This window comes from Anopheles ziemanni, chromosome X (assembly GCF_943734765.1).
Source record: "Anopheles ziemanni chromosome X, idAnoZiCoDA_A2_x.2, whole genome shotgun sequence".
Classification (NCBI taxonomy): domain Eukaryota; kingdom Metazoa; phylum Arthropoda; class Insecta; order Diptera; family Culicidae; genus Anopheles; species Anopheles ziemanni.
Genome location: NC_080707.1, coordinates 16,838,565 through 16,908,162, shown reverse-complemented (window position 1 = coordinate 16,908,162; position 69,598 = coordinate 16,838,565). Strand labels below are relative to the sequence as shown.

Genomic DNA, 69,598 nt, shown 5'->3' with positions numbered 1-69,598 from the left:
AAATGGGGTGCGTGTGTGTGTGTGTGAGAGGAAGTTTGGCAAAGAGCGTCGGCGCGAAATGCGCGAGTGACAGTCTCCCAGCGAGATTTAAAAAAAAACCACACAGTCCCACCTGGTTTCATTTACTCGAACGAGAACTCAACCGCTCTTCATCACCACCGCTATACACCCCCTCCCCATTGACAAGAAGATGCTGCGCATACGCAATAATTCGTGCGTGCGTCGCTGATCGGGAAATTCGCGGTCCCCGCGAAGCCAAAAAGGAGGCCAAAGGTGTGTGTGTGTGTGTGCGCGAGATGCAAAAGAGCGTGGAGAGAGAGATCTAGCGACAGTGAGAACCAACGATCGTTTTTCATGTTGCGTTTTTCTTATTCCAGGAGATTGTTGGAAAAGCGTAAAAAAAACCGCTGGAGATGATGAGTGGAAAATGCATCATTCCAACGACATGTTAATTAGCAAAAATCTTGTAAACGAATGGAGGGAAAGGATGCCCCAAGAACCAAGGCATTCTAGGGCGGCATTCTGACGAACCTTGCATGTGGAAGTAATTAGCTATCGTTTCTAATTATCGAGAGAAAAAACAGTGGGAAAAATCCTGGGAAAATGGTAACCAGCTTCCGGCAACTGGGGGGGTTAAGTGGACCGTGAAAAGGAGGACTCCTCCAACCCCGCCGCCGTTGTTCTGGAGAGCTCGGCACCTCGAGCCCTTCTTTTGGAAAAGCTATACGAATGGTAAACTCCTCCATATACGTAACAATTCGGCGGATGAGAGGCTTTCCTGATCTCTCACCCCGGACATGCACACTCCACCAGGTGGGAAGGGGGAGTGGGGAGTGGCGATTTCCTCACCCCCGTCCATGTATTCCGGTGGAGATATAGCATTTTGGAGCGAGAGGAAACAACGTTCGTCGATTGACGGAGCCGATGATTCATGGTTTAGTGGGGGAAGAGGACGAGAAACTGGAGCTGCAAGGGGGGGATGCAATGGTTTGCATTTTCCTCTCCCTGGTTTTGGGTACCACTACTGCTGTTTACCAACCGTTTGGAACCATGTCATTCTGAGCTAGAGAGAAAGTATGAGGAAGCAGAGTGTTTGAGCGGAGTAGGGAAAATGCATGGACACAGGAGGAGACGCTCGATGCACTACGCGGCGGAAGCGGGGGGGAGAGGTCATGTGTAGCCGAGAGTGCAGCTTCGGTACGGAGCCGGCGGCTTCGTCGGCCATGCACCGACCGATTGTTGATCAGATCGCATCAGGTCAGGTTCTTGGGCTGTTCTGCTCTTCCCAGACACAGCAGTGTTGAGACGCCGCGATCTCGGCGAAGAAGTTCTCCCCGGGGCGAAGAAGCAGGTGGTGGTAGGCTTGCTAGGTCCTATCGCAGCGCGAGTGCTTCACTTTGTGTCCGTGCCTCGGCGAGGACAGTCTTGCCTCTCGAGAAGTCTCTTCCGGTTCGCGGAGTCCTTAGGTGTTTTGCGGTTCAAGAAGTTCTAGTACTACTCTCCAGCGATTGGAGAAGTTTTCTCGGAGTTTCTTCCTTGTTCACCGATCAAACAATACTCGAGCAACTCAAGCAAGCGGGGCTAGATCCGGAAAAAAACCCCTCGTGTGGGTTCCGGCCAGCCCGGCATAACCGATTAAAACCCTAGCGTCCTAAACCAACAAAAAGGAACGTTCAGTAATTCTCAGTGAAAGCCAATCGTTTTTGGAAGTCGGTCGCGGTTTTAGAGTTTGAATTGTGCTTTTGTGTGCGGTGTTGTGGTGCCTTTGTTTTTCCTGTACCTGCGGTTCCGGATCGTCGCATCCGTCGTGTGGAGTGGTGTCAACCGCGCGGAGAGTTGGACAGCGGAGAATGTCAACCGTCGGCGTACAGCAAACTACGGCTAACTCGACCAGCAGTTCCATCGCTGTAAATATAGTACATTTACATACCAAACATTCCCAACCACCACCATCCCCACCCAAAAAAAAAAAACAAAAAACACCTCACTGCAAGCAACTTCCTCCCGCGTCGGGCGAATCAAGGATCAAGACTCCACTCCTTTCAACATATACGCAATCAACCGGTTCGAGTCCGTGTTCGCAGTTCCTCAACCTGATGAAACCTCCGAAAGAACTCTCCGATCCTGAGGTGTTGTCCGAGGCGAGAGCAAGTGATTTAAACCACGAGTCAGGCTTAAGTTAACGTTGAACAATCCGCAGGCCAAAGGAAATATTTCAGGATATAACCAGATATTATTAAAAAAAATAAAGTAAGACGCAATCTTAGAGTATCCTAGGTTGAGTCTTTCTGCAGATTTAAAGATTTTAATCCCAATCCCCCAAAAATACGTCAAACATGCAGGTATCTCCTTCAATATTTTCAAAATTGACTGAACTAGTGTCCACTCCACTTTAATAATATTTTCCTACCCTATTTCAATGTTAATCTCTTTTTCTTACGTTTTTGCCATCGAACGTACTTTTGGACCCAAGATTAGTGATCGTTTTGGAAACATTTGTCTAAAACTTCAACACTCAAAAACTGGACTTTTATTTTACGGTGGGTGGTAGGAACCTTCCGGTACCAGATATGAAAGATTTGTCAGGTCATCTATAGGTGAGATTCATTCATATGTATCTTTCACCTAAGACTCAATCAGATTGATTCATCAATCTTTTGGAGTTCGAATCTTAAAACATTAATTAATCTTTTGAAACCTTCTTGAATCATCATGAATCTTTCATGATTCTTTCTTTGGCATGGATGGGACCAGAAAGAAAGGAGCATCTCTTCCCATGTTCTGAGCTTTACGTTTCGATTTTTTTAACATGATTAATGAATCTTTAAGAATCATGGATCCTCCATTATAAAACTCCTGAATCTCGAAGACAAAGCAAAAAGTCAGATTCATGAATTTGCATCGGATTCACACAACTCTAGTTCTGACTGATTTGCTAAGGGTGTAACGACGCCATGGTCGATTTCAGTCTTCAGGTTTTGGAAGATGGTAGGAATCTTCTCGTATAAATATGAAACATTTGTCAGTCAGAACTTCGGCTAGAATTTGAAGTGGTAAAGTGTAACATTTTACGTGTAGTTATTTAAGGCAGGTTCTTTTGTGGAAGCAGGTAACAGCAGTCGAGGACTTCAGTATATAGAAGTCTAGATGTTGTTGATTAAGGTGTAGTTATTCTAAAAGGATTGTGGTAGTCTTTGACGATATATGTCTAGATAATCTGGAACTCTGGAGATGCGGGACATTTGCGGTTGATTGGAGTGTTGCCATCTTGTTGCGTTCGCCAACAATCATCTCCACCCCCAGCCTGTTCAGGCCGAGTTGGTCTTATGATTCTTTCTCTTCTTTTTCTTCTTCCCTCGCCCCTCGTCCACGATCTGTTTGATCGGATCTGCCTTTTGAAAATTCTGATGCTGCTTATATCTCCCGCTCAACCCCCCCTTCCAACACCCACACACACACACACTCATCGCGATAGCAGCAGTATGGGGAAGCGAAAAAGTTCACCAACGGCCGGGCTGCCGGCAGCAAAAAGGAGCACCGCGAAAACCACCACCCAGACAGCAACGGTACCACCATCTCTTCATACCCCTCTGCTCCCACAGTAGTAGTAGGCGCCTCGTCCAATGGGCGCAAGCACACCGCACCATCGCCACCAGCTTCCGCCAACGCTACCTCGGCCCCCGTTGCCGGAGCCGGACGACCCGGAGCCCTCCTGCGGGATCGCAACAAGCGCTCCAAGTCCCCGCCCCGCTCGTCCGGTTCCGGCAGCTCGCCTTCCGGCCGAACCAATGGCGATGGTGGTGGCGATGGTGCGGCGGGGGCGCCCGTCGGAAATGGGACCTCTACCACCACCACCACCACCGCACCCGTCCCCGCCACCGCCACCCCCACCGCCGTGCCCTCGACGATCCGGGGCAGTGGGCCTAACGGCGAGCTGACGCTCAAGGACATCCCGGTGTCGGGCATCTCGTTCCAGGAGATTTTCAAACCGGACCATGAGGGACCGCCGACCACGCAGGTCATCATCTACAAGCCCAAGTCCGGCAAGGGTCAACCGACGGCGAAAGTGATCGTCACGAAGGTTTTTAGCTCTCTTCTTCTTCACCCCCTCTCCGTCGTGTGTTTTTTTTTTGGTTTGTGTGGTTTTTATTTCCGTTGGTTTTCCGTGACTACCAGCACACACACTCCACTCCAGCCCTCCTCTACCAAGAGCAGAGCAACCGTCGTGTTGTTGTATGTTTTCCATCCCCCCCCATGTTGGTCGTTCACTTGTTCTTCGCCACTTTCGTTTCCACTTTTGATGTTTTCGTGCGTATCCTTGTTATCGATTTTTCCAGTTTTGTTTTCCAATCAACCACATTCACAAGCAACCGGATCATCAAGCAAACCACTGTGCATCGAAACAGTATTTTAAGGTTCCTAAAGGAGGTTGGTCACACCGAAATACGGTATTTGGAATTGCTTATGTAAAGAAACAACTTCGACTTTTCGTTTGATCTGTCTTATCGTGTTCACCTTCATCGAGCGCTTCGATCTTGGGTTACCTTTTCTTTTGGTGCAATTACTCACCACCTACAAAGCCTTGCACTAAACACCCTTTAGTGCGTGAAAAAGCGCGTGACTGTCTCCCACCATTTACGTCAACACCTTCGCGTTGGTCCTTCAATGGTCGCCTTCCTCTAAAGAGTTGAGAAAAGCGGAAGGTTTTAACCTGACTCTCACTGAGTTGTGATCAGCGAGGATACCGTGTAGAGGGTGACCCTTACCCAAGCGTCCTCTTCTTGGCAGTGGGCCACCTGAGCTATCTAGCTTTCGTGCCTGATGGCGTTAGGCTAACGGTTTTGTTTGGGAGCCTTGATCAAACTCGATGGTCCTAGAGAAAGTCTCGTCATCTTGTATTCGTTCTCCTACAGCATCCTATACGATCGTTTAATAAATTGCACATAAAATGAGGGATTAGCCGCTAATGCGTTTCTAAACAACGCAATGGAAAAGCGTCTGTCGACAAACGGGGCGCCATTTAAAACCCGTTTCAGGGATCTTGATTTACGTCTTGGCGAAAAGCATTCCGACGTTGAGTACATCCCGGAATGGTTTAAATTTAGGAGTGAGCGAGAAGAGACCAGCTCTATCAATTCTTCCCACCAGTCTTTGCGCATATATAGTTGAAGATGTGAAATATGGAACTCGTAAAACAACTCTTTCCTCGTGGCAAGCGAGGAGGAAAATAGATTCATCCATTGAAGGGCCGAAGTGGGTTAGATCTTTTACGACTTTTCTATCGTTTCCATATAGCTTTCTTCCGGCTCCGTAGGCGTTTGTCTTCGGACGCAAACATTCCGAACATCTTTACGCCTGTGAATGCAAAAATGCATCGTTCCCTCTGACCATCTCCGAGAAAGGATGCCTTGCATAATTGAGACCAGTTTTTTACGGCCGATGGTGCGGAAAAGCGCTCGCCCAGCAGACTTGGCCGGATGTTGATACTTCCTCCTGTGGGTTGTGCATCAGCTCGCCGTCGCATTGTGTTGGCGTGGCACTGTTTTAAAATCAACGATCCATAATTAGACCGCGACTACTGCAACGGAAAACTAGTGAGGCCTTTTTTCTGTGTCTTTCCAGTGCGCACCGAATGTAGGTGTGTTGACTTTTGACGGATGTGCAGCTCAAAAGCAGCCTCGCGTTGAATGAAAATTAAAACATACACTCCTCCAACATAAAGCGAAACTCCGCCGGAAAATAAACACGCTCGCCGGTTCGAAAGATGGATCAACATTCAGCTCAGCTAAGAAACAAACAGCGAGAAAGTCTCTTGTTCTTAAATTAATCCCACCTGTAACAAGAAAACCGAGTGCATCGCCGACTTGGAAAAACTTCCTGTGCACGTGTTTGGGCGAATCAAAGGAACATTTTTAAATTCAACCAACGCACAGCGACCAACTCCACGTAGTTGAAACAACAACTAGCTTCAAAGAGAACAACCCCATTCGTGCCACGCAGTGGTGGCGACTTTTGCAGTCTATTTTCGTACGAGCCTCCTCTTCTTTTTTGCCAAAGTGGGGGTTTGGAAATTATGAAAAACTGCACTGGAAGCTGCACATGTGTTCCCATTTCAGGCCCGATTTCCAACGACACCACACGATGGTTACGAAAAGCGAAGCCACCACACAGTAGCTTAAATGAAGGAAAAAAATAACACGAACGGAAAAAGGGGTTTGAGGGGAACGAAACATTTTTCCCAACGATGACTTTTGCGAGTTACGTACCAGTTACTTATTTCGCAGCCAAATTTAACCACTTCGGATTTATGTTCTCTTGTTCTAGAATCGCTGTTGGTTGTCCATGTTTTTCGAAGATTACAACTGTGTCGACCGTTAGCAAATTTGTGCCAATTTGCGGTTCGTTGCCCTCCAATTACGAGTGCAATAATATTTGTTAACTTCCCCATCGACATGCTTTTCGAATTCTTTGGGATTCTAATGTTCTTTTTTTATTCAGTATAGCATACAGATAAAGGTTTCAAAATAATGTTCAGTGAATTTAAAAAGGTCACTGATTGGATTCCAAAATTGAATTCCATCGTTGACAATTATCTCTTCTTATCTTATTCATTGAAAACTAACTAACTTTGTTAAACAAATGCAGATTAATATATTTTATAACCTGCTAAAAACCTTACGTTGAAACTTTGAAAGTCCATAAAAGGATTATTCGGTTGCTATAAAAATAGCGCATAGTTTCACGAATTAAAAACGACTAGAGTTTTGGAGGTATTAAAAGAGCTGTTAAAATGCATGAATGATGTTTCATACAAATACATTTAAAGTGAACTTTGTCCACAATAGCATAAGTACTGCCAAAGATATCAGAAATTGAAGTTTTCTATTAATTTAATGAAAGTTGTGTAAACGTTCCTTAAAAAAATACTTAAACTTAAAATAATGATAAATGAAGCTATAAGAAGGGCTAAACAAAGTACAAATTTTAAAGATTAAATAATAAAAACTAAAAAGTATATAAGAGTATATAAAATATAAAAAAAAAGTATAAGATATAAAAAAAAATATAAGAGTATTTTGTTAGTTCGGAAGTAGTACTTCTGAATTTTGTTTTTAAAAAAAATGTATTTGGTCTTGGAGCAAGCAAACGCAGTTAATTAGCGTGACTACCTTCTTCACTAGTTGTAACGCCCCATGTTTTCCTCGGAAAATCTAATCAGCCGACAAAGCAAAATTGGACAACTTTTTTTTTTGTGCAACACCCCCTTTCGGAAAGGATCGAGTTGCAAAATTTCAACAATCGATTCGCTGAGGGTGGAAAACCAAGGAAAGCAAAATCCTGCTCTTGCGTCCTCCAAGTCTTTTCGTTTTTCGGTCGTTACCATAACGCTCGGTCGACGCACTCTTCCAACCGTTTACGACGTTGGTTTGTTGGTTTTAAGATTTTAGTAAAAATTTTGATTCCTCCTGTTCGCTTGTGGTTTGGTTGTTCTGTTCTTTGTCCTATCGTGGCGTCGTCATGGTTGTTGCATCAAGCTGCAGCTGCATGTATCGGTTCGCTGAGGACGAAAATAACGCCCTCTTTTCTTTTACGGCATATGCAAAAAAACACACAATGTGCACCGAGGGTTCCGGTCCGTCCCAGGACCGTGCTTGGGAGTCGCATGTCGTCCGGCTGATCGAGGCCATCCTTTAAGCGGATCTCCACTTGTGTGTACAACTCTAATCATGTGCCAGCGATAATTTACGACCCATGCGTCGTCCGTGGCGTCGTCTATATCGAAAACCCATGTACACTCCAGTCTGCTTCGGCGCCTGCTTCCTGTGTAAGCATCCACGATCGACGTCTCTTGCTCATATGCGGCACCCATCACCATCATCGCAACAGCGTTGACGATCGGTATGGTTCAAAATTAAATATAAACACGTTTTACTACCTTTTCGCTGCAAGAGGCTCGTCGTCGACGTTCTCGAAAATCCGTTGACGGATGGCGCACCCCGGGATCGATTGGAGCCGCATCATCACCATCATGGTTAGGGGGGGGTACTTCATCCGTTTAACGTTTAACTGTTTGCAGATGTTTTGTTTGTGCTACGAGTTGCCGTTACGGTCTAAAATATTCCCCACTGTTGCACAATCGTCGCGCAAACGAAGCACTTCTGCCGAAAAAGACATTCGCTGGGATGGAAATGTGTCGATGTTCACCCAATACCGTCCACCTATCCTGCTTACAGACTCGTTACAGGACAATTCATCTTTTATTCTTAGCCCTCGATGAAATACGAGGCCAGTTTTAGCGCTTCTCTTTGTTTTCGAATTTTAAAAAGTGTCGATTTGAGGATCACGTTTATACGATTGCCTTCACAACTGTGACGACTTCATGCTGAGAGTTGATAATAATTGTTTGTTGTTGTTCTTCGTCCCACCTGTGGATCCTCAAGGTTAAATCGCTCTCTACCACTTCTGAGCATTTCTGCTACGTCAGATCTCAGAGCTTCCTATTGTCCATGGAGGTGATGTTGGAGAAATCAATTTGATCATCAGGTTCTTTCTGTGTTGATGTCGGAGCAGTGGAGCCACTTAGAAGGTCGTATGGGTTTATAACCGGATTCGGAACGATACAACTCCGGCTGCATTTGGGTACGATTCAGGATCAACTCCTGATTCCGGATGCGGCTTTAAAAAAGTCGGACTCAGAATAGTTTCGTGAATCCTTTCTGGAGTTCTCACCATTACCTTGTAGGTCACCTTAAACGTTAGATGGGCATGGATTAAAGGAACGGTTAAGGAGTCTAATTGAAGACAGAAGGGCCACAACTTTTGAGGCGGGAACATTTTTTAGGAAAAACATCCTTAGCGTTACATCCGGTGCGGGTGTGTGGGTGCGTGTGAATTTACTACCTCCGAAAAGAGGTTCCTCTCGGACTTTGGTATATGGTGTCGTGTATGTTGAAGAGACGATACGAGGTGTGATAATATTTCATTCCATTTGTTTTTGTACTGTGGCTTCCTCTCCGCCGGGAGGGGGGCAAAACTCGAATCGATTCACTCATAAGCAGACTCAACAACCACGACAACCCCGTCAGCCCCGCCAGCCTAAGCAGCCGCCGCCACCCAGTCAACAGCAGGGGCAGCCGGCGGACAGTGGTGTTATACAAAGCGGTGGTGCAAACCACACCCTGGTATCAGCAGTATTGAACTTTGAAGTGCCGGTGCAAGTATCGCCGGGAGTGATCCAATGGGCATCGGTAACTAGTGTTGACAGTGTTGGAGACAGTGCCGGCACGACCGCGGCAGGTCACAGCGGCAGTTATGCACCTAACGTTAGTGCGACGCCACAACAAGCGGGTAGCAGCAGCTACACTAACGTTGGCATCCAGCGTGAGCCACCCCCGTGGAACCATGTCTGGCAGAGAGATGTCGCGAATGCGCAAGTGATGCGATATCCGGCGCCCTTTGCGCCACCGGTAAGCAACACGCAACATAACGTTGATTTACTACGAGCGGACCGCCGTTCCCAACTCCTGGTAGAGCAAGCGCAAGCGCAAGCTCCTGAACCCAACAATCGTGAAGGTCAACAATTTGGACAGCCATCGCGTTTAGAATCGGAGTATGTGCCAGAGGTTCACCAAACAATCGATCTATCAGTTCGGCGTCAACCAGTTGAAAGAGGACCACCCCGAGGTCTTCAGGAAGCGCCGCAAACAGCAAGATTGCAACAAGCGGTTCCGCAGCAGGAGGTGCGAACACATGATTTAATTATTCGAAACGCATACTCACATCTTACCGAGATTCATCAGCTAGAGCATTTTCAGCTACAGAACGATTTGCGACAATTTTGGCGACTGTTTCCAATATCTGAAGAAGCGCAAGACCATCACAATCATCGCATGCAGCACGAGCTGCTCTCTATCCAGCAGAACGATTTGCTGGAACTTCGGCAACAAAGAGAGCAAGTGGAGTATCAAGAGCGGCAACACCAGCAATATCTGCATCGGCAACATCAGCAACTGATGCAGCAAGGTCAGTTGGATCTGCACCGACAACAGGAGCAATACCAATTCTACCTACAACAGCAGCAAGCTGGTCTTCTACAACGGCAAGCATTGCATGCACTGTTGCCGAGTGAAACTCACACGCAAAATCAGTTACAACTGCAACTGGAGCAACAGCAGCAGTATCAACAGGAGATACAGCAACTTCAAGCGGAACATCTAAAAAAGCAGGAAGAAAAAATACGGCGCCAACAGCGCCAACGGCAACAACGTCAGGTGCAGAAGCAAAAACAGCAGCTTCAGCTTCATAACCAGCTAGAACAACAACAACAGCAGCTACAGCAATTGCAGGAGTTGAGAATCCAAGAGGAGCTGCAACATCAACAGCAGCTTCAGCAACAACAACAGCAACAGCTGCAAGAACAGCTGTTGGAACAACAACAGGGGATACGGCTCCAACAGAACCTTTTACACCAACAGCAGCTCCAACAACAGCAGCAACTGCTAGAACAGCAACAGTTGGAGCAACAACGGCAGCAGCAGCTGGAGCAACAGCAGCAGCAACAGCTGGAGCAACAACAACAGCAACAACTGGAGCAACAACAACAGCAACAACAACAGCAACAGCTGCAAGAACAACTGTTGAAGTTGAAGCAACAACAGGCTCGACAGCAACAGCAGATTCGTCTCCAACAGGACGTTCTACACCAGCAGCGGCTCCAACAACAGCAGCAACTGCAAGACCAGCAGCAGCTGGAGCAAGAACAGCAGCAGCTGGAGCAAGAACAGCGCCAGCTGGAGCAACAACAGCAACAAGAGCAACAACAAAAGCAGCAGCTGCAAGAACAGCTGTTGGAGCAACAACAGGCTCGGCAGCAACAGGAGTTTTGGCTTCAACAGGACCTTCTACACCAGCAGCAGCTCCAACAACAGCAGCAACTGCAAGAACAGCAGCAGCTGGAGCAACAACAACAGCAGCAGCTGCAAGAACAGCTGTTGGAGCAACAACAACAGCAGCATCTGCAAGAACAGCTGTTGGAGCAACAACAACAGCATCAGCTGCAAGAACAGCTGTTGGAGCAACAACAACAGCAGCTGCAAGAACAGCTGTTGGAGCAACAACAACAGCAGCAGCTGCAAAAACAGCTACACCACCAGCAGCTCAAACAACAGCAGCAGCAACTGGAGCAACAACAGCATCTGCTGGGGCAACAACAGCACCAGCTGGAGCAACAACAACTGCAGCAGCCTCACGAACAACTGCAGTCACTGCACGGACTTCAGTCTTACCAAGAAGAACTCGAAGAACACATTAGGCTGGAATTGTTGCATATAGAGCAGGAGGAACAACGGAGACTGCGAGAACAGCAGGAGCAGCAACAGAAACAACAACAGGAGCAAGAGCAGCTAAAGAAGCAACAACAGGGGCAAGCGGCTCTGCAACAGCAGAGTGCTGAGGTCCAGCAAAGACAACAACAGCAACAAAAATCACATACAAACAAGCGGAAGCAAAGGCAGCCGCGACGGCAAAATCCATCTTTGCAGCAGGAGCAGGAGATACAGCATCTACAACTGGTTCAGGGGCAGCAACTGCTCCTAATACAACAGCAGCCACAGCAGGGTAGGGAAAATAGGCAGTATTTTGAAACACAACAGCAGGAAGAACGGGACAAAGAACAGCATAAACAATTATTCCAGGATCAGCAACAGCTTCTACAACACCAACATCAGCGGGAAAGGCAAGATATTGAACAACAACAGCAGGCAGAACGGGACCAGCAGCAGCAGCAAGAGGAACAGAGAAACCAACAACTGCAGCAAGTACTAGAATCGCATATTTCTACCACAATATCTGTAGAACTCTCAACTACGGTTCCACCCGTATCACTTTCGTCCTCCAGCACAGCTACCAACATGGAAACCAATATGCGTCACGAATCTAGGCATCAGCAGCAGCCGCAGCAGCAGCAGCAGCAGCAGCAGCAGCAGCAGCAACAGCAACAGCAACTGCAGCAGCAACTGCAGCAGCAACAACAACAGCAGCAGCAGCAGCAGCAGCAGACGCAGGAACAGCAACAACAACAGCAACAACAACAACAACAGCAACAACAACAGAAACAGCAAGAACAACAACAGCAGCAACAACAACAAAAACAACAACAGCAACAACAGCAACAGCTACAACAACAGGTACAACAGCAACAGCAACAACAACAGCTACAACAGCAACAGCAACAGCAACAGAAACAGCAGCAGCAGCTACAGACATCTCATCAAACGGCGCAGACTCAGAGAGTGGAGGATATGTACTCGGCTGATATAGATTTCATGAGCAACTACGTGAAGAATCTGCCAGACTATGGTGGTGGCGATGCGGCACCAAGACGAACACAGCTGCCGACGGTGCCCTTACCTCCACAACAGTCAGCGGCGTATCCACCAATCACCACCAACTACCGGCAGCACTACGTCAACGATCCGTACTATCAATACTACGACGACGTAACGGGTGTGCAGCGTTTTTACCCAATGTTCAAGTCAAACTCATATCACGCCTATCCGTATGCCGGACTGGAGGAGCAGCAGGCAGCTCCCCTCGACTACTCCCGGTACGCATTCGTTGCGCCGCCGGCAGCGCGTCACATCTCGGATGTGGTAGCACCAACAACGTCGGTACCATCATCTTCGTCGCCTTCCACGATGGCACTAGAGCACCAGCTGCAACGGGCCAGCTTGAGGTCACAACCCTCCACCAACTATGCAACGGGCTCATCAGCCCCGCTGTATCAAGATCCTCGAAACATTGGTGTACCACCATCGGCGACATTCTCGTCAGCAGAACAGCTAAATCAGCTACAGCGCTCTAGCTCCAGAACACAACCGTTCGCATCCGGTGTCGGTGGACACAGCCTGCAAGGACCTAGCGAACCGCAGGAATCACTTGACTTTCGCCTCAACAGTGGCACCCGATCGTCAACGATGGCGAACCAGCGATCTGGCTCTAGAAGTCAGTACTCCTCGTCAACGTCGTCCGCCCCCTCATGCACGGTGACTTCTGGGGCGCTGGCGTTTGCAACGTCCAGTTCGCGACCAACTCCATCGTTCGGGCAAAGTAGAGCCACTAATGGGTCACCTAATGTTAGTGAAGGGCGTAGCCAACATCCATCACTCGATGCGCCGGTTGTTGTGCCCGGTTCAGTTGAATCGTCGTTGCCGCCGACGGCCTCCAATCACATCACCACCAGCTGCTCGTCGGACCACCATCCACTCTCCGTGCACAATTCTTCCGTGTATGCTGGTCTACAGCTGAGACAGTACCAGCGCGAACAGCAGTCCCAAGCCGCCAAGCAGCAATCGTCGATGAGCCGGTTCTGGCAGGAGACCACGTCGAATCGACCAACCGGACCGCCATGGAGGATCGGCTGGGACTACAACCGGATCATTACGCGCAGCCGCAAGGATGTCCACAACAGCATCAACGAGTACAAGAAGAACGTCACCAGCACGCCGCACGGCGCGATCTGCGGTGCTGATGGTACCGCAACGGGGGGCCAATCACCCGCATCGTCGTCGACGTCGTCGTCCTCTTCGTTGTCGATAGGCTCGAGGACGAACATGGACGCGGTGTGCGGAGGCAGCGCAGGTCCCGAGCCGCCCGGTGGTACAAACCACCCCTTCCGGCTGCGTAAGAACTACTCGTACTCGCACCTCGACAAGCACGTCCGCGACCACCTGACGGAGGAGGAGTTCTACCGGCTGGTGCAGGAAGGTGAATCCATGCCGAACTACTGGGACCCACATCATTCCTGTCAGCCGTGGAACTACGGTGCTGCTGGCACCAGCAGCGCCAATATAGCGGGAGTTCCTGGAGGCGTGTTCGTCGGTGGGATGCCTCTGTGCAAGAGCTTCTCCAGCGATGCGATGGGCTTGCACACGCTACCGCCGACACCATCCACCAGCAGCGGCACGCCCATATCGTCACTGCAGCAGATGCTGGCCTATCAACAGCAGCCTCTGGGATGTCCGGCCTATCCCCAACTCATGCCGCCGGTGATTGTTCCGCAGAATCACCACCATCACCATCAGCACAATCAACGGGCTGGTGCAACGACGCCACTCTACAACGCTGGACCGAGTACCACCACCACCACGAGTATCGCTTCGCAGGGTTCCAGCTCGTCTATAATCAACCCGTGCGAGTCCTCCTCCTCCAGCAGCAGCCGAGCGCAAACATCGTCTAATTCATCCGGCAAGTCGCCATCGTCTCACGGTGGTGGAGGTGGTCGCCCCTCTCGTCTAGTAGGAGGAGGAGGTGGCAAGCCGCAACCGGTGGCCCAACCCCAGCCACCACCACTCACGTCAAACATCTCGGACAACATCAGCGTAGCCAATATGCTGATCTCGAAGAACAACAACCTGTTGCTGCAGAAGAGCGCCTCGTTTGGTAAGCCGACGGGCGCCGCCGGGACCATGATGGGGGGAAGAGGTCCCCCTCCCGCCACCGCTCTGTCGTCTGGAATCACCCCTCGTCCCGCACCACTCGCAAAAAGTAACTCGGCTCTGGCAGCCTTGCCCACCACCGGTGGCTTCGGTGGTGGCGCACCCTCACCGCGGTCACCCCGACCCCCACCACAGCAACAACCACCTCCACCTCCGGCTCCCCCCGTTCGTGCGAACTTACCCGAACCTTCAATCAATGGCGGCGGTTCCGCCAACAGCAACAACAACAGCGAGCGGAACAACGTCATCTTGCACACATCTGGCGGCGGTTCGCGGCTCAATCCGGATGCGAAAAACTTCACTCCGACGCACCGTCAGCCCGCCGCCAGCTGCTCCTCCTCCTCCTCCACGAACGTGACGCGCTCGAACTCCGGAACGTTTTATGTTTCGCGCAGTGGCCGCATCGAGCCGCTTCCGTCGACCACCATCGGCGGTGGTGGTGGCACGGACAACACCGACGAGTTTAACCACCACCGCATACCGACGGTCATGGTCAGCAAGGGCGTGTTTCTGTCGAAGTCGGCCACGCAGATCGTGACGTACGGTGAGGTCCAAACGCCAGCTGAACCGTCGCCGCAGGACGACGAAGACGAAGATACCACCACCATCGTGCCCGGTCCCTCCTCTGATGACGACGACGACGACGAGGAGGATGACGATGGCGAGGAGCTGGACGATGACCGCCATCACCGCTATCAGCGCCGGGAGGACAAGGAAGACGATGGTGGAGCCCAAGAAGGGGCCACCAATGGTGGATCGGCGTACCGTGGCGCTGATGCCGGCTATCCTTCTGTAAAGGACCAACATCAGCAGAAGTGGCACTCGACCGGGAAGGGTGGCGGCAAGTACGCGTACGACGACGAAGCTGTTGCCGACGACGCACCGAGCGACTCCGACGAGCGGGAAGACGGGGAACTTGGTAGTCTGTCGGACGCGGACAGTACCGGCGCGGTCCAGGGTGACGACCACCCGCTGCCCCGCTACTCGTCCACGCCGACCATGTACCCGAAGAGCTTCGACCACTACCTGCTGCCTGCGGTAGGCTCCGGCGGGGGCAAGAAGGTCAGCAGTCGGGCAATCGCGCGCCACCAACATCAGCTGCGGCTGGTGCCGGAGCAACCGAAGCCGCCACCGCGTCTCTACACCTCCAAGTCGAGCATCTTCCTCGAGACGGCGAACCTGCAGCCAAGCCGCAGCGTCGGGCTCGATCCGGACCAGTACCAGCTGCTCATTCTGGGCGATCACCACGATGCCGAAGACGAGGAGGAAGACGAAGAGGAGGAAGACGATCGCGACGACGCGGAGGACGAAGATGATGAGGTGGAAGACGAGGAGCACGACGGTGCCACAGCTCTTGCCGTCTATCACCAGTCGGGCAGCAAAACCACCGCAGGTGGCAGCCTGCGCGGTCCGACCAAGCACCAGCAACACCCGGTGCTGTACGAGGACGCACTCAGCACCTCCGACAACCAGCTGGCCGAGGAGCAGTGTACGCCGAACGATGTCGAGGTAGAACCCTTAGACCCAGCCCCGCTAACCCGCTTGGCTTCGTTTCCGCACGAAGGTGATGCCTATTCCGCTGCCATCGCTGCTGCTGCTGCCAGAACGGCCACAAGAAGCAACACAAGCTCACCGTGACGATGTATGGCCGGTCGCTGTCGCCATAGAGTCTGCTTTTGCTGCTGCCGCGCTGGCGTGTCTTGCTGTCTTCAAGCTTAACCCCTGCTTACGTCCTCCAGCAATCACGGGGTCATGTCAAAGACAGCCCCGACGAGCCCTGAACTACTTTTAACATCTAACCCAGTACAAAGAATGCCGCTTCGAAATCTAAGAACCTAACCTCATTTCAATTCGCATCCTTGATCCCAACTTATGCCCATACATACTATAACGCCATTGTCTTTGAGTGTGTACCCGTTTGCATGTCGTTTTTAGACTGCCTGTGTTTATTTACCTTTGTTTTTGTTTGTTTACTTACATGACAGCTTTGCTTTACTTTTTTCAGCCATTTGCATTTAATTTTTATTTGTTTACAACCGTCGAAGATTTTGAAGTGTATATGTCTTAACAGATCGCCAGTATCGATAATGTGTCAAAGTTTATTTTTGTTTCGTTCGCTTTGTATACACTTTACGCCACTTTGGACGTATGTCAACAATTCTTCTTTGTTAGTTTTTTTGTTTCTTTGTTTGTATTTTTATGTTTGTGCGGAAAACTTAATTGATCGCCCCCGTGACAGTCGCGTCGATCGAATCATCCACAACATCGTTATCAGGTGCTGATAAGAATATGCCACATCCTTCCTCGTGCGGTAGGATGTTGTTGTTTGTATTGTCATGGAGCTAAGCTGTCTCTTTCTACTATGAGGTTCGTGCCAACGGTGATCTAGAGTGTTAGATCATGGTTAGGAAGAGGAAATGTCAGGATTGAGAGCAGAAACAAGAATGTAAGCCTGTCTTTACATCTAGATAGTTGATCCCTCCGAGTACAGAGTGTGCGCTTGTACGCGATGGAAAGACTTTACTAAGTGCTGAGCTTGCTGTAGAATCCACCAGCAGATGAGATTCAGACAAAACAAACACCTGCGTCAGCTAACCGCCGTTGACACTGTTGACGTCGTTATCGTCGCGTCTTCTTTTTTTTAATTCTTTTTCGTCGCATTGTAGGTCAAAGCCATGTCAAATCATAACATGAGATCGTGCGCGAAGACGAGCACAACCAGTGACACCAACCAGCATCTCTTCGGGCGCGCGCGTCGCCCGGGGCTAATCGACGGGTGAATTATATTTAGAAAATAACGCCGGCGTTCGTAAGTCACTCTCTCTCTCTCCCTCTCTCTCTCCTTCTTAATGGACTGAGGCTGAAAAAGGCAGATCAGCAGGCCACCAGATGTGTTTGAACAGTGGTGACGAAGGGTATTGCAAGGATAAAGGATGGCAGGTTCGAGGATCTCCCGATCCTCTGCAAGAGATGAGAGTGGCAGAGAGTGTTTAAGAGAGATGAGAAAGGGTTCCCAGAATAAGAGGGACCCCTACAATCAACTGTTTTTGTAACCAAACAGTTGGAAGTATCTAGTTGAGAGAAATTTATATGAAGAGAGTTGGTAGAAACTGGTGAGAGAGGAAGAGATTTCGTGAGACAAAGGGAAAAACACAAGAGGGAAAATCTCATGCGGTCAAGGTCATTGACGCTATGTCAGAACCTTTTGGCAGAGGTGATTTAGGAAGAGGTTCTTCACCGGTCGGCTTTGTTTTGCGTGAATAAGTTTAGTACAAAACAAAACTGGTTGTGGCCAAACAGAGCGGCGCAACCACTATGAGCGATGGCGAGTAGAGAAGAGCATTGCGGGGAGACAAAAATGGCTTTTGGATGCTATAGATCAGATACTTGCAAATTCCTTATGGTTAGATATGCGGCCTACGGGGGTACGCTCGGGAATGTACTCTCGCTAAAGGACCCAACCTGATCTTGATCTTTGAAGGATGAAAATCAACCTGTCAACGCCAAAATGTTTAGGGGTTTTGAAATTTTCAATCTCAATAGCCTGAATGGTGGCGAATGAATATGCCTACACCACCAGTGTGGTGTCGAATCTGTTGGACAAGATTCGAAGAGGTGTTCCAATTCCACACGACGACCAGACCCTTGGATGGTTGTAATGTAAACATTCTAGAGGTAGGGCGACAGCACGCACGCACTCTTTTACGGCTGCGGTAGGTCCTACAAAATGTAGTCTAGAGTCCTACGCTGCGCCGCACCTTCCGGCACAGTCTGCAAAGTAGTAGTAGGTATCTGGTAGATGCTTCCCACGACCTGATTTATCGCACAACAATATCTGTCCCAGTGTGCCGCTTAAGCAACCATCCTCTTTCGATACACCTCGAGGTGGTGGTGCTGGTACCACTGCTGACGAAATTATATCTGCCTCTCGGACAGAAAATTTATAAATAGTGCATCGCGCGTACGCAGCAGTAGAGGAGGCCGCTTGCAAACGCTTGGCTTTGGCTAGCTCTACCACCTCCGGTATCGTGTCTCGGTGTGTGTCGGTGATTACCTCCAACGTCAACGAGCGGCGATCGTTGAGGCAGAAAAAGAACCTAGACCAAACCAACCTGGCTCAGCTGCTGGGTAGGAGGTGATGATTCCTCTGTGGGAGGGCAGCAGGCATCTAGAGCCGACGACGGGGGTGATGATGGGCAGCAATGGTCCCTCTAAGATCCTGCGCGAAGCAGCAAGCTAAAGATTTTTGGTCGATCGGTCTGCCGATGGAGATAAAGAGCTGAGCACAGGTACTAACGAAATCATGTAGAATACCAAACTCACATCTACTACGAGCTCCTTGCATTATGGGATAATGTCACTCTCTTGCTCTCTTTATGTTCCTGTTACCGAACGACTCGGTTCTCGATACTTCAAAAAGGTTATTTCAGTACTGCCCCTCGCAAACACACCTGGTGACCCCTTCCCCGGGGCGAGGTGTGTTGCGTACGGTGTTTTCTCCCTGTAGACATCAGCAGGTGAAGCTGTGGCGATGGTAGCCACCGTCTGACAGCTGAGGTCGACTATGCGGCGGCGCTCATCACTCTGTAAAGGTGGTCAGCCGCCAGACCGAGGCATAAACTCTCAGTACTCATGGGAGTATCCTGTCTGGTAGTGCGCGCGTGGGTCTTTACCGGTCCCGGTTTTGTGTTGTTCTGTTCTGGCGGGGAAAAACATTTCCATACTCCAAACACATATCCGCCTTTCCTTCCGTTCCACTTCGTTCCGTCGGTGGTAGGTGACGCCAGGCGGGATTTTTTTCCGATTTCCCTGTTATACACACCCCGGACACACTATGTGTAGGTTTGCATAGATATTTTGTTTGTACAAGTCGTGACCTGGTAACTCTTCCCGGGAGGTGTTAGAATAATCCCTCGTGGGTGGCTGGGAGTCAAAAGAAAAACCAACGACTAATGGTGTAGCAACATCGGCGTGATGCTGCTACTGAACCTCCTCGAAGATCGAGCACCACGCTCGGTGGAGGTGTCCACACACACCCACCCCCCACGATTCCTCTGTTCGGATCGGTTCGACGCACTTACCTCTCTTTCTCCTTTTTCCTTCAATTCTCTTGCTGTCTCCGTGGGGCGCTCCCTATCTCTCTCTCTCTCTCTATCTCTCCCGCTCTTCGTTGGCCTGGCTCGCCGCAGCTGGTCTTGGGCGGAAAATCCGTCACCACCGGGAAAAAGCGACAGGCCAGCCTGGCGCAGTGCCCGTACGTGGCGTAGTCTTCCTTGTCGCGCCAGCCTAAGCGGGCATGTTGCTGCGATCCATCCGCTGCTACGACCGTGCGTTGTCCGTCGTGTGTGTCCGCAACGTAACCTCCTCTTTTTCCCGGATCTCATTCTTCGCAGTTCGGATCCGTGGTCCGGTGTCGTCGTAAGTGTGTGCGTGCGCGGAGCAGTGTTGTGCCGGAGGACAAGGTCCTCGTGGCCTATAGTCCTATATCCGTGAGCTTATTGAAAGTGCACTTCGATAGTTTCATTCGGTGTCATCACTGACCATCACATTGCGATTCTGTACGTCTGTGTGCGTGCGTGTGTGTGTATCTGGCACTTGCTTCGTGGCTAGCTGTCATATCAGGGTTTTCGCGGGGACTGCCGATCCTGGAGGAAGCGTCTAATTGCGTCGCGAATTAGCAATATTCAAGACCCCACGGTTAACCACTCAGCTATCTCTTATGATCTGACGTGCAAAAAACCCCCCGCCCGCACCTTCCATCGTTCAACAAAACCCTGCGCGGCATGGTCAACTCAAACTTCACCAGAGATGCCTCCGAAATTCGCACATCCCCATCAACCTCGATTGCAACATCGATTCCGGAAAAAAGGGTGACGATCACAAGGATATGTGTGACCTTTGGCGAAAAATGAAAAACCGCGGTGGGGGGGGGGGGGGGGGGAGAGGCTGTTGCGCATGTGTGTCATACCTGGTCTTTCGTTGGCGTTTTCTTTTGCTTATTTTTTTTTGGCTACATCTAAGGTGGAAGAAAAAACGCGCTTGGAGAAGATCATTCCCCCGGCACATCGTTGCCTCGTCCTTCTGTTGACGGTTTTCCCACGTAGACGGTCCCATATGTGTGCGTGTGTGATGGTTGAATATACTGTTGTGGCAAAGGTTGGCACACACCAAAAAAGCGATAAAAACATTCGAGAAGTTTGATATTTTCTTTCGCTTCGGTCAAAATCCGCGCTTGTCGTATCCAAATTTTTCCAAGGCACAGCGAAAAACGGAGAGAGAGAGAGTGACAGCTACGTTAGATTAAAAATAAAAACATCACATATAGAGAAGGGGTAAGGGTGGGGGGTGGAAAGCGCGTATGTGTGACATTTTATGCGTTCGCACACACGGCGGGTGGTACGGGCAAAACAAACACACGCGGTAGAGGCGTTAACGACGCCCGTGTAGGATAATATGTGCAACTATTTTAAAGCATAAAACAAAAAATGAAACCCCGTCAGACAGCGCACAGAGGCAGAGAGAGACTAGGGGAGTGAGAAAGGGGAGGGGGGGGGGGGGGAAAGGGAAAGACACGGAAAAGATATAGTAGAAAATAAGCAAAGAAACAACCAGTCAAAAATACGTGAAAAATGTTAAAGAAGATCGAAAGAATTTCGTCAACAAGTAGAGAGAAGCGAGTGACAACACTCGGTTGACGCGCGCGCCCGCGAGCAAAAGAGTGAATCAGGTGTGCGATCGTCAGCATCAGCCGAATATTGGTTTTGGTTTCTTCTTTGATGGCAAAGCACTTGTTTCTTGCGCTTGTTTTCCACTTTCACGGAACGGGGGTTCGCGGCGAATGTGCGAGATTAATTTCTATGTTCACCGCTCCTCGCATATGAGCGCGTTCTGTTTATTTTTATACAGCGCGTGATTGAATCAGCGTGTGTGGTGTGTACGGGATAGAAAAGAAACTGTTTGGCATACAGCGCACTGGGGAAAACTGTACCGAATTATCATCGCTTCCTTCTTTTTTTTTTTCTTTCTTCACTAAGTTTTCCGTGGGGGTACTTAAACGAGAATGTTTTCAAAATCAATGTTGCAAAACTAAAGCAGCAACGACGTGTTAACGTGTTGGCTTTTAATTCTAACGACTATCTGAAACTATTTTGTTTCAAGTTTTGAAAGGTCATCAAAAGTTACACGAACTTCGTCACGTTTTCCACTAGGTAACCATTTTTCCTACAATTCATTCCTTTTTTCATTTTCTAGTTGTTTAGTTCGTTTTTATGTTCCCATTCAAAAAACAAAACTAGTTGACATTTCTCCTATCGACTTTGCATCCTTTGGTGGGCTTCTTGGTTGAATAATTTTTCCTTCCAGCTGCATGGAAAAACTATTGGTTCGAGCCGCAAAAGTTGGATGAAACATTCGCCGACGCGAAGCCATGAGTTTCGCAGCGGAAAAGCCGGCACTTTCTAGGGGGGGGCTCATTTTCCATGTACAGATTGGCAAGAAAAACACACAGTTGATGATGTTTTTTCGTAACCTTTCTCACGTTTTCCACTCTTTGATATTGTTTCATTTTAAACTATCCATTTTTGTTACGCTTCCCCTCTGTGCTTCTTGGTGTTGTCGATATTTAACGTAATATTCCACCCAGATTATTGTAAAGCGGAGCATTCTGTGTCACTCTGACTGATGTCCGGTACATTTCGGCTATGTTTTGCCATAGCAATTATGTTTTGTTTTGATCTTAACATTTTCCTTCGAACTGGGTCGATATTTGGTTTTTCTATTTTTTTTGTTTATTTATTGGTGTTTCCTATTTTGTTGTGTTTTTTTCTTTAATTTGAACATAAAACCGCAACAACGAATGAAGAGCGCGGCGGCGGTAGCTTTTTATTTGATTTTGATTTCCTTTTATTTGATATTCGATGGAGGCGCCTGATTGTGATGGAGCCACCTGGTGCTTTACGCGCATTTTTCGGGCCAAGCAAGCAAAGCAAGCAAGCATTAATTTATAAACAAACACAATACCACCACCTTTCCTATTGAATCTTATTTTTGTCATTCTGTTTCTTCTTCTTCTTCTTCTTCTTTCTCTTTCTTGTTCTTCCCTACCACGTATCTTTTTGTTTCCGTACACTTAAATATCTCCAAAATTGGCACATTAACGCCATATCTGCTTAATTCTTTTGCCAACACTTTTTTCTTCGTTTCGATATCACTCTCTATCCCTTTCTCTCTCTCTTTCTCTCGTTCTCGTTCTTTCGCTCACACATACTTGCACATCACAACACGGCCAAATTGACCCGACCACACACAGTGCCTTACGACATGCTTCTGTGTGTTGTGAGAGCCGTGTGCGCGTGTTTTTAGGGGGCCCAAGGATGATCGTCAGCTTTTCACGCACGATAACAGATGGGTCGTTCGGGAAAAACAAAACAACACTAAAGAGAATTTTTTGTTTTGTCATTGTTACCCGTTACATTTTACGACCGAAAGTCCACACACATACAAGGCAATAGAGAGAAACAATTAAAAGCCATAATTATAGCCGATAAGTCAGCCTCAATATCGTTGTTGCAAAGGTATAAACTAGATTAAAATTGTTTAGTAAACATATTGTAAAAACGTTGTCTATGATAAAAGTATATTCAGAAAAATTGTTCAAACCAACACTCTAACGAAGTAATTTTCTTTTTTACATTCCAAACTCAGTATGTTCGTCTCGTTTGAAAGGGAAAACACCCCCCCCCCCCCCCCCCCCCTTTTCTGGTCGTTTATCTAACTTGACCAGAATATGGTTACAAACAGAATTCCTTTTTATAGTTGTGAGCAATAACCAAACTGCTACACATATCTAAAAACAAGTATAAGAAATAGAAGTACAGATTGCAAATGCATTTGACAAAACAAGCAATGAGACGAAACAAGAATACGTAATTCGAAGGGAAAAGTTGGATCCAAGTGCACTCGAGTTAGGGAAATGTTTCGAGGTGAAAGTTCCTTTTTGATTCCAAGAGATGCATAAACAGTAATAGGTTAGGAAGTTGGCGCATGCCTAAACAATGGGTGTTTTGTTTTGAAAAACTCTGTGCTGAGCATTACACACTCACCGTTTACCTCCCCTTCGTCGCGCGTGCGGCTTCCGCTCTGATGATTTACGTCAGTCGTTGTTTTGAACTTCCCATCACTCCAGCAGCAGTCCGCTTGGGGAGAGTGAAGTGAAACATTCTACAAATCGACACCTAACTGCACACTTGCACTTGCTGCGTGTCTCGCCTGTGCTTGGTGTGGTCCGCAGCAGTGGTTTAACACTGAGATAAACACGCCGATGGTGTCGTGTGTGTGTATGTGTGTGGTCTGTGTGCAGTTTTGTTGTGCCCTTTCCGGCCAGAAACCGACCAGCGCGCCTGAGTTGTGACTTCTACCCAAACCAACTGTGTTGACGCTGTTGTGTGCGCGGCTTTCTGTGTCGCTCCCGATGCGTTTTCGTTAGGACACACCTTAGGGAGACGTTAACGCTAGTTGAAGAAATCGGTTTGTGCATCATTTATACTAAAGTTGTACTCATCGTACAACATCGTGTACCGATTCAAGCACATCTAGAGTAGCATCAAAAGTGTCAAGGAAGTAGCTGCCCTAACCTCTTCCAAACAACGTCCGATTTTAATAGGCTTTAGAGAACTCCCCTTGGCCTTGTTTGCGTATGCGCATCACCCGTCTAGTTTGTGGGAACCATTATCGTGCATCTACCGGCCCTCCCGACAGTACATTCGTCACCCAGGATGCTCCTCTTCGAAGGTGACGAAGTTCAGAGGATTACGCTCGCTCGCCTGCGGATCAAATCCTGTGTAGGTGCTGCTGCTGTCAGCCGGGTTTTTGTTTTGCTTTATGACTGGGGTACGCTCTGTTATGGCGGCCTTGCCATACGCGTCGTATACTGGCGCGCACATTTAGCGGCCTGTGTAGCATCCGCCAGGAACAAGGGACGCGATGGGAAACAGGATTTAAAGTCTCCAAGTGTGTGAACGCCAGCTAGGGGTGAGAAAAAGGGAGAGAGAGAGAGATAATAAACGTCTGTGTGTTGGGGCGTGTGCGAGGGTCAGTGCAAGCGATAGAACTCTTTGTGGTTCGTTGATAGCAATTGACTGGCCTACTCTCTTATATTGCCCAGCAGCAGCTGCCGGCCCCGCAGCACGTTCGAAACAATTGTCGAAGTATATCATATTATCGCCTTTATGCATGCGTTGGCCATTGCGTGAAGTGAGAGAGAGAGGGGGAGGATGAAGGGAGGAGCGAGAGTGAGGGTTGTTGGTTTGCTATTATCACCATCATTGGTTGGTTATGGTCCTCCATATATATATGTACAGCAGCCACGGCAGTAGGGGATGACGCGAACACTGAACTTGCACTAAATTATGCGATAAAAAGAATCGAATTCGCTGAGCATTGAGCGCAACTAGAGCGAGGGAAAGAGAGCAAGAGAGCCGACACAGTGTCGGGGAAGTATTCTGAACATAGTGTACGGAAGCTGTGGTGGATGGACCGATGGATATGCAAGGTGAATATAAGTCCATAGTGCGAGTCGGATTGTCAAGGAAGCGCGCTGATCATCATCACCATCGCCACACTATTGGCACTCAGAGAGAGAGATTCGGTGTTCGGTAGGATTTGTCTGATGGGGATGTACGCACCACACCGCGTGGTGTGACAACAGTGGAGGTTGTTGTGTGTGGTCGCAAATGGGAGGGGTGGGGGGTGCGTTCTAGTTGTGAGATGTGCGAGGACGAGGCACACATCTTTTTTTAGGAATTCAAATCATCCTCCTCCTACTCGGTGGAGGCTGGCCGCTCCTCCTGGTGCAGGCAGGCAGTTGTTGGTGGTGATGTAGTTGGTGTGATGCCTTCCCTTCTGTAAAGCGGAAAACAAATCGTTCAATTGAGCGAAGTCGCGACGTACCAGGTCTACGACCAACACCACCTGCACCTATCGTCAGATTCTATCGATACTCTATTGTACCGCCGCGCGGGTGTCCCTTTCAGCTGTGATGTTCCCCGAACTAGAAGCGATAGGGCACGCATACAGAGACTGACGCACGCACGCACGCGCTGACGTATAGAAGTATAGTTACGCAGCTTCCGAGCCGGTTGCGGGCAGAGATTTTCGGCAGTGGTGTTGTGACAAGCAGTGTATACAACTTAGTGTATGTGTGTGTGTAGGACGGTGTCTGTGTGAAGTGCATCGAGTGCTGCTGCCCCCCCAACAACGCAACACAACACAGTACCCACGGCTGGTGCAGAGTCCGTCAGAGGAGAAGCGCGTCGAAAAGAGAATCGGTAGCGGCAAATGGCGGCCAGCTCAACAGCGACTTCCTCCTCGTCGGACGCATCGGCGTCGACGTCGGCGGCTCGTGCAACGACGACGAGCTCGTCCTCATCCTCCTCCTCCTCCTACCTACTGTCCGATCGGTCATCGGGCATCGGATCATCAGCCGTCGGTGCGTCCTCGTCGACGGCTCGCCGTCGCTACATGCGCAGCAATACCGCGAGCGTCACCCAGCTTCTGTCCGACAGTTGCAGCAGCATACTGCAACGATTCCGCCGCAATCCGAGCGAGAAGTTGGAACAACAGCAGTCGTCTTCGAAGCGCTCGCAGTTTCGGTAATATTCCGCCGTTGTCTTGTGCCTTGTGTTGTTGTTGTTGTTGTTGTCGGTTTTTCCTTCCTAAATCCCGCCCCAAAGAAGAAGCAGTGAGGGCGCGGGGAAGGAATAGTGTGTGTGAGAGTAAGAGGAGCAATGTATCAGAGAAAGTATGAAATCGAACAATTGGGTTCTCGACAACCGAGTCATTACGTGTTCCAACGAGTGCCGGTATTTTCGATATCAGCAGTTGCCTAATAAGGAGCTATAAGTTAGTTAGAGGTCCCTTTCCATCATATACTATTTGCTCCATAATTTCCTAAACTAGCGTTCCTAGAGACAGCTAGAGGGAGCTGCTCAGGAAGTGGAGAAAATATGATAAGTTCATTAAGGGACTCCAAGCGAATGTGTATACCCCTTTCAATTCAACAGGACGTTTGTTCATTACGTCACTTTAGGCAGAAACTCCTAAATCCCGTAATTCGTTCGAATCGTCAGTGAGGTTCACTGCTGCGGGGTACACAAGTGCGCCTATCAGTCCGCTTTATGAGGCTTGCCGTCGAGTAGGGCGCTCTGCCTTTTGGTGGGATCGATGTGCAACGCACCGATCCCAAAATGTGACCTGACCCAACCAGCAAACAAGCGATCGTGGTCGTGGTTATCTAATCGCCTAAATCGGTCAATTGTGTGGATGCGGTCATCGCCACATCGCCAGAGAACAACGTGCGTGTGTTGATGAAGAATGGCGGAGGGTGTGGCGCGGCGGCTGCGGCGGCTTGTTGAATGATGCAGGAAGAGAATGCTGCCGCCCCTAGCCATTGCCAATGACACCCCGTGATCGTCGCCCTGTGCTGAGGCGATGGTTCTTGGGCCAAAAAAGAAATAAACCGTGCGTTGTCAACAGAGCACATACGCAAGGCAGCTAGGAAGCTGTAGCTAGAGGGAGGTATTTTTAAGAGATATCTCGAGGCTTTCCGCAATCGCCGCTGCCCATGGCGCGAATACTTGCTTATGATCGAAATTCGTTTCTGGTCTACAGCTCTGGCCATGGTACCGGGGAGCCGTCTCTAACGTTGCAATCCTACGAGCATAGGAATGTGATATGGAAGGCCACCGTTGGAAGCTTGCCTGGCTGGGTTGTGTTTTTCGAAGAGCGTCTGTACAGCCACGACGGCCAAGAAATAATTTGAGGTTAGCCTAGGCCAGGAAGTAGGAACTTGTGTTTAGAACTCTATCGAGCAGAATATCTGATGAGGATTGAAATGTGAGTGAGTGTTATCTTCGCTGCTTCTTCTTCAAAAGGCTCTCTGCCCTTCGTCAACACAACAACAATCAATCCTTCAACCTCTTGCTTGAACGTTACGGACTTCTTCTTGTTCTTCCTGGTTTGATCGCTCAGTGGTTTCAACGATCTCGCCTCGTCCGCCTCGACCAGCTCGATCCTTTCGCACGGCAGCGGTACCAACTGCACGTCCGACTATGGTAGCCTCGGGTCATCCACCGACTCGGTGCACCGGGCGCCGTACCTGAGCAGCTTCAACAGTACTATGAGCTCGTACTACAAACCGCTCTTTCGAACCTTCGGCAAGCGCTTTGATTCTCCAACTACGACGCCAGCGTCCACAACGACAGCTCCTGTGACCTCCTCACGCAGCAAAGTAAGTTATGCTCCTCCGGTGTGTGCCATCAACTCTCGAGTGTTGGATGGATGATTGTTGCCGGTGGAGCACGCGGGTATTAGCGTAACGAAATGTGTACCGACGACACACTCCCCAGTTATGAGGTTCGCTGGAAACTACAGCAGACTCCGTTCATGTAGACACACTCTAAAGACTGTCTCTACATAAATGAGGTGTATGAGGTCCAGGTCTCCAGGTGTGTTTGGTTTCCTGGGAACTACAGCACACTCCGTTCATGTAGACACACTTCATAGCCTATGTGTACAGGAATCTCAATGTGTAGTAGTACATCCAGAATTCCCACGAGCCAAAAGAACTCGGAAAGTGGCCGCCAGAATGCAATCGTTTTCGCTATTCCCCAGCTCCAGGGCATTGACATCCTGAATTTTGGGAACGACTACAACGTTTCTAACACGCCCAGAGCTACTGCTTGCACATTTGCAGCGCGACAGTACTACGGAGGATAAGGACAAGACACCGCTGGTCGTGCCAGTCAAGCAGTCCACTGGTGGAACGGCGGGTGCTGCATCAGGAGCAGAGAGTGGCACCAACAGTGGTAGCACTATCTCCCGACTCGAGTCGAAGTATTCCGAAATTCTCGACCGGGTGCATCGACGCAAGGAGCAGCAGGAGGACAAGGAGAAAACGTTGGAACCGGCGGGAGGAGCTACGAGTCTGTATCAGGCGAACAATCACCAGCGGTTGCTGAACCCGCTGTCGAAAAGTTCCACTACCAGCAGCATCGTGCGCGACAAGTCCTACACGAGCGTCACCAAAGAGCGCACGCCGTATAAGCTGCAGCTTCTGATGGGTGGAGGACGATCGGCCAAGCTGGGACCTCCGTCGACGGTGGAGAGTCTGTACGATCGAAACGGACGGGGTGTCGGTAGCAATGGGGAGAGCATGATGTACGCAGGCAAACACCGCGATCCCTACCCGGGCGATGGTAAAGAGAACGTCTACAAGTCAAAGTACGATCCGACGGAGCTGCTGTCGGAGGTAAGCTCGTCAAACGGCGTCAAGGCTCGGCGTACGACCAAAGCGTACAAGCGCAGTGATACCACCGACATATCCCACCTGCTGCACCAGCAACATCCGACATACGGCGCCGAGTTCGATACCGGTTCGCGTAATGCCGACTCCAGTCTGATTGCGCTCAAAAAGGAGCGCAGAAAGAGCTGCCACACGGCAACCGATGGGAAGCGGTTCTTCGATGCGGATGGCATCTGCACCATACCGCTGTCCAGCGACGACGACTGCACCGACGGTGGAGCCGACGGTCAGCCTGACCCGCGACAGCGTGAGCGCCTCACCAAACGGCGTGAGATCGAGAGCCTGCTCCAGAAGTACGCCCCGCTGGACGATCCAACTCGGCAGCCTCCGGTACAGCCACGCCGTGAGCGACGTTCCCATGCCACCGTTAATCCCGGAGCATCGGACCGCTCACCACGCCCCGCCGATGGTGACTCCATGAGCCGCTTCAAGTCCCCCACGGCAGCCGGTGGCAACTCCAGCCTATCGCTATTTTCGGGTAGCTCGTCGCAGCACCAGCGCACCTCGTCCTCGCACGCCCGAATGTTCTACCACCAACAACAGCAGCAGCAGTATAATCAACACCTACACAACAGCCTGTATGGAACAGCGGTCGCCGGTACCGCGCACGGAATGTCTCGCGGATCGGGACTACAGAAGTCCTACACCGTGCAGAACGTGGCGTCGCACCTGCAGAACGGCCACCATCAAAGCTACAACCACCAGCAGCAGTACGGTGGCTACCACCATCACCACCATCCGTCCGGTGGCTCTATCTTCCCGATCAACACCTCCCAAGCGTACAACGGTCGCACCTCGACGACCACCACTGGTCACAGTACCGCCGGTCACCTACACAACCAGATGCGCGGACCTCGCTCGCGCATCCCCAAAGCGCTGTCCACATTCGTAAGGATCACATCAGGGGACGCACCAGTTTCACCCCCCCCCGCATTTCTCTAACATTGCCTTCACTAACTGGCGCAAACATCACACCTGCCCTTGGGATCAGCATCTCTCTTGGGAATGTCAAGAGTTAAGGAGTTGGTGAAACTACGGCTATTCCATCTATGCGAATTCCAAGAAACCTCTGTGGCATATTCTTATCAATTCGCTGGAACTCTTGATCAGTTCGATAACTTGCATCCACGCGTGTACATACTGCTTTTGTGTTTCGATGTTTGTGTGTGTGTGTGTGCCTGTGTTTTATGGTGTCAAGTGCATTTAGATAGTATAGGGGCGTATGTCAGAATCGGTGCTCGCCGCCGATCGTCACTCAATGTGAATATAAAAGTGCCTCTAGACCGGCGCCTATACTCTCGCGTTCTAAAGTGATTCTCCTATCTAACGGTCTTACACCTCTACCTCCTAACAAGCAAGCACACCCCATCAATCAACCTCATCTTGAGCTGAACAGGAGGAAACACTAGAGTATGAACCAAACCAAACGCATGTTTGCTATATCGTGTTTGTACGCTAGGAAAGCTCACCATTACGGCTAGGTAACGAAACGTCTTACCTTAAGCGCCACGATAATGGTTAGCTTTTCGGTTGTTGGCTGCATGCCTCTTTCTATTCATCCTACTTTCCGGCAGCTGTTCCATCCGAAAGTCGGCGAGTAGTTTCTACAGCACAGCGTCCGGTTGCGTACCGGGTCTCGGAGTCGATCCTGGTAGCCCCATTTTCAGCTAGGTACATCAACATAGACTGACTGTCAAAACATTCACGCCGCTTGTTCTACTGAAATGACGCTTTACCTCCTTTCGTTGATTTCCCTGCCAAATGTTAATGAATTTAACGCTCCTTAATGGATTGCTCGTGTTTCAGCTGTACCTTGGATTGATTCACTAACGTTTTACAGTTGCCTAACACACCCGCCTATTATGAAGTTTTTAATTGCTCGTCCAGATTCCTTGTTCCTGGTTTGTAAATGATGTTTCTCTTCCAGTTAACGGCTATGATCATTTTTAAGCAGTTCAGATGGTTTAAGTAAATGCGTTTTTATTAGAAATGCTACCACTTCATCGATTGACAACGCATTTTTGTTTTGGACCAGTCCCAAAAAACAGTTGCGTCACGGGTCGGGTCGTTTTGCACACCTGCCTGATTGTGACGCCTTGCGAAAGAACGAACCACCTACTAACGAGTGAGTTTTATTTTCCCTCCACGACACGCAGAAACAACCCTCCGTGCGGGATGACGCCGATGGCCATCTGATCTATCAAATCGGCGATCAGCTGCACAACCGCTGTAAGTAAAGAAAATGAGCACACATCGAGTGCGACAACCTTCCATCGCTGACCCCATGTATCTCCCGTTTCAGATAAAATACTCGACACCCTCGGCGAGGGCACGTTTGGGCGCGTGGTGAAAGTGCGGGACTTGCACATGTAAGTACCATCCTACTATTTGGCTACTATTTTCCTGATCGACCTGTTTTGGTTTTGGTTTTTGCTCCAGGCACCACAATATGGCACTGAAGGTGATAAAGAACGTTGACAAGTATCGTGACGCGGCCGAGCTCGAGATCGCAGCGCTGGAGAAAATTACTCAGGTGGATCCGACCTTCAAGCAGTGAGTAGTGTGCAGTGCCCAAAGCCTTGTGGCTTGTGATGCATGAGTTGATGCATCATTTCACGTTTCTACTACTCTCTTGCCCACAGTCTGTGCGTGAAGATGCTGACCTGTTTCGACTACCATGGCCATACGTGCATCGGATTCGAGATGCTCGGACTCAGTGTGTTCGACTTTTTGGTAAGTGGTAGCTAGATGTGAGCGTGCGGTGCATAGGGAGCAATACCGAGTGGTTGATTGTAAATTAGAACCTGTACAGGAGTTACCTATGTGTCCCTCATGTGCATCGCTACACTCCTCGGCACTGTTGATGTGGAGGTGTTCCTTACAGTTGTCGCTAACATGTTTCCCTTTATTCGCCGGACATGTGTACCACTACAGAAACAGAACAACTACGAACCGTACCCGCTGGACCACGTACGCCACATTTCCTATCAGCTGTGCTTCGCCGTCCGGTTCCTGCACGAAAATCATCTCACGCACACGGATCTCAAGCCAGAAAACATCCTATTCATCGACTCGGAGTACACAACCGCCAGCGTTCCGAACAAGGTACGTAGTCTCGTAGTCTCTGAGGTCGCTTGCCTATAACGATGCATTTTCGCTCTGCTTTACAGTCAACACAGGTGCGTCGCAACAAATGCACCGATATTCGGCTGATCGATTTCGGCAGTGCCACATTCGACGACGAGCACCACAGTACGATCGTGTCGACGCGCCACTATCGCGCCCCGGAAGTGATCCTGGAGCTGGGCTGGTCGCAGCCGTGCGATGTCTGGTCGATTGGGTAAGCGGTCGGGCGAACGCAACGATTCTTGTTGACGTTGACGTGCTGTTCTCTAACCTAAATCCTTTTTTTATTTCGTGGCTGGCACTCAATCCATCCATAGCTGTATTATGTACGAGCTGTACAACGGCATGACACTGTTCCCCACACATGACAACCGGGAACATCTCGCCATGATGGAGCGCATCCTGGGCACCATTCCGTACCGTATGGCTAGGTAAGTGGTTCAATAAATTAATCCTTGAAAGAGCAAGGAGGAGGAAAAATATGGGTTAGTTGTTTCAACAACTCAACTCTGTGTGTTTAAAGGGCTGCGTTAAAGTGTCAGCACATGTGTTATAATTGTTTTAACGTGTATCCTCTCCCGATGTAGGAAATCAAAAACCAAGTACTTCCGCTACGGCAAGCTGGACTGGGATGAAAAGTCGTCCGCCGCGCGCTACGTGCGCGACAACTGCAAACCACTGCACAGCTGCGTAATGGCCGACAAGGCAGATCACCTGCAGTTGTTTGACTTGATCCGGAAGATGCTCGAGTACGATCCTGTTAATCGTATCACTCTGGGTAGGTAGCACCACAAGAACAGATGCCCTCACGGCTCGGGGTTGCATCCTAATCCACCTTCCGCACCATACTTGATGGCTTTGCGCTTACTGATCCCACCGTTTTAATTTCTTTTTAGATCAAGCACTGCGCCACCCGTTCTTCGCCAAGCTGCCCGCCAACCAGCGGCTTCACGAAAAATGTAAAAAATGCTGCGGCATGGGGAACGTCGCCGAACAGGGCAGCCTCTCACGATAAAAGAACATCGCGCGCGCCCATTGCATGAGAAGAGAAGCGCACGCGCTTGCATGAGGCTGTGTCCACACACCATCCAGCCCAGTTTCTTCAAACCATTACATTTGGTTTACTTTCTTTTGTCCGATTTCTTCATTTCTTCATTCGTTGCTATTTTTCATTACTCAATCGCGCAAAGGAGCGCACATAGAATTCAATTTGCGATCGACGCAGAACCGTAGACAAGCGCGCACGATGCGTTAATTTTGGTGTGCCTTTCGAAGAAAACGTCCCCCGGGAGACGAGGTCTAGTTGTGTTTGCGCAACAGGAAGCAGTTAGTCCTACCGCGGCCGTCAGCCGATGGCCATAGTTTGCAACTTATCACTAAGTTAGGTTAGCTTGTTGCTAAAGCGAATTAGATTGAAACACAATGAATGTGTTTACGAGTCTCGACTGCAACCGGATTGTAGGAATGTGCAAAACGAGGAGTCAATTTAGGAGCACAGTATTTCAGCATGGTGAACCATCTGCCAGCTAAACGGTGTGGCTCGCGATGCGGAAAAGCAATCGCATGCGAAAAACACATCTCGGCAAGCTCAACATCAAGTTTGCCCAAAAGGAGGGACGCTTTGGAAGAAGAGTGTTTATTTTTTCATCTTGCCTTGCAGCTTCGAGAGTTTTTATTTCTATTATTTACATCAACACTTTTCATCTCAATCAAAGGCATACAAGTATTCTTAAGGCGTTGCTAAGTTGCTAACAGAACTGACGGATGTATGGGAAAACGGAAGGTTACCTAGTATAAGAAAGACAGCTAAATCTTTTCCCGCGAGAGAAGAGGGTGAATTTGATAGGTTCGTAGCACAGGGAGGGAATCAGACGATGGATGATTTGGTTGGTTTCCGAATAGGTAGGGATAGGAGGTAGTGATTGGTAGAATTTAGGAGTGAGAGATCATCATTCGTGAGTGCGAAAAAAGAGCTAACAAGCGCGTGGATTAATAACACGTACCAATGCGAGCGGCAACAACTGCTCAGGAACAGAAACAACAATTCGGTGCGAGTGAAACCCCCCGGGGGTTTATTTTTTATTCTTCTTTTATCTAATGCCAGTAGTAACAACAAAAGTGAAATGCTCTCATAGCTTGGAGGATTATGCTCGAACAGGGGTTAGTAGGGCATTTACGTTACACCAAAAGACGGTGACGATGATGTCGGAAGCTAGTTCGGGTAGACCAGGCAGGAGTTGGAATAGAATAGCATTGATTTTGTTTTTTTAATCATCGGCTCAGATCAAGTCGCACAAAAAAGCATAGCATGGACTCATTTCTAACAACGCAACGACGTTTCGTGTCGAACTAATTAAAACCATATTTCTCATTTTGTTCGTTTCTCTATTGGTTGGTGGTTTGTGTTTTAATCGTGTACACTACTACATTCTCGCCCCGCAAGCAAAGCCCATCATTATGTCTCACTCCGCACCACTCCGGTGTTGTTCGCACCACTAAACCGGTCTCTATCTCTCTCTCTACCCCTTTTTATATTTATTATTTCGCTGCAAAACAATACGCCCTCCTGCCCGCTTACCGCTTCGAACAGATATTGTTAAAGCAACTGACCCGCGGAATCCGGGCCGCCCGGCTCCAAAGCCGAGGCCGCTGGCACTGCTGCCCGCGATGGCACGCTGGCAGAAGGGTTTCATTGGCTCCAAGGCCTAACCACGGGAACAGGAAACCCGCGCAGTGCGCACACAAACATACAAATACACACACAATGCCACCTGGATCTCGCACGTGGACAGACGGCAAACATCCCCAAATATGATAGTGAAGCCAGCGATTTTTCGCAGCAAGGAAGCAACACTCCACAGACAGGAAAGGATACACTACTGCACCGACAACAAAACCAGAACCCCCTCCACCATCACTCCGCACCCACCAAAGCAAGCAACCTATAAAAGCAACTGCTCACAACCTACTGACCCCCCCAACAACAGCCTTACCCCGTACCATCGCTCTCTAATTCCTTCGGCTCTGAGGGCTTAAAGTGTGTTGCGTTTTATTTACTATCTTGCTTCGAAAAGTGTACCCCCCACCCTTCTCCGTTTGGCGCTAGATGTTTGGTTTGTTATCTTAACCGGTAGTTAAAGACTCCGCCGGTTTCTCTTAAACATCACAACAAAAAAACCTCTCCTCCCGCGCAGCCACATCCTAGTCGTGTACTGTATTATGTTCCTAGAAAACAAAACAAAAAATGAAGGTCTCGTTTATGGCTGTTTTGACAAGTTAATGGTGTAGGGTACGCCAGGAGGGTTCTTCGAGGGCATTGTGAGAGAGAGAAAGGGAGGTACAAGAGAGAAGAAAACGAAAAACGCAACGGTGACATGATCGGCGGCGATCGAACAAATCAGATAAAGAGACACTTACATAGTATAAGGTTAGAAAAGAGGGAAAACACCCAAACAGGGGGCTGTCGGGTGAAAACACTCAAACAACGCAGGGTCAACTTATGCGCCGGAGTATGACTCTGGATGTGACTGTGTTTTTCGAATCTGCCCACCTACTATCGGCGGGAAAACAACAGGGGGGGTTTACTATTCCTGCTCGGGAAACTCTAGATACGTTTTAATACTCTTTATATAACAAGTGTGTTTACATTAAGGCTAAGTGAACGTGTTTTGACACACGACAGAAAAAGAGAGAAAGGGAACGAGGAAAATGCGCGTAGCAAGGGCAAGGTTTAGCAAATGTAAGAAGTCAATGTGTAGAGCTTATCGGCCCACCATTGTGAGGTGAACATTGCATGCCTTTTAACATTCTAAAATATTCTTCCAGCCGCGACCGCGGTGGCGTGCGGCCAACTTTCTGATGCAGGATCTGCTCACCGCCGCGCAGTGTTCCGGTCGCTAACAAAGTGTGTGTGTGTGCGTGTGCGTTGCTTACTTCAGCATGTCAAGATTTTCCTATGCGGTATGGCGCGGATGATCGCAAACCAAGGAGAGGAAGATCGAAGCTGTACGAGCCGCTTCCCCGAAACTGTCCAAACTGGTTGGATAGAGTTTAGTATCTAAGGGTACCCCCACCCATCCTTCACTGGTCTTTCTTTTACTATTGTTTAAACATTTCCGCTTGTGCACAACACTGCAGAAAAGGGGGAAAATCACTTCAACACGTATGATAGGACACTTAACGGAAAAAACTACTTCCCTCACGCGTCTGATGTGTGTGTCTTAAGTCGATGTTTTTCTTTTCCGCAGATGCAAAGCGGGTGTGATCAATGTAATCTTGTATAGAAAAGAAGTCCTATTAACATAGCTATGCTGGTCGGTTTCATTTAACAGTTTTTTCGTTACTAAAGTTATTATAAGCGCGGAAAGAGGAAGACACAGCTGCAACCGTAGTTGGGGGATGATTTCTATAGTCAATGTTGGTTTCTTTCTTTTCTTCTCTCTGTAAATGTCGACGAGTCTCTTACACACAAAAAAAACCGTAGAAACATAGGGAAGCCAACGCTGCAGCGATATGTGGACGCTGCAAAGGAATAAAAGATGAACTTACGGAATGAAATTGAAAATTGACTATGAGTTAAACAAATAAATTGGATGCATCGACAAGTAGTAAAAAAAACCTAGTCTAAGAGAGGAACATGCACCGCACGAACCGGGTACGGTTGCGTGTCACAGTGCAAGAAAAAACGTTGTTATTATTATGCTGTATTTAAATAAAGAGCGGAATTTCGGAAACAAAATTCACAATGTAAAACAAAACACCAAGTCGTGTGCCAATTCTCTGCGTCCTTTGCATTTTTATTTATTTCCACCGTTCGTTGCGACCTTCTCATCCTGCCTTTCCACTCTTTAAGCAAGTCCCTTCCATTACTACCTTACCTACAACATTACCTCTTTTCTACTCTCTCTCCCGCTCGCCCTTTGTTTAACTATTTTCTTCATGATTTGCACTCGGAATGAATGAAAGAAAATGCAGGAAGAGTTAAATATTGTTTTTGTGTGTCTTTTTTTTATTTCATTTCATTTGCGTTTATTTTCCTTTCAATGGGAATCATCATCTGTTTAAAATCTATCGCACGATTAAAACATCAAACACACACGCAATCCGGGGTCCAATGTTTCACTGCTTCACTCACATACACACACACAACACACACATACATACACACAAACACACATGCGCGCACTCTTCAGTAGGGGAGTGGGAAGGATACGTACGTCGACATAGTTCATTCGTTTTCCATTTTCCTTGAGATATCCTTGTTTTCGTCTTTGCCCTTTCGAATGTGTCCCCCTCTCTTGTCGCTATTCCCCCGTGCTCCGTGCGCGAGTGGTCTGAATTTTTCCTCCTCCATACCGCGGGATGTCCGTACCGTTAATAATGATCAGCAACGTTTCTGGGATTCTCTAGTGTTGTGTTTTTGTTTTACTCTTTTTATTACTTTTCTGCTGGGTCTATAAATTATCTTTACTCTATCATGAATCAAACGTGTTTGTTTTCTCTTTGTTTTACTTCTTTCCACTGGAAGAACTACGTTTTAGACAGAAAGAATGCCGACGTCCAGTCCTGATTATCGTTGCCGAAGTTCTCCTCGATGTAGGTTTCGATCGTGTGGTACAGATGCTCGGAAACGCTCCGGTACTCGTGATCCTCGTCGACGTACATCTGGAAGGGACGCGGAAAACGCGAAAGGAAAACCATGCGATCAGTTAATGGCAAACGAATGGAGGCGGATCTGACGCTAGTACCTGATGGCGGAAGATGATGCCCCGGTTGACGAGCGACCGGGTGAGCAGGGCGGCGTGCTGCTCGTGCACCACGCAGTCGGCGGTGCTGTGGATGATCAGGAAGTTTTTCGACGCCAAACTACCGACCTTGGTGGACAGGTCCGACTCGATCAGCGAACGCTCGGCATCGTCCTGCTGCAGCACGTAACGCTCGGTGAAGAATGAGTCTGCGAAAAAGAAGGCGAAAAGAGGGCATTAAGCACCGTGTCCCTCTACTGAATCTGTCATGCGATCAATCCGAAGTTCTTTAAGTGAAATGAATTCATAATATTCACTTTTGACCCCAAATATGTTAAGCCAAATGTCCCAAAAGCGATTTCGACAAAACTAGATTCAGAAGACACAACAGTCTCGGCACAAAGTGTGACGTGTGCATTGTGAGTTCCTTATGATGTACTGACTTTTAAACTCTCCAAAACCTCTGTATGTACCATGCCTTTGGATCCTTTTAATAACAAATTTTATTTCTTCCAAGGTTCTTAGATTTTTTCTATCAAATCCTCAAGATGTTAAACTGTGGCAATGTATTCTTGGACGTCGTCATATTTCATTACGCTTCCTAATCATATTAGAAACTCAAAAAGGAGGTGAATCGATAATGGACGAAGTTTTGAAAGTGAAGTAAAGGCGTAAAGAGAATGGGCTGGAAGTACTGGCGTTAGTGTTGTGGTTAGTTTAAAGAAGATGGTCGGTAAACAAAACATCACACTACTCACTATAGTAACGGAAGGATACGATCGGTGAAATGGCGGCAACACATTTCAGCACCTGGCTCGAATCGGTAGCCAGCATCTGCATCGCAATGTAGCCACCGTAGCCCTTGCCTGAAAGGGAAAGAGGGAGAAGAAGAAAAAGTAGACCATAACACGAGACGTTGGCGGAAGATGACGACAACGTACCGTACACGCAAATACGGTTTGGATCGACGAGCTTCAGGTTGTCTCGCAAGTACCTTCGGGAGTAGAGAGAGAAGCATCGGTTAGGATGTGTGTGCAAGATGGAGGTTGTTCTTCGTTGGGCTTACATCAGCACGGCCAGTTGATCCTCTACCTCGATGCCGACGCGGCCACGGATCTGCGTCTTGAGCGACTCGCCCTGGAAGCCGGACCCCCTGGCGTCGATCTGCGCGATGATGTACGACTGGTGGCTGCTCAGGTACCAGTTCCAGTCGACGCCGTACTCCTCCGACACGAGCTGCCGCTCTGGCGACGCCTCGCTGGAAGGGGGGTACATCATAAGCGGGAGTCATACGTGCGGAAGACGTGTTCTGGAGTGTTGTGGAACTTACATGTGCAGGATAAGGGGCAGCTGCAGATCGTCGTCCTCCTTGACGCCGGGCGGCAGGAACAGTTTCACCTGCGCGTTGAAGTCGTACTTGATCTGCACGCTGAACGTCATGATCTGCGGCTTGGCGAGCTGCACCAGCTGGTCGCGCAGCTCGTTGCCATCGTTCAGCACGCGCACCTTGCGCTCCGAGCCGGCCTCGACCAGGTACGTGGAGGGCGACTCCGGCCCGAGGCACTCCTGCACGAAGTACGTGTAGTCGTCGTTGAACGCGACGCGGTTGTACAGGCAGTTGTTCGGCCGCCGCTGGGACTCCTGCTCGCCATCCGAGGTGGTACCGTCCGCCGCCGACCCGCTGCCGCACGTCACGCAGTACGGCACGGCGGAACCGGACGGACGCAACAGCAGCACATCGCTGGCGTTGTGGGTGCCGGCACCGTGACCAACACCGTCCGGTCCTGGTTCGCCGCCGCGTCCGCCGGCATTCGTCATCGACGCCACCGTTGCCTGGTCGAGCCCGAGCGGGATCTTGTAGAGGTGCCGCTGGCCCGGCTTGTGATACGGCGCGGCCATGAAGTAGACCAGCCCGCGCCGCTCATCGTAGCCGACGATCTCCGTCACCTCGAACTGGCCCATCGTGAGCGTGATGGTGCGCTTGGTGCCTAGCTCCACCAACACCAAATGGCGGTAGTAGCCGTGCGAGCCGTCGCGCACGTTCAGCCGCTTCAGCATGTACAGGTCCTTCGGGACCGGCAGGGCCGACGGCGGTGCGGCGGTCGTCGTTGTCGGAGCCGCCGTGCTGCTAGTAGACGTCACCGTCCCGGAACTATTTCTCAGCGCTTGCGACACCGGAGCATCGTTGACGGCGTGGTCGGTGAGCGTTGGACGATGGATAAACAGTGCCGTCTCACCGATCAGCACCCACGAGTTAGCGACGGCCTTCTCCTGGAACATCTGCAACGACCGCAAAACCAAAGCGGTACACAGTAAGTACTCCACAACACTCCAAGTAAGTTACCAAATAGTTTAACTTGTGGATATGGTCATTAACATGTCCAATACAGCTTTTGTGAGATATTGCAATCGGACGCACATTCATCAGTCGAATTGGATTCATAATACTTGCTCTCTTGTTGCTCTTCAGCATGCTTGCTTCTCTTGGTATTGTCACGCAGTGCCTGGCACTAAGTCCCGGCAATTGCCCTTATGAATACATTAGACAAGGAATACTTACTACCTCCCTACAATTAGGGCTTAGGTCAGGCTTTCTCGGTTAAGTTTTGCATGTTTTAATTTTGCATGTAATTTTGATACTTTTCTAACTCTGTTGCCTTTGACTCTGTGAACGATCCTTACCTCCACGCACGTGAAAGTCGGTGCCCGGCAGAGAAGAACATGCGCCAGGCTCTGGTTGCGGCTGGCATACGTCACAGACAGCTCGGTTGGCGAGAGCCAGCTCAGCCCGCCGACGTAGCTGTCGGTGGCGCGGATGTGTGCCGGTACGCTGATCGGCTTCGGGAAGATGTACTTCAGCACGCCCAGATTCACCACGTACACCGTGACGTTGGGGTTCGCCGAGTGTACCTTCGGATAGCGCAGGCTGCGCAGCTTCGGATACTGTTGACCCTCGCCGTACCAAAGATACCTGCGAGGCAATCGGTTGATCATTGGATATAGAAGGATTAGCTGACAACCTAGGCGGGTCGCGCTGTAGGTTGGTACTTACTGATACTGCTGCACCTGTGATACGTTGAACGAAAGGTATGCCAGATGTTGGCCATCGGGTGAGAAGAGCAGCGAAGGTCCCTTCAGCTCCGGTACGTTCGAGTACAGCCAGTCGGGTACGCCGTTGAGTACGAAGCCATCCTTGCCTGTGACATAAAATGCCCTTTGTAAGAACGACCGAGAGATACGGGGTAAGAGGCCTACCGTTGGTGGTGATACGACAGATCAGATCGTATTGCATGCGCGGCTTGTAGTAGATGTCACCCTGATGCACGAAGGCTATACCTTGCGACGATCCGGAAGATGTGGACGACGAAGACGACGACGACCCGGACGATGTGGAGGAAGGTCCTGACTGATGACCCGCCTTATCGCCCGACCCCCTGGAAGAACCATTTGAAGTCGTCGGTGCCCAGAGCACGTACTGCAGCTGTGGCGCAAGCTGGTCACCTTCTTTTACTGACAGCGAGAACACGTTCGACGCCGCAAGGTCGTAGATGAAGTAGCTGTAGACGGTACATGTGCACACACGCGAACAGGTGAGCGACGGTGTCAGACGGTGTCAGCAAGTGACCTACCTTCGGTTGTATTTCTGCGTGTTATCACTCGAGGCGTACAGCAGTACAAAGTTCCGATCCGGCGACACATCGTAGCTGTCCACGTTCAGCTGCCTCTGTCGCGTAGCAGATAGGGGGTGCAAGTGTGGAAGCGGAAAAATTAGCCTACGAAATGCAGCCGAATGGCGAGCATAGGAGGTGGACACTTACGAAAGTGGCGTTGTTCATCAAAACCTCAAAGCGGAAACCGCCATCTCTGGTGATCTGCAGCGATGTCAGCCCTCCCTCGGAGTTGATGAACACGTACTCGTATCCTTGGCCGATCGAATAACCCAGCGTTTAGTGTGAAGGAAGAAGAAGAAACAAAACAAACCGACAAAAGGTGAAGATCCAACTTCCAATCGAACGAGACAATCGCCGGCGCCGGCGAGAACTTACGGTTGATCCAGGATCCGTTCTGTCTGTTCCACTCGTACCGGCCCGACTTGATGTCGTACAGCGATATTCGACGCCCGTGGAGCTTCGAACTTTCGATTTCTATAAAAACGCGGTCGGGCAGAGCAAAATGAGACAAATGAAAGCAAAACGAGGAGACGTCGCAGGACGAGCGTGGAAAACCCAAAACAGTATGACGACAAAAAAATACAATGAAGGATAAAAAAAACAGGTAGAAAAAGAGAGAGAGAAACAGATAGAGAGAGACAGTAAGAGAAACGAAGAAACATGTATATGTAAAACAGAGAGACAGCGAGAGAAAGCGAAAGAATCGTCCATTCGGGAAGAAGTGAAAAGAAATTAAGAAAACAACAACATGTACTACTTTCGATTGTTTTTATCCTTCAGGCCCCCTTTTTCTACTAATACTGCCACCGCCTAGGATAAACTCGTGACAAACATTACCCCCAACACCACTAGGACTAGCAACAGAAGTGTGTTTCCAGTAGACACAAAAAGCTGTAAAAAAACGTTTGCGCTCACAAAAACTCGTGCACTCGATGGCCTAGAAAGATCTGCACTAAATAGTACATTAGTTTCTCAGGCGCCCTTAGTACATACATACATGTTCCAGTACCAAAAAGAACGAAAAAAACCAAAGGCAGGCTGCAGTGAAGAACCGAACAACAAATAGTAGGCATTAAAGAGAACACCAAAAGAACCAAAACACACATACACTTAGTACGACCAAACCCATTTGCACGGAGAATAACCAGCATACTAAACTGCAACTTGAGGCATAATCAAAATAAGTGCACATTTACACAGTGTCAGTAACCATCGATTGGCAGCTAGGTATAAGGAACAAATTCGTTAAAGTCGCATGCTAATACAGCTTATAGTAAAGAGACGATGCTAAGTATCCACCTGGCGACCCTCGGAAACAAACGTTGCGGTCCGGACTAAACATTTTAGACAATTTTCAAATTTGTCAAAACCTATCACAATTAATGCATTTTTAATTGTTCTGGTGGTTTTTTCAACCTAACTTTCCCTAACGATAAACATTATACTAGTCAATGAGCTCCTTAAATTTTATATTCTCATAGACCGTGTACTTGTTTTCCAAAATTCAAAAATCATTACACACGTGGGTTCATTTAAACGGAAAATAAGGATTCCTTCACTTATTTCCACCTCAAGTGTTGCATTTCTTGTTGTGTTACGTTGTGCAGTGTTACAAGTAAAACTAATAATTGTCAACGGACTCCGCAAACGACAGGAATCGAAAAAAGGGTGATAGTTTATATTTATATGTTATATCCATTATTGCGGCATTATATCCTCTCTTCATTATTGCAGCATATAATCCCAGTCCTATTCCACAATCGGTTGAATTTGAACAAAACATTCGCCAACTAACAACGTTAAATGCGAAAAAATGTTCAAAGTCTTGTACTGTTTAGCTTCAACTTCCACGTTATTTACATCAATCCGGAAACATATTAAAAAAACGTCAAGCCTCATTATAAACAGCTGTAAGTTCATGTATTGTTACTATTCTTACCTTTCGGGCAAAAAAATCACTACTACTACTACAACTACAAAACTTGCATTACAACAAAAAGTCGTTGGAACGTTTAAACGGATTGAAACATGAAACATGTATTACAGAACAAAAATGCACCTGGTGATAGAAGTAGAATGGAAAACACAATTAGCCCCAATACGGCAGCAATCACTAAAAGCGCAATAAAAATTCCCCTCCAATTTCTTTTTTCCGAGGAAGAGACAGTTAACTCCTATGCAGAGGAATAAAAGCAAATAGAAGAAGGAGGAAAAGAAGGCATTGAAAGGGCAGAAGAGGAGAGAAGAAAAAACGAGGATCGGAGGAAAAACGGAAAAGACAGGACCTCAAACAATGGAAGAGAAATTGTTGTATGATAAGGGAAAGTGGTACGAAGAGCAAAATAGAGAAAGGGGTCAGTGGAAGGATAAATGAAAAGTATATTCGATTGGAAAGTGTTTGGAAAAAAAGGCAGCGACAGAGAGAAAGAGAGAAAGAGAGAGAGAGAGAGAGAGAGAGAGAGAAAGAGAGAAAGAGAAAGCGAGAGAGAGAAGAAAGAGAAAAAGAAAAGAGCGTCAGTTTTCCAGAGTAATTCTTTTGTGTATGTTTTTTTTTGTTTGGTCTATAATAATATTACGTTAGATTTATGCATCATATGGGGATTAGGGCGCGTATTTTCGACAAGTAGGTTGTTTGTTGCTACTATTCCTGTAAGTGGTGTGTCGTTGCTCCGACTGATTGAAATGTACATAAAATGTGGATGGGCACAGGACTGTGTATGGTATCGGAAAATTCATTTTTCTTTTCTCTATTCCACGGACTTGTTTTAATGTATTTTTCTACGTTAGGAGGAAGAAAAAGCACTCTAGCGAGTCACTAGTACAGCGTTACTCTAGGTGAGGCTATCAAGGTATAAATATATTATAGGTTGTATAGGCTCTTAGGCAGCAGTGTTTAGGAATAGGAAGGATAGGGGAGGCCTCTACTTCCGGGACGCCAACCAAGCCGTCAGATACGAGTCCTTGGGGCAGAGGAGGGTGGGCGGGGGGTGGGGGAACGACTGAAGCCATTGCGCGCCAGCGGGGGAGGGTGGAGAATCAAGAAAAACTCTCAGCTGGGATAGGCCTACAGCGGGAGGTATGGCAGAGTGAGAGGAAAGGGGGGTGTCGGATAGCGAGAGCGCGAATTGATCTAGTAGATTGTGTGCACTTCACCTCGAACTGCGAATCTTTCTTGTTCCGAACGGTCGCATGGCCCGTGCTCTGGACGGTGTTCATCTTCGATGTCGTGGGTCTCTTCGTCTTCTGCACCTACGCCCTTCCTGACTCCTGGTGGGGAGCCGCGTGCCAAGAACTAGCTGGTGATAATGGTGCTTGGTGATACGACGCTCCGTTCCCCTCAGCGCTCCTCAGATGGATGTAGTTTGCGTTTCGGATTGCTGTCCCTGATGCTGCGGCTTTGGAAGACCTCGAGGCTGATTGAGCTGAGTTGTTATCGCCTAATCCACTGGGCGCTGATTGAAGCCTTCGGTAATTCGGAGGGGTCCAACCGCTGCCTACTGCGGAGCAATTTGGAGCGCCTGTTGTTGTACACCACTACAGCGGCACCACCCGCAGGACATTCCTGGAGGAACTTATCTCTAGGCTTCGCTTCGCAGCGTTCCCTCGTGCGGAAGAGTGTGGAGCACTGGCAGCTGCTCACTGCTGCATCGCGGTACTTTGCCTGCCAACCTAGGTGCTGACTTCATAGGTACTATAGCCTATTACTCCTCCCGCATTACACGGCTCAGGTAGGATAACGCTTCACTAAGCACTCGCTCTCGAGTACATTCCCGTGCATTCACACATCCACACACACGCACCTACACGCATTGGGACACACACTGCTGGGGTACGAAAAGCGTCCACCGAACACGGAGTTTCCGAGCTGCCAGAACTGCCACCGTGTCCGTCGTTGCGTTGGGCGCAAACTGCGTTGAAAACTGCTTCACTCCAACACACTGGCTCCCCGCCACGACCCCACCGTTAGGTTCTCTTCCCGCTCAACCCCCAAACCTGAAGGTGAAGGTGTGCTCCTTCGACTAGTTACTCTACGGTTCACGCGTCCTCCGCGAACAACTATCGTTGTTGCAGGCTTTGAACAATTTCGCCGTTTGTTGATAGGCTACTATCCACTCCCAGGTGCGATCGTTTCCTGGCAGGATTTGTGCACCGCTACGCTGCTACAATTGGCTCCCACTGGTTGTGCCTTTTGCAAAATTTGTCCTGTCTGCTGCCGTTCGCTACTATTACCACTACTAATACTACTACTAGCACTGGTACTAGCGATACCATAGCTGCTGCTATTCTCCCGCTCGCAAGTACTAATAGACGACCGTGTCTGTGTGCGTATATATGTAAGAATGAATGGGCCAAACACACAGTCCACGAGAACATTTTCCACAGGTCGTGAGTCGGAAAACCCGCATCCATATCTCAGCAAACGGACCAACATTCAGCTTCACTCTCTGCGCTATCGTTCTCTCTTTCTCTCGAGCCATCCTTCCATGTGTCCTTGCTGGAGCACCATCGCGGGTGTCCTTTGAAAGAGCACGGAAAGGGATTTACTTTGACATGTTTATCCTTTTTATGATGATCCGTTTCGGTATTCGCGTTTTCGCGCGCATGCCTACTCGATTTCTCCGCTTTGTGTCACCGCTGTATTACATGACTGAGTCTGAAATGGGGGTTTTCTTTATTTCTCTCCCAATCGCTGTTAACCTCAGGTTTGGGGCAAACAAAAAATATCATAACGCGTGTTCTGTACTTCGAGGGAAAACACATAGGAGGGAGCCGCGGAAAACAAGGAGTCCGCAACACTTACCCCATCGCGTTTGAGATAGTCATGCGTACTAATATCGTGGGTGTTGATGCCCCTTGTTTGTTGTAAATTTCCTTTACCATCTCTCTCATCATAGTTTTCTGCTCCAGTTATGCATCCATATTTCTCTCCTTGTGGTGAAGTCCTGTGGTTTTTTTAAGTATGTACGCAGCAATAGTTTTTTTGTAACGGACAAAAGTGAGCCATGGGTTCTGGCCTAGTTGCGATGAAAGCCTGGCACATATTTTGGGGCAAATTATTTACATAGAAACAGGGCCAAAGCTCCACATACTGCTCTACCACGCGGCGCATGAGGAGCAGGAGGAAAATCTAAAATGCCACAAGAGAAGAATCAAATACAGGTTCAATCCTGTGCTAACCCAGTAAGCATTGGAAATTAAATGCAAGCCAATTCGTCAATACCTTGAGAACACTATGCTGGAATTGCAACAAAAACAATTGGTTTAGAATGAGAAAATCAGTATATTTCCTTCACTAAAACAGTGTTATGGTTACCCACTACAGCATCTTTTCTGTCCATTTACAATCCACGGGTTTGCGCACCCCTATGGCCAAGATGGTTTCTCGCCGTCCTTCAGTACTCTTCCGTACAGCGCACTCTTGTCACGGAACATGGTCATCCGTTCCGTTTCCTTCCGGTCGAGGAACCATCCGACGCCGAAACCGAACAGCGGCACCACGCTCCACAGGTACTGACGGGTGATTCCAAACACCATGGTTGCTGATTGTTGGGTTTATTGCGAAATAACCGGTGCCAAACGTCCTATGCAACCTGCTGCAGCTTGCCTTGCCGCTCCTTCTTCCACTGCCGGGTGTAGTTGTAGTCCGCCGCGATAGACCCGAACGCTAGCGCTGGGAAGATGATGACTACCTTGTAACGATTCCAGAATTGGCGAATCATTAGTTGGCTGCAAAAAGGGTTCCGCGTGTCGGGCAAAAAAATTATGATATAGCAATTTCGAGTATCACAACAAATTGTGATATTTCACCACTCTTTTATGGACCAGCAAATCAACAAAACCTACCGCTTTCGATTGCACCAAATTACATAATTGTCAAAATCGTCCACTGACAGCATGAAACTGACAGCAATTGACATGCGATTCCCAATGTTTTCGTATGGCTTGTTTACAGTGGCCGGTTACAATTCTGCCTTCACTGTTAGCTAGTTATATACGTATTTACAACAATTAATATAAAGCAAATCTTACAGTACGAATTATGGTACTTATCTATGAATAATCAAAGTACCTCGTTATTTTACAAACATGTTTTGAAAGCCTCAGGAATTTAGCTTTCAATTTTAACAATTTTAAATGCACCGTTGTACCCAAAACGTCAACCTGCTTAGTCATCTGTCAAATCATAACATTTTGAAAGCGGCATCGACGGCATTGCACGATCAAGACCTAAACATGGAAAACGAATGGGATACGTTTGCCTTCGAGCTTATTACAAAATATCAGCTACAAAAATGCGTTCTGCATCGTTACACCAGCGAGATGGACATCATACGTAGATTATCGAAGGTAGAAAAAATAGAGTAAGTATCGCGATCCATTTCTAGGTTACACATTCTATTTACTGCACTTCTCTTGTTGCAGTGAAACGATTCTCAAATGGCTACAAGGATTACCGGATGTCCATCCAGCCACCGACGAGAAGTCCAACCAGTATCGCGAAGGAGGCAATGCAATTTTTAAAAGCAAAACAAATGACCATCTCGCTCTGGAAGCCTACAGCAAAGCAATATTCGCTGCCCCTGAAGGATCGGAAGCCCTTGCGCTGGGTCACGCTAATCGTGCTGTACTGCTCATTCGTTTTGGTCGCTATCGAGAGGCGTTTGAAGATTGTGAGCTAGCGCTCGCTGGCCGCTACCCGCAGTCGAAACGATTGAAGGTGTGTTTCCGACAGGCGGAATGCGCCGAGCAGCTAAACGATGGGAAGCTGTTGGACACCATCATTGAAAACATTGCATCCCAGGAAGCCACGACACGGCTGTCTGTAGCTGAAAAAGCAAAATTAGTCCAACTTCGGGCGTTGCAGAAAGTGCTTAATGGTCACTCGTCGCATGCTGAGGGAGTTTTGCAGGAGGAATTGATTTTTCCAAAGTTGCTAGAGTAAGATGTTGGGCACAAATGGAACCAACATTTTAGAAGATGTATGTAGCTAATACTTCTCTCCTCCCTTTTTAGGAAACAAAATCAAAGCGTTGGTAGATATGTAGTTACAACAGAGACGATTGAGGCAAATAGCATCATTACCAGAGAGAAGGCTGTGTCGTTTATTCCGGTCTATGAACCGCATCCTAAATCCACGATACCTTCGTTCGATTGCCAATATTGTGCCCGCGTAAATGTGATACCATTTCCGTAAGCGAAGTTAACCAACTATTTTCAATGTATCCGCTGTAATGCGTTTAACCGACAATTTCTCCTTCAGATGTGCTACGTGTGGGGGCGCATGCTACTGTAGCATACAATGCAGAACAAACCATGCATCGATACATCGTTACGAGTGCTATGGATATAGAAAGCACCTCTGGTACCATATCGGTATCGCTCATTTGGGAATGCGCTGCTTCCTGGATGGTTGCGCTGCGATACGTACTACCGATTTTAACATCACCGATACACTCACCGACATTGGACAAATTATTTCCCCCGCTGAACAGGATAACAGTGCACTTGGCAACTACATTGGATTGTTTCACTTGGTGACCAATTTCGAGAAGATGGATATGGCTGATGTTCTTCAATACGCGCTGGTAAGCAGAAGCAATAACACCCGGCAATTATCTCCGATTGGTTAACATATTTTTTTTTTATATTTTAGGTGTCTTTCATGTTGGCCGTATATTTGCGAGACTGTACGAACTTTTTCAGTGAAATGAAAAGTTTGTCGCACAACGAGAAATTAGTGTTTGTTGGTACACGCGTGCTACACCACGTTGGCCAGCTAGTTTGTAATGGTCACGTGATAAGCGAACTACGCGGGACACTGCCTTCAGAAGTCAACTGTTACGAAAGAAATAGTTTGCACATCAATGCCGGCCACCTGCACCGGTATTTCACCAGCTCGCGCGTGTTCACTGGAATTTTTCCTCGGATCAGTTTGTTCAATCATTCATGCGATCCGAACATACGAAATCATTTCGAAGGATCAACACTCACGGTACACGCTACAAGAACCATCGACGCCAATGAACAAATCTTCAACTGCTACGGTCCGAACTGCAAGATTATGACTACGAAGGAACGGAAAATGTACCTTCGTAAGCAGTACTGCTTCGATTGCAACTGTTCTAGTTGCTCGGCCAACGATGATTCCGGTAGTGAAATGTACAAGCTAATCAAATGCCCACAGGCAGGTTGTGGGAAGCAGTTCCCAAAAGAATTGAGACAGCAAGACCTACGTGATGCATTAAATTGCATGCACTGTGGAGAAAAAATAAATTGTGCGTGGTTTACTACTATAGTACAAATAGTCCAAGAAGGCCAAGACTGTAAGTATCAGCAGTTCATAATTTATTTAATTTTAGTTCACGTTAATTTTAATTGTTTCGTTTTCAGATACCAACCATCTGTTTCGGATATGCCTTCGAGCGTATGCAGAGGGTTGCCAAATTCTGACAAAGTATAATGAAACGAAGGTACACATTTTGGCCATAATATTTGATTATTTCCTGCAGTTTGCTGGCATCGATCCCTTTTGTTTGAGTGCATTGAAAACTCTGGTTTATGAGTTGATCATGCTGCGACGCAATCAGTTCGGGCACATGAGCCTGGAATACATCGTTGGATGTTTATATCTGCTAGATCTGCTAGCCATTGAGAGGCTTGTAAACGATGGTAGGGCGGTTCGTGTGGATGTGCATTGTTGCAAAATTTTGACAGACTTTCGCGAGGCGCTTAGTATTGTAGGAGAAAATACCCGTTCAACGGTTTTGCATTATTTAGACAAGTATGTCACGTTAGATGGCCCAGAATGAACTGGCTAGCGAGCACAACCAAATTAGGCATATTACCTTTCCGGACGGTTCCTTTGTTCATGTTATAAGCATAAGTAACATCTCTGAATAGCGAAATCTTTGGTCAGTTCATACGGAGGAAAAAGCAAGAACTGCAGAAATCTCAAGGCACTAAAAAGTGGCAAGAAAGGAAAATAGTTTCCTGACCGAACTTCTCAATTTTCATTTCCCGGAACTCTACTGAGTATCCTGTCTTTTTCTTATTTGTTCGTTTTGAAGCTCCATCGTTTCTATTTTACGGACTTTTTTCATAACTGAATTCAACCGAGGTCGTGATGAGAATTTAAAAAAAGTGAGCTAATTTCAAATCATTATACAACTGTGAACGAACACGGTATTTCTGGAATAATAGTAATGGTTATTTTATCTTTGAATGTAAAATAACTTCTATCACAGCAACGTTCTTCTCTTTAACTTTTTCTCTTATTAGTCTTAAAATTTGAAACAGTTGAAAAACTACTTTTGATAAACGCCAGTGTCAAGGAACTTCGATGCTTGAGGCATTTCGTAACAAACGTGAAATTTGGTTCAATACTACAAATCATGTACCTAATGTTCATGCTTATGTATTAATTTTCGTTTTTCTCATCATATGAATTTCCGAGATTTAGCTCATCGAGAGTTAAATATAACTGAATATACAAAAAATTTTGTTCGTTTGTTTATGATTTGCCCTGGTTTGCACATTTCAGCCAATTTTTGTTGTAGTAGCGGCCGTCGGTAGGTATAGATTGTATACACATATGTTCTTCGAGGTAATATATTTTGGAAAAACGGTTCGAACACATATCACACTGGGGATTGACCATGTGCTGAGCGCTGTGGTTTTGTATTTCCTGTTTCGTTCTAAACGTTTTGGAGCATATTGTTAGATCCCTTTATGCAGTAGCTCTCAACGGAATGTTGCCGTAAAGTGTGCATGTGATTGCTCCACTCCAAACAGCCGTCCCAAAGCTCTGCTTGGACTCCAGTCGAGCCTTGTGCTTGAGGATCCTTATCATTTTTTTGTGGCTGCTTGTCGATTCTATTGCTAAGGATATCACCATCATCGCGAATAACTACAATGTCAAAATAACGAATTCATAGCCAAACTGAACATAAATTAATTTTTAGTTTTAAGTAATGAACTGAAATGAAAATTTGCACTTTTAAAAAGTGGACATTCGTAAAAACTATTAAAACACTTTTAAAAGGTCCGCCGGTAAGCGGTCGTTATAAGTTTAAAATAAAAAACAATCGCTATGCATCTACTGCCAACGAGCCGCCACAACAATCATTGGAAACGTCATTGTTGCAGCAGCTTGGACAGAAAATCGATAGCAGCACACATAAACAAACGTTAGTCAACGTATCCTAAATACTTTCGTTGCATTAATTGTGCTTTGCTGCTAGCATAGAAAGTAAAGTGTTCAATCGCTCAGGTGAAATAAACTGCATTCCACCTAAATCTTGCACGATGTCTCATCGCAATCTGACCGAATTGTTCCATATGCTAAGGAACAATGCTGTTCACAGCCGAAGCGTTAGCTACGAAAACGTAAGAGCAACATAGCAATATGCGTTCGGAAAATTGCTTTCACTAGTTAGTAGCACGAAAACTCAAACGAACTGTTCTCTTTTTACTACGTAGAATTCTGACAACGAAAATCTGCTAGAAACGCCGGGAAAATCCAACGATCAGCCGCGCTGGATTGGAAAGTACGATGAAGCCAACTACCTGTTATTCAAGTATGTAATGAAGATCTGCACATACCATCCGGCACTCGTTCACTCTGTATAGCATACTGTTTTAATTTAGAATTCAGGAGCGAATCAATGAGGTGAGAAAGTTACAGTCCGCAGAAGTACGGTCGGTGCTGAGCGATGAAAACACAGCCAGTAGCAGCACGGTAGGCTATTCATTTCTCTGCCTGTTTGGGAGGGGTCTAATCTGTTTGCATGATGCTAGTGATCGTCTTATCGTTGTTGCAGACTGATGGATTAATAGCGGAAATAAAGCAGCTCATCTGTACCTGCCACGACAACATAAACTCCCTGCGACGTGCAGAAAGCGGTGAGTTTGTCGGGGGAACGACAACGGGAGATGCTTTGTAGCGTATCCTTTCGCAACTTTCATGTGTGCATTTTTGCAGGAATGGAGGATATGCTGTTGGCGAACATACAGCGACATTGCTTCGTTATGCTGCAAGGCATCACCGAGGAGTATCGGAAACTTTTAGCGAACAAAGCGGCTCGTTCACTCACGGAGACCGAGGGACCGCTGGGGTTGGAGCCGGGTGCGGGAAGCAGCGGTGCAACGGGCTCCTCCTCCTCCGCCGCAGGCCGTCACCATGGGCCCGCGCACAATTCCGTCGAGACGTTCGACAACTTTCTGCAGATGGAAGCGGAAACGCACGGCGACGACGGAGACGATCAGCAGCTCCTAGATGATTTCTTTCAGCTGCCGGCGACGGGCCTCACTATCAACCAAAAGCAAATCATGCTCATTCAGGCGGACAACACAAAGATGCTTAAAAGCCGGGAGGATGAGGTGCTGCGCATGACCAACTCGATAACGGACCTTAACGTTATATTCAAGGACATTTCCAAACTGATCCAAGAGCAGGGCACGATTCTGGATCGGATCGACTACAACATTGAGTCGGCACAGGTGCGCGTCAGCGACGGTCTGCGGCAGTTGCAGAAATCCGAGTCGTACCAGCGAAAAAATAAGAAAATTCACTGTATAATGCTACTCGCGATGGCCATCATGTTCATGATCATTTTAATTATCTTTACAAAGCTATAAAGCAATTTGGTTGGTGAACATTCTGGCAGCGTATGCTGTGCTCGTTAAAAGGGTTATATATTAAATTTATATTTATTTGCACTTTGTCCTCCAACATTAGCCAGTGTTCTTCTCTCTGTTGAGATGCAGTGGCTAAACTAAAAATACATGTGATAGATGTGAAACCCGCCGTTCATCTTTTTCTATCAAGTATTAAGAAATTGGGTGCATGACACTGGAACGAAAACAGTTGACTAGTGCAATTTGTTAAGGAAATTATATAACATAAAAAGAGTTCAAATTTCGATATCGTATCTGATTGACTCGATACGGAGCGGAGGGAAATTGTTGCTGCAAGCAATTTTAAGAATGACGTGTACGTTCCATCCGTAGGAAAAACAAAACATGTTTACCAAGCACCATTTCGGATAGAGCCGTTGCTGCACCGACCAAAACGGTTTTGCTAAGTGTAAATTTGATTCTTATTTGACCGAACGTTTTATTTAAACAACACTATTCGCCAGCTGGGAGATAGGAGCCAATCCATGAACTTCGGCTACTTCCACAACCGCGTCCACCCATGCATCTGAACCATTCCGGAACCTGATCCCAGGCAGCTGAAGGACTTCTTGCACAATTGTCTAATGCTCGTAGCCGTCCGGGAGGGCGTTGGTGTGCGGGTTGTGGAACAGGCTCTTGTTGCCCTCGCCCCACGGGAAGCGCTTGTTGCGGACGCGCAGGTGTTCGTACTTAACGAATTCTGGTCGCGGGTGTCCGTGCTCCTCCTGGTGCTTCAGGTAGGCATTCAGCATGCATAGGCCGACGGCCGGCACGGCCACGAAGAACGACAGCTTCTTCCACACCTTGTATCCGCCGGCTGTAAACGAACGAGAAGGTGAAGAAAATTACGTTCCTGCTGTTGATATCGACCGGACGCACAGATTATATAAGCGCAGCCGTCGGGAACACAGTCATTTTTCCCCTGGGCTGCGTGTGGATAACCTACCTTCGTGTCCAGCAACAGCGGATGGGCCACCAACCTGGGCGTTCTTGGCAATTGATTGCGAGATGGAGCGGCGAAGAATATGCGAAACCAGCGACATGGTTGCTGCGTAGTGGGTTCGGCGGATGTATTTGACAAAACTCGGTCGCTGTTCGATACAGAACTGCAAAATGCTCAGTTGACCAAAGTAAATCGTTTGACAGATACGACATGCAGATTTTTTTTCACCCCCGCGCGTTTCATGCGATTGCCATAAGAGGGCGCTTTATGAAACGATATGTTAAACGAATTTATTTACTCTGTAATTCCTGCAGGACATTTCTTTCTCTTCCTAGTGATACAGGTACTAATCGAAAAAATAAATAAAATGATTCTATACATGTAATAGTTTCTGATGTAATTGAACTATTGAGTTATAATATGAACGAACACCCCACCGTAGGTCATGAGATTGCCAACAGAGAGCGCTTCACTGGTGCTCATAAAACGATATGTTATATGCCTGGAAATTTATTTATTCTTTAATTCTTTTAAGAAATGCCTCGTCTGACCTATACTTATGGGTTTCTGCAAGTGACTATACTAATGGAGGAAGAAATTAAAAGGTTCTATACATATAGAACTCTCTGTTTAAATTGAACTGTTGGGTAACATGTGAACGGCTGTGTTGTTGGATCCGTCAAAGTTTGTTGTGTTTTGACATGCCTGTACCATGTTTATGCTTCCTGCTGGTTTGCAAGTCAACAACCGGGCTTCTGGTCGCCCGCATTTGGTAAATCGGTGCGTAAAAAGTGTTAATTCCGAGCGAAATGTTCTATTCCCCTGCTACAACTGGAAGTTTCGTGAGCCCCTCGGGCTCTGAAACGCGCTCCAATCGACACGGAAGGTTTTGGATTCCGCGCACCGAGCTTTCCGGCGAGGCAAATTTGGCGAGCCTTTGGCTTGAGATCTGTCTACGATAGCGATAGTCGCGAGATTTAAATCCCCGCAATCAAGAGGAAACCATAAACTTATCTCTCAACCCCGACAGTAGTTCATCTTCGATTCTTTTCCCTGATACAATTAAACACGAGAGACTTGCGCATGTAAGAACAAAATGGAAAAATTTATTTCATCGATGAAGTCCCATGAGCCATTCCAACATGTTTCTCATTTGATAGATTGCCTTCTTAGATCATTCAATGCTACAAACTAAACATAGGATTTATTTGGGTGCAGGTTTTTCGTTATTGATGCGGTTTTTCCTGCCTTGTATTGTATTTGTCAAAGTGCTTTAAAAGATAGCGACCAATAAAAGAATAATAATCTCCTTGGTCGAAGTGCGCCAAAAGGTAGCATGCGCAATCTTCTAATGTGGTATGTATCTACTTCGTTTCTCAAACCATACGCATGTGTCCATTATGTTAAATCGCAGACTGACCCTACTTGTGGCTCTCGATGACGCCTCTCCTGCCCATGCTTGCTTATTCTAGTCTCCACCATGGTGTTAGTATGGGATATTGTACAATTTCTTACGGAGCGTCCACATCTGGAATCGATTTGCCCATTTTGCATCGTTCATCCATGCATTCGAATGGATTACTTCATCGCGTCGTTCAGATGTGGACGCTCGGGTAGCTGCTGTGCTAATTAAACTCAGAAAAATGGATTAGGAAATCGGAGTAGCAAGGACGCAAGTAAAATTTTCAACGAGGTTTGAGTACAGTAGAGAAAGAATTATAATGAAACAAGTTAAAAGTAAATCAAGAGAAGAACGCACACAGCAGCTATCGGCCGCCGTCGCCCTTACATCATTTACGCGGATTTAAACACCAATTCCACCGGTTTGCTGCTGGTAGACTTCTATGGTATCGCCTTCCTCCATCTCCAGCGTAGTTGGCGTGTCGTTCTCGTTTATCGGTTGGCCGTCGAATCGGAAGCGTACGACCTGCAGCGAAAGACCCTGGTTGGAGAAAGAGTGAGAGAGAAAGAAAGGTAAAAAAACAACGCAACCTGCACCTTTGCACAACCTGATGGATGATTTTTATTTAAAACGGACAAAAGCTATGCATTTTTGGCCTATGGCGACATTCGCATCTATTTACATTAGATGTTTTTCATCACCTTTTAAGTATTGATTGTTCTAAAATTTCGTAGTTTGGTAAATCTTGTCTAGAATCCAGCGGGAAAATAACATGTTTATATTGCACGAACCATTCGAACAATACAATTTTCGACACCATTGCGAAACCATGCTAAATGATTATAATTATAAGCGTGATATGATATGTATGAAAATTGACAGCTCGATTCGATTGAAGTCCGTGCTGAGGCTTAATATCATTACAACTACCAATGCTGTAATAAACATGATCGCGAAATACAGGGTTTCGATCTATATAATGGAATGTTGTAAGTGGTAGAGGAAAAGTTTGATCAACACAGGAGATGTCTACAGAAGCAACGGGGAAAATTGCAATCGTACAGGGGAATATTACAAATAGCAATGGGAATCGCGCAAACCCAGCGGGGAACTTTGCAATCGATTAGGCGAGCAAGCTATCAACTTCGTAAAGCTCTTCGTTTTTGTAAGACAATGATGTTTCTATCGATAATTGATAGCGCTTTCAGCGTTGTTTTTCAACTAAAATACTAACATTATCGTATTTTCCACCTTGTTTATTTCGAGTTGACCAAACAACAGATCCGTCGTGGTAAACATGAAATTCATCGTCGATGGGTAACATTCGATGCGAGATTCTCCACGTTTAACGTATCGAATCCGTTACTTAATAAACGAGTATAAACAAGTGGATTAAAAATTCGAAGGAACTAATTTCAACAGTTCCAGTTCGGCAGTGCATCTGAGCGGATCGTTAGCAGTACACGGGGTTCCTGAAATAGTTAGCGGAAAAGTAAGGTTATCTTACTGCAAGACCGCGTGGTGACGCCGAGCTGGAGCTCAAGTCAGACAAATCCTAGCAGCCGCACATCTCGTGCTGTTTGAGTCAATCAAGCGGACCACAAGTTTTGGTGTCCTGACAAACGGAAGGAATTATCCCTCCCGTGGACGGGGGATGGGCATAGCCCCTCTGATTACGAGTAAGGGAACAAATTGAGCGTAGGAGCATCGCATACCGAAAGAAGAACTAATTTCAATTGAATTAAAAGATGAGTAAAAATACACAATAATTTACTTTTCTTGTGCGAACGTATCGTACGAGGACTTTTGTGAGGTTGACAACTTGCTCCCCCAACCGGTTACAATGTTGAAAATATCCCCAATGCTTTTGAAATATTCCCTCTACCTATTGAAACATTCCATTTTATAGATCGAAACCCTGTGAAATCAACTGATCCTGTTGGAATATCATATGCTGCAGTCAGAAACAATGCTGCTAGAGTTATATCACATGAAAAACCTTGTATCAATTATGATTAAAAACTGTTATTGTACGAGAGAAAATAAATGGAGGAGAATTCTACTTAACTTGTGACTTGTGTACTTGAAAAAATGGTGCTCTTGATTAGTTGAAATTAGAACAAATGTCCTTAGTACGGACCACAATCTTGGAGATATAGGTCCCAAAAGCATTTGAGGGCTATATCTCCAAGTTTGTGGTCCGCGACAGCCGAGCGGTAGCGCCGGTTAGAAAATCGGCCCTTGAGCGCCGGGGCTCATCACTTCGACGGCGTGGGTTCGAATCTCAACCGAGACCAGACCCTCCCCTATACGAGAAGACTGACTATCCACGTACACATAGGGTAAACGCCAAGAAGAAGAAGATCTCCAAGTTAGCTTACGAAGGCCCAGGGAAATTGATTCAAGAGCCGTAATAGAGTAAATCCTCTGGAATAAAGCAGAAGATTTGTTGACATGATTTTCAACTCGTACGATTGATATTTAAGTGAATCTGCCAATTTGAATTAGGTATAGTAACATGTACAATTAAATCTATATGATCATAAACAGGTACTTACCGCTCGGTCGCAATATGCGTTCATAAGTTTGCGCAGTGGGGTGTGCTTTTTGATTTTAAATTGAACGACCGCATTGTCCTGTCCAAGGACCTTCAAGTTGATATGCTCAGATTCTTTCGTTTCCTGGAAAGGCGAAAGAGATGACGAAAAGGAACATCAGAACATTGCACGGAGGGTTGAGCAAAATGAGCCTGTGTGGGTGCTTGTCTGCGAATGCGACGAGTTTTGTGTTAGTCATGTCAGAACAGGAATATTACGCTTGACGGTGCTCTGAGCGCATTGACTGCTGCAAGCCAACTTTTGTTTGGCTTGGGGCCTGCACGAACATTAGACTGCGGATGCAATGTTCGTTCCCTATTGCGTGTGCGTTACTCGTCTAGGAATCGAAATATTCTGGCGCCGGAAACCGGCTTTTGTCAAGCACACAACAAAACATCTGCCAGCACCCGCAAACCGATATCGCGCCACAATTGCAATGGCGTCACCTCCATTTTATTGCTGATGGACGCAGTGTTCAGAACCACAAACCCGGTGCGTGGAAAACTAGCTATTACTCCACGAAACGTTACCGATGGAATTGAACATGGTTGCTTGTAGTTCGGTGATCATATCGGCACGGGAAATAACACCTATGATGCACATTACAATCGCTCCAGGTTTGCGTCCGGCACGACATTTTCTAAGATGCCGGGAGCTGTAGGCACGATGTTCGCGATGCTTGGCGTACGTAAAAGGTATGGCGATTTAACCTGCACATGGAAAATACATACCTTCTTATCGTCCGACATGTTGTATGATGTTTAATTTTTCTGACCCACTAAGAATACTGAACTAATTGGAGAATTTCCGATAGGAATATTCACAGCGCACTCGAGTTTACGGAAACGCGACCGACGCGAAGCACAGCTTGATCAAAAGTGACGCACACAGGAGTTTCAGCGTTCAACTAGAGCGGAAGCGCTGGATTGCTTTATGCGCAGGTGCTGAAATGTTCAGACAGTTTACACAACCGGAAAACATATTTAGTACAAGCTAGTGATGTACACACGAGAGCGGATCTGTAAATCCGACTCCAGCCACACCGGCTGGGAATAAACTTTTGAGGTCATCATGAAATAACGACGCCATCTGTCAAAATTATCGACTCGTCTTGTTAAAACTCCATACAAAAAGTAAACAAAAACTCATACCGCGTCGTTTTGTATCAAAGTTAAAACGACTTCAAGCGTCGAACTAGGTGAGAGTCGGAGTGATTTTAAAAAGAGCTGGAGATGGATCGTCCAAGTAGATTGCATTGTAATAAAAGTTATTTGTAACGTTTACTAGTGGTTAATGTCGTATTCTATTTGGGGTAAGAAGAGCTAAGACACTGCAATCATTTCACCGGCATTATATTAAATGACCAGGGTGTGCAATATGGCTCAGTAACAAACACAGCAAGTTAATTTGACTATGTAGTTCAGTATGTAGTTCATTAAACACACTTACCTTGGTAGCTCACTAAACTTACTTGCTCAAGTACTTCAGCAAGCTATAACAGGATGCGGAGCATCCCTTCCGTTTTCTGTACTAAAAATCAAACGATTTCGATTCTTGCCGCAGAGTCTTGCGTTTTTATAAGCAATAGTAAATATTGTTCCTTGTAGATTATGACGAAATGATATACTCTTATAATTGGGATTTTTAAAAGGTAAACTATTATTTGGCGCATAAAACTGTGTTAGTTTGACAGCTGAAAAGCGCAAATCCATGTGGAATCTTGATCCATCTTGACAGAGGCAGTCGGAATGACAGTAGATTCTGCTGTTTCTGTACTAAAAATCAACAATTTCAGCCGGCTCTATTTAGCTGTCAATCGCAAAATTCTTTAAATTAATTCAAAACGTTGAAATTTGCATAAAATGCAATGTTGAAATTTAAGTGTGCATTGTGGTTATTAACTTTTTTCGTTAAATGCGATGATAAATGCATTTGGAATACTAAAAAACCAATTCGGTTGTCCCGGACTCAGATGTTTTATCTGCTAATAAAAAATGTTAATGAAGATGCGACAGTTCTGCCAACATAAGCACCACAAATGTTTGTTTTCCTCACGTTCTGCTAGAAAAAACGTTGGGAAAAATACTTATACAGTCTTTCCCCGAGTTACGCGACACTCGAGTTACGCGAATTCGACTTACGCGAATGTTCAAATTTTGACAGTTCATTGAGTTTATGACGTAAACTTCAGTTCTTCAGACTCATCATACGTCACTTGTCATTTGCAAATTTTCACATCATTACACCGCCATTCAAAACACGTCGTCAACAAAATTAAAAGCGAGTAAAATGAATAACATACGCAAAAATACCGAAAAAAGAAAGAGAAATGCAATAACTTTTGCTGAAAAATGATGATATTAAATACTCGATCTCTTAACACCAGGTATAAACCAAGTGTCAAGCGGAACTCGACTTACGCGAAAACTCGACTTACGCGAATGCCTCCGGCACGCATTATTCGCGTAAGTCGGGCAAAGACTGTATGATATATTGCAGACCCTCGTTAACTTTTAAAAGTTATATCATAGATTATAAGATCCTATTTGTGATAAGTCCGTGATTTTTTTGTTATCTTGATCGATGTATGAAAAAATGAGTTTGAGGAAAATTTTAGCTGTTGTGTGAACCGATTGAAAAATAATTGCGTTGAATTTAACATTTATGTTTCCATTATGATCGTACTCGTTGCCCGCGAAGTTGTGTTTCTTGATATTAAACTATAAATATGATCATTTTTGTTTAAAATAACCATAAACCGATGTCAGTATGATATGGTTGAACTGCTTCGTCAAACTTAACGAATCAAAAATTCATCGATTTAATACAAACATGAGCAGTAGATTCTATTGCATACTTTTAGGCGCATGGAAAGTGCATATTATGAAAAAGTAGTTTGTTAGTTTGTCGCTTTACTAACAAAGTATTACGCGAGGTTCAGGATAAACACGTTTACTGGTTACTAATAACCAAGTGAGTAAACAGTATGTCTAAATTTTCCACTAAAATGTTAACTGATCGCAAGGTCAAGGTGATGTATGTAAAGTTGAAGGCATCTGAGACGATAAACAAATAGATTAGCACCAAGTGAACGAACGTGCGTTCACCATCTGTATTTCTTAGTCTTTTTTAGTTAAACGGGAACCTTAGGTAATAGTGTAACAAACAACAAATGCACTATGCTTAGCAGCTGGTTTAAATTCAAAACAATGTTCACGTATTTTCTACTTCAAAAGCCGGCAACGTCGCCACCCTTCCGGAAGTCGGCGTTGGCGTACACCCCGGACGCATTCTGGGCGATCGCGCAGATTATGGATCCTCGCTCTCGATAGCGCGTTGTTTGATGTCCTTTGCCTTGCAGCCCTTTAACAATAACCTAAAGGGAGAGTAACAAAAACAAACGGTAAGAATATTGACTCAGTAGCTCGAGGCTCTTATATCGTTCCCCGGCACGCACGTCTAAGTTTCCATATTCGTATTGCACCGCCATCGGTACCAGCTGATGGTGCAGTCGAGGTGCGTCGATCGCTTCCTTGATGTCGTAGCCGAACCAGAGAGCGCGCATCAACGTCTGTTGGGATTGAAACAGATTAACATATACGTGGATAGGAATGATGATAGTGTTGTACTGCTTACCAACGCGACAGCGGTAGTAATTTTGGTACCACCGGCCGCACCGACGATCAGTCGGACGTTGTGTTCCGCATCAGCCACTATCGTCGGTGACATCGACGATAGGGCCCGCTTGTGAGGCCGTATGAAATTCGCTCTGGAACCGGGTAGACCGAAGTAGTTGAGCAGCCCGGGTGACGAAAAATCATCCATGCCACTGTTTACAATGATGCCAGTGCGGGATCCCATCAGGCCAGCACCAAAGCTGCGGAACATGGGGTCGAAGGAAGATAAAATTGGAGAATGTAATTGCGCATCAAAGGACGTTGCAAGACCCGAGGCCAATGTGATCCCCGGGGAACTCAGGTAGGTTTGTGGTTACTGAAAAAAGGTTTACTTACTAAAAGTTTACCGAGCTAGTTACCGACACTGCGTCCCCAGATGGCGCTGCATAGAGTTTCGTTGAAAATAAAGAGAATGTTAGAGTTCAACATCTTTGAAGGAGGATAAACATTCATGAACGTTTGGAATGAGTCATCTACGTCTAGAGATTCCTAAGACACAACCATATGTCTATCTGAGGTGCGCAACTTTTTCAACACTTTGGTCATATAGACTCATGACTTACCAAGCACCGAAATGTGAGCCGTGCCATCGTTGTTGGGGGTGAAGAAGTAACCATCGTAGTCCCTCGGATCAGCATGCGTGTGTTCGTCGTCTATCCGTTTGCGCACGGTTTCCGCATACTCGTCCGACGTGAGGTTCGCCGTGAGCTCCCGCACGTCGATGTAACGGGGATCCCCAATTTCTGTGCGCTTGCCGTAGGCGTACTTGAACGCCTCCACGATCCGGTGCAGCGTTCGGACGGCATTGTCGACGCTGGTTACATCGCTGGGCTGAAATCGGTAGCCTTTCAGGATGTTCATGATTAACGCCAACAGGACGCCACTAGCCGGTGGTGGTACCACGTACATTGTGTCCTCGTTCAGCTTGATGGGGATGGACTCGCTCCAGATGACGCTGCGAAATGGCATTGCGTGGGATTACTGACTGGGAACTGTAAGGAGCGTGCATTCCTATACCTGTATTTGCGCAGATCCTCCTGCGTGATGATGCTTCCCAGGTCCTGCAGGTCAGCGGCGAATTCGTCGGCCAGTGCCCCCCGATACAGGCTGTCGCCGCCCTCGTCCGCGATGCGATCGAGCGTGTTGCAGAGCGAATGTGGATGTACGAGGTCTCCCTGCTGCTTCCGTCGACCGGTCTGCGGATCGGTGAACAGCTCCCTGCGCATGATGGGCAACGGCGGAGGTCAGCAGCATTGGCCTGGCTACGGTTCTACATCTACGCATACCTGATTCTCGCGTCATTGAGGGCTTTCGAGTTGAAGGAGAGCGAGTCCTGCATGTGCTTCGAGATCGGTATCCCACGCCGGCACAGCTGCTGCGTCGGCCGAAGCACCTCGGACCACGGCAGCTGCCCGAAGCGCTGATGAGCCTCCCAGTAGCCCTTCAGCTCTCCCGGCACCGCTATCGACAGCGGACCCTCGTTGGTTGTGCTCGGATCGTCCAGGTGCATGTCCTCGGTGGCGCGCCCGGCCGCAATCTCCCGCGCGTCGAGCGTGTACGCCCGGCGTTCCTGGCGCCGGTAGATGTTCATCACGAAACCACCGCCCAGTCCCATCGACTGCATGTTGGTGAGACCAGCACAGAACAGTGTACCGATCGCCGCATCCACTGCGGACCCATTGCGCTTCATCAGGTCCCTGTGGGCGAGAGCGTAGACGAAGGGAGGATTAGATGGGGATGGGGGCATACGACTTTGGTGGACCCTGCACCATACCGGCCGATGTTGCTGCAGATATCCGAGTCCGAGCAGATGGCAGCCGATTCGAACATATGCAGCGTCGAGTAGGAGAGTTTCACCGAGAGATCGGTGTGCGCCGGATCAGGCGGTACGAGGCCGGTAGGATCACCGAGTGGTGAGGCTGGAGGCTGCGTTATGCGCAGACCTGGCTGATACAGTTGCGCAAAGATCCAGTAGAGCAGCACCGCCACAAGCGGTACTGCAAAGGAAGACACTCTCGTAAGGCTGTTGGATGAGAGAACAGAAGAGCAGGTGGTTAGGTTAGCCAAGCACATAGGTTTGTAAAGATGCTTACAGTCGCTTCTAGTGACTTTTGTCTCGCAAGCAGCAGCTATTATCTCTGAGCCATCTCTTTTTCAGATAGCACATCATCTTTTGTCTCTAATGCACCTGTTTTTGCCTCATAGTCATTTGTTTTTGTCTTTTTACCGAAAATAGGAAAATAAAAGAGCTAACTGTGGTTATTCGATTATTAAAGACAAAACCTTATGCACTCCGTCGAAACGAGATGGCTTAGAGACTAAAATGGTAGCGTTATGTCCAAATAAAATGCTTTCGAGCCAAAGTGGATGCGTCATGTTGAAAGGAATGACGTTAAGACAAAAGTTGATGCGCTGTTCCAATCATGAGCGAGTTTGGAGGTCCTCTCCAGCTGTATTTGCGTTAGATATGTTGAAAAATGGAGTGTTCACAAGCGGAAAATCCAAGAAACTAATTTCAGAACATTGAAATGGAGATAGAAATATTAAGAAAAGGTAGGCTTTCGATCCCTCGCTCGTTTAAAGGGTGTGCTGTCAGATTCAGTTGTCTAGGTTGAGGTAAAATTATAGTTCTACTACTTCTGCCGTGTAGTAAAATCCTTGCGGGTGTTTTCCATCCCTGGCACAATGGGTGGAGACTGGCACGACCAGCAAGATCGATGAAAACCTCCTGCATTGCGCAGTGTTGGTTATCCCCAAGCATTGCCCGGTTCGTTCCCCCCTTTTTCGCCGAAGTCAAGCGACGGATGCCGGCCGACACTCGAGAGCTTGGGAAATCCGCTGCGCTTCAAAAGGCAGTTATTGTGCAGCCCCAAACGGCCTCGGTTCGGTTGTTGTTGATCCGCTTAATGCTTCACGTTTGTTTTCTTTTTTTTTTTCGTCCATTCTGTCACTTTCTTCGGTGGGTTTTGTTGTACTTCTATTTGATGCTGGGAACTCCCGATGCGCAACTGCGCATGCTTCGGGCCGAGTCGGGAAAAATTTACGAGCCCCTTTTTCCGGAGCTCGCGGAGCGGAGAGGGGGAGGGGGACGACGACAAAAATATTTCTTTATTTTCCATCACTCTGCTTTCTCGCGTTGACTGTTTTCCTCCGGCATCGGAAAGAAACAATACACTACGCGCGTTCGGGTGGAACGAACGTAGCGAGAATCGTTACGCGATTGATTGTGGATGGGGTGAATGTTTTCCCGAAGCACACAGAAAGAGAGAGAGAGAGAGAGAGAGAGGGAGAGAGTGAACGAACAGAGGAAAATCGAAAGGCAGGACAATGGAAAACTTATTGATCTGCTGCGACGTGTCGACGTGCTAACCAAGCACCCCAGCGGGCGCACACATATAAAATACGCACAGGCACACACACACACACCGGAGGTGCTAACAATGTGGCCGGATGTAAAGCCTCTGCCGGATCCTGGCACAGGCGTGGGCATTTCTTATCTTTCGTTCGTAAGAAATGGCAGCCTTGCCGTGCGTGGGCATGTTTGATTGGCGAATGTACCCGAGCGCGTGTGTGTGTGTGTGGTTTGGTTGTTGGACGAGTGTGGACGATACTTTACCAGCTGACCATGGTAGTTCCGAGCAGGCACGCAATCACTGACGAGTTTCGGTTTATCGTTTGCTCGAGCGAGGCACGGGGGGTAGGGGGAAAGGAAACCCGGGGATGAACGGGGAAAACACAGCACTCAGCACCAACACACGGGCTGGCAGGACGCCAGGACGAAGCCGAACGCGAAACCGTGCGACGCGCGACAAGACAACACCGGCACCACCGTAGTGCTGGAAAAACAAGTGGAAAACTCGTGCCTGCGAGCGAGCGAGCGAGCCGTCAGCCGAAGCGGAACGCACCAGCGGAACCGGACACCGTTCGAACGTAGCAGAAACAACAACAAAACGGGGAAAGGAAACGAAGAAAAAAAGGAAACAGAAAGGAAACTGACAACAACCGCCCGCGTTCGAAAGGGAAAATGCTTCCGTGGCGTGCGTGCGTGCGTGTGTGTTCGCGCCCGGAACCGACGGGGAATTCTGGCTCGGGCGTTCCGGATCGAGCGAGCTCCAAAACCCCGATCGTACGCCGTGTGTTCTTGCGTAGCGCTTCTGCGCCAACTGCTCGTGGTGGCTCCGATCGCTAGTGATGCGTCTTCGTCTTCTCCCCGGTTTTGCCTCTGCCCTCTTCCTTCTTTCTGCTCCACACTATCTAGCTCTATCGCTCTCTTTGCAAGCACCCCGCCCGCTCTCTCCACCCCAAAGACATGCTAATGCACGTGTGTTTGCTGCGGGACAAGGAATCACCGTCCGGCAGGCGAGTCGAAGCTTTGACCTAGAACTCCAGCAGGGAACATTTCTTGATTCATGAGCCAAACGTTACATCCTTTCAGCCTAAAACATTTAATTCTGGTGGTATGCATTGAGAACAAATACTCTTCACAGTCCTGCCAAGTTGAGAAAATGACTTAAAACATTGTCACACTGTTTTTTTGCATACTTGTAAAATAATTTTTGATCCAGAACTGAAGAAAAAAATATATTTCCTACAAAATTTTGGGAATGGGAATTTTGATTAAATGGTAGTCAGTTTGTAAATGGATTATTTGTGATCATGATCAGTCATAATAGATATTTATAGATAGATATTTATAGAAAATAAACAAAAGTTTGGTTCAGTTACTTCGATTAGTATTAAGAAATTAGAAAAAAATATAAGCAAACAAAAGAATAAGGAGAAATAAGAGCTACGAAATAAGAAATATTAGAAAAACCCATGTGTCAAAAAACTAGCAAAGCAATACATATTCCATACGCCTGCCCAAAAACTGTGAAGGAGTTAATTTGTTAACTTGTGGTATTTTTAGAGATGAGGTCCTAAATAATAGATGCAGAATATGGATGGCTTTGAGTTATTATTAAAGTATTATTTGCAGTAGTCGTTGAATGCCTTATTATACCATGGTGGAAGATTGAGAATTATTTTGAGAATCTTGTTCTGTGTTGTTTGCAGTCTCTTAATGAACGTTCGTGCACAATTATTCCAAAACTGGAGATGCGTAACTTCTTTGTCCAGAATTTTACTGTCAAAATAGGCTCTGGCGTATTGTTCAACATAGAGTAACGAACAAAATATGTTGCAACTAATAGAACCAAGCGTAAACAAATTGGGACTTTGACACAAAACTTCCAAACCATTGCAGAAAGAAGTCAGGCATGCTAGGTTCTGATTTCGAGAAAGGAATATTTATTTCAGCGGCGAAATTTTGGCTAAAGATGTCAGTTAAAGTCCACGTCTAAGAAGGGCATTAAGCTACTTAGTGTTTATATTATAGTAGTGAAATCTTTTCTCAAAAATTTCATAATTCAGCTAAAAACAGAACTAAAGTCTCTTACTAAAATAGCCGACATTAAAGCTGGTTTCATCATACGCAACCCACGTTGGTTTTCGGTTTGGACAATCCTGGCTGTGGAGTTCGACACCCCTGACCGCACGCCGCATTCGCTCTATCTTTTCGGTCCAATTTTTGGCCCGATTCTTTTTAGTTTTTTTTTTTAGCTCTCACCACCGTGTGACGACAGTGGCGGTATGGTGTGTGCGGTTACATCACTCCATCGTGTCACCCGAGTAAGGGGGAGGGCCGTCACCCTTCCCCGACCCCACCAACCAGCCGGCACTTTAGTGCGATGGTCCCATCGTAAAACGAACCGGTCGTTAGCTGAAACTCGGTTTTACACTCTTTTGGCTTGGTTTAACAAAAAAAAAATAAAAACAAACACAAATGTTTTCCACCCGCAACTAAACATTACATACGTACGTCTCTGGTATCTGGAATACTGTGCGAGAATATTACCAACCATCATATTCTCATATTATTATTTTCTATTTTAAACTGCTGTTGAAATATTCTATAGGTGAAAAACAAACTGTTTAAATGAATTTATATCCGCTAGAGATGACGGTTTTTTTTAGAATTCATTAATAGGTAGGCATAGAGTTCTGTTGATCATTCGATTACCAATTCTCGATCTTCCTACTAAGGCCGCGTGTTTTGTATTGTGTTAAAAAAATACGGAAGTGCGCGCCTTCAGAGATGTTGCGGGTATTTGAGCAACAGCTTCAACTAGACCTTGGAAGGGGTTAGTGGTGCATCGCGAGCGAAAAGAAGATTAGCGTACGGGCCAAAGACCGACGGCCACGTCATTGACGTGCTTCGACGGCGGTATTTTGATTTTTTTTCGGGGAGCCTAAACCAACGATAAGACGCTAGCGGAATTGCCGAACTAGCTCGACTCGAGGGCAGAACAGATTAAAATTTACAAAATAAAACATAAACATCCGATCACATACACACATACACACAAGCACACACTAACCGATGGACAATTCGATGACCAATTTGACACCGCGTCGTCCGAGATAGCGTTAATCTGTGCGGACCCGAATGCCGGCATCGGCGCGTTCACACGTTCCAAAATATGTGCTGCCCAACATTCAAGGACAACGCTAACGGCAGCGAACAGCCTACATCCGCATGCATACGGCACGCAGTGAACGATTGACCGCTGGTGCACAGTGGGGCTGTAGATGGACTTCGTTGTGATGTGGTGAATTATTAGAAGACTAAAAATTAGGATTTTTTTTAATGAACTAGCGTTAACTGTATCCGATCTTTCCCGAAGCGTTTCTGTGCAATTCTGGTAACTGGATTAACTACCAGATGTGTACATAGTTATAGCTAAAATAGTTTTTAATATTTACGTATTAAAATAAGAACTGATTTCAATCATGTTCCGTGCAAAAACGAAACCCGCTACCAACTATATTTGGAAAGTGTCATCAAGAGATCAAGAAAAGAGAGAAAATTTAGGCTTATGTAGTGGCCAAATAGCTGGGAAACACTTAGTAAAGAAAGGCTTTGCAAAGCGGGAGAAGTGTCACTCGGAATAAAAAGGCTCAGAACGCTAGTGGAAATATGTGCTCCGAAAATCTCGACATCGTGACTAAAATGGCTTAAGTAACGAGTTTGACTTTAGATCAGGGGTCGGCAAAGTACGGCCCGCCAACTGATTTTCCCTGGCCTGTAAGAAAATTTGAATACACCGCACATAAAATCCATCTCAGTTCTTATCGGCTTTGTTCATTCTTATCAGGCTTTTTTCCACAAAATGAAGATCCAAATTGTTGAACGAGTTGTTAAATACCAAGTGACTTTTGTTAGATTTTTCCTATCGTATTGGTATTATTGATCGTGATAAAATTTCTTAGCGTCGTGAGTCTTGTCCAAAATCCAACAGCAATAACTCGCTTATTTAGCATCCAAAATAGATAACTTCAAAGAATACAATTTTCATATCCAATACAAAATAATATAAGGCATGCAATATTGAAAACAAAACGAAGCAGTATTTGATAGAGGCTACAAAAGACCCGAAAGATAAGCCACTGTAGACAGTTTTTGTAGACTGTGTCTACAGTTCGTCCTTGTTCGATCGTCTATATATTTTATATAGTTTTTAACTGTAGTTAGTAGCTTTTGGAATTTTTTTTCTTCTGTTGTACACTTATAAGATTGATTATAATTATTAAATCAAATTTATATTATAACAATAATTATTTTAAAAACGACATGTCCGTTGCAAATGATGGCCCCGTGTTACCACAGTGCGGCAGGGAAACGCCATTGTTGGTGCTCGAATCGTAGGCACGTGCCCCACTGTGCTCGCCATTTTTGCTCGCTTTACATTGGACATTGCATTAGCGGACAGGTATTAATTGACCATCGCGCAGACGGTGCCCCCCCCTCCCCATTTTCCTCCCCACCCGCTCGGAAACATTGTTTGCTGCAAGCGAATCGAAGTGCAA

The 69,598-nt window shown here is 47.2% G+C and overlaps 7 protein-coding genes across 7 annotated transcripts; 2 read left to right on the top strand and 5 right to left on the bottom strand.

Annotated features, from left to right (window-relative positions):
• Positions 1-37,351: 37,351 nt before the first annotated feature.
• Positions 37,352-44,611, bottom strand: LOC131290575 (dipeptidyl aminopeptidase-like protein 6). Its single transcript, XM_058319733.1, has 14 exons — positions 44,549-44,611; positions 43,455-43,569; positions 41,771-41,869; positions 41,543-41,646; positions 41,354-41,448; positions 40,980-41,281; positions 40,777-40,921; positions 40,407-40,695; positions 39,055-40,004; positions 38,791-38,982; positions 38,666-38,718; positions 38,483-38,590; positions 37,728-37,933; positions 37,352-37,644 (listed from the first exon to the last, which is right to left on the bottom strand). The coding sequence occupies exons 1-14, from the start codon at positions 44,609-44,611 to the stop codon at positions 37,510-37,512; spliced, it is 2,856 nt and encodes a 951-aa protein (XP_058175716.1). The 3' UTR covers positions 37,352-37,509.
• A 2,070-nt stretch (positions 44,612-46,681) lies between these two features.
• LOC131290807 (NADH dehydrogenase [ubiquinone] 1 beta subcomplex subunit 1) lies at positions 46,682-47,275 on the bottom strand. The gene is made up of 2 exons (XM_058319985.1): positions 47,240-47,275; positions 46,682-47,081 (listed from the first exon to the last, which is right to left on the bottom strand). The coding sequence occupies exon 2, from the start codon at positions 46,928-46,930 to the stop codon at positions 46,760-46,762; it is 171 nt and encodes a 56-aa protein (XP_058175968.1). The 5' UTR covers positions 46,931-47,081; positions 47,240-47,275; the 3' UTR covers positions 46,682-46,759.
• Positions 47,276-47,629: 354 nt separating this feature from the next.
• LOC131291199 (RNA polymerase II-associated protein 3-like) lies at positions 47,630-48,338 on the top strand. Its single transcript, XM_058320391.1, has 2 exons — positions 47,630-47,757; positions 47,819-48,338. Exons 1-2 carry the CDS (start codon positions 47,630-47,632, stop codon positions 48,336-48,338), a joined length of 648 nt encoding a protein of 215 aa, XP_058176374.1.
• A 3,219-nt stretch (positions 48,339-51,557) lies between these two features.
• Positions 51,558-53,176, top strand: LOC131290855 (syntaxin-16). The gene is made up of 5 exons (XM_058320040.1): positions 51,558-51,781; positions 51,875-51,972; positions 52,043-52,133; positions 52,216-52,297; positions 52,377-53,176. The coding sequence occupies exons 1-5, from the start codon at positions 51,701-51,703 to the stop codon at positions 53,030-53,032; spliced, it is 1,008 nt and encodes a 335-aa protein (XP_058176023.1). The 5' UTR covers positions 51,558-51,700; the 3' UTR covers positions 53,033-53,176.
• Positions 53,177-53,493: 317 nt separating this feature from the next.
• LOC131290849 (cytochrome c oxidase subunit 6A, mitochondrial) lies at positions 53,494-54,203 on the bottom strand. Its single transcript, XM_058320032.1, has 2 exons — positions 54,018-54,203; positions 53,494-53,888 (listed from the first exon to the last, which is right to left on the bottom strand). Exons 1-2 carry the CDS (start codon positions 54,112-54,114, stop codon positions 53,653-53,655), a joined length of 333 nt encoding a protein of 110 aa, XP_058176015.1. The 5' UTR covers positions 54,115-54,203; the 3' UTR covers positions 53,494-53,652.
• Positions 54,204-55,658: 1,455 nt separating this feature from the next.
• On the bottom strand, positions 55,659-58,904 carry LOC131290586 (small ubiquitin-related modifier 2-like). Its single transcript, XM_058319744.1, has 3 exons — positions 58,745-58,904; positions 57,975-58,097; positions 55,659-55,956 (listed from the first exon to the last, which is right to left on the bottom strand). The coding sequence occupies exons 1-3, from the start codon at positions 58,760-58,762 to the stop codon at positions 55,819-55,821; spliced, it is 279 nt and encodes a 92-aa protein (XP_058175727.1). The 5' UTR covers positions 58,763-58,904; the 3' UTR covers positions 55,659-55,818.
• Positions 58,905-61,159: 2,255 nt separating this feature from the next.
• On the bottom strand, positions 61,160-63,320 carry LOC131290740 (glutathione hydrolase 1 proenzyme-like). The gene is made up of 7 exons (XM_058319909.1): positions 62,977-63,320; positions 62,708-62,908; positions 62,254-62,645; positions 62,027-62,072; positions 61,650-61,890; positions 61,471-61,584; positions 61,160-61,389 (listed from the first exon to the last, which is right to left on the bottom strand). Exons 1-7 carry the CDS (start codon positions 63,312-63,314, stop codon positions 61,243-61,245), a joined length of 1,479 nt encoding a protein of 492 aa, XP_058175892.1. The 5' UTR covers positions 63,315-63,320; the 3' UTR covers positions 61,160-61,242.
• Positions 63,321-69,598: the final 6,278 nt, after the last annotated feature.

Excerpts from the sequence above, each read along its gene's own strand:
- LOC131290849 (XM_058320032.1), bottom strand. The coding sequence starts at position 54,114 with ATGTCGCTGGTTTCGCATATTCTTCGCCGCTCCATCTCGCAATCAATT. Across the intron at positions 53,889-54,017 it reads CGCTGTTGCTGGACACGAAG|CCGGCGGATACAAGGTGTGG; the intron begins GTAGGTTATCCA and ends GTTCGTTTACAG.
- LOC131290586 (XM_058319744.1), bottom strand. Across the intron at positions 55,957-57,974 it reads ACGCATATTGCGACCGAGCG|GGTCTTTCGCTGCAGGTCGT; the intron begins GTAAGTACCTGT and ends TTCTCCAACCAG.
- LOC131290855 (XM_058320040.1), top strand. The coding sequence starts at position 51,701 with ATGTCTCATCGCAATCTGACCGAATTGTTCCATATGCTAAGGAACAAT. Across the intron at positions 52,134-52,215 it reads ACACAGCCAGTAGCAGCACG|ACTGATGGATTAATAGCGGA; the intron begins GTAGGCTATTCA and ends TCGTTGTTGCAG. Across the intron at positions 52,298-52,376 it reads CCTGCGACGTGCAGAAAGCG|GAATGGAGGATATGCTGTTG; the intron begins GTGAGTTTGTCG and ends GCATTTTTGCAG.
- LOC131290575 (XM_058319733.1), bottom strand. The coding sequence starts at position 44,611 with ATGAACACCGTCCAGAGCACGGGCCATGCGACCGTTCGGAACAAGAAA. Across the intron at positions 41,870-43,454 it reads CATTCTACTTCTATCACCAG|AAATCGAAAGTTCGAAGCTC; the intron begins GTGCATTTTTGT and ends GCGTTTTTATAG. Across the intron at positions 40,696-40,776 it reads TCACAGGTGCAGCAGTATCA|GTATCTTTGGTACGGCGAGG; the intron begins GTAAGTACCAAC and ends ATTGCCTCGCAG.
- LOC131291199 (XM_058320391.1), top strand. The coding sequence starts at position 47,630 with ATGGAAAACGAATGGGATACGTTTGCCTTCGAGCTTATTACAAAATAT. Across the intron at positions 47,758-47,818 it reads TCGAAGGTAGAAAAAATAGA|TGAAACGATTCTCAAATGGC; the intron begins GTAAGTATCGCG and ends CTCTTGTTGCAG.
- LOC131290740 (XM_058319909.1), bottom strand. The coding sequence starts at position 63,314 with ATGCAGTCGATGGGACTGGGCGGTGGTTTCGTGATGAACATCTACCGG. Across the intron at positions 62,909-62,976 it reads CTCAATGACGCGAGAATCAG|GGAGCTGTTCACCGATCCGC; the intron begins GTATGCGTAGAT and ends CATCATGCGCAG. Across the intron at positions 61,891-62,026 it reads ACTAGCTCGGTAAACTTTTA|CTTTGGTGCTGGCCTGATGG; the intron begins GTAAGTAAACCT and ends CATGTTCCGCAG.
- LOC131290807 (XM_058319985.1), bottom strand. The coding sequence starts at position 46,930 with ATGGTGTTTGGAATCACCCGTCAGTACCTGTGGAGCGTGGTGCCGCTG.